General features: G+C 43.3%; 1 protein-coding gene and 1 non-coding gene across 4 annotated transcripts; both read right to left on the bottom strand.

Annotated features, from left to right (window-relative positions):
* Nucleotides 1-15615: 15615 nt before the first annotated feature.
* slc4a8 (solute carrier family 4 member 8) lies at nt 15616-70215 on the bottom strand. Of its 3 annotated transcripts, none has more exons than XM_046342262.1 (24): nt 69748-70215; nt 42625-42706; nt 41422-41577; nt 39891-40026; nt 39638-39798; nt 38525-38722; nt 37753-37841; nt 34937-35094; nt 34204-34291; nt 33833-33979; nt 33116-33216; nt 32648-32822; nt 27964-28097; nt 27612-27857; nt 27314-27419; nt 25445-25606; nt 25121-25234; nt 24846-25007; nt 24274-24594; nt 23979-24152; nt 23605-23739; nt 21600-21700; nt 19952-20057; nt 15616-19289 (listed from the first exon to the last, which is right to left on the bottom strand). In XM_046342262.1, the coding sequence occupies exons 1-24, from the start codon at nt 69790-69792 to the stop codon at nt 19284-19286; spliced, it is 3303 nt and encodes a 1100-aa protein (XP_046198218.1). In that variant the 5' UTR covers nt 69793-70215; the 3' UTR covers nt 15616-19283. The 3 variants fall into 3 exon arrangements, with proteins under 3 accessions (XP_046198218.1, XP_046198217.1, XP_046198219.1); XM_046342261.1 differs by having other exon boundaries at nt 21600-21703; nt 69748-70213; XM_046342263.1 differs by lacking the exon at nt 19952-20057 and having other exon boundaries at nt 21600-21703.
* On the bottom strand, nt 25867-26010 carry LOC124032461. The gene has a single exon (XR_006838279.1). It is a non-coding gene; the product is annotated as a U4 spliceosomal RNA (small nuclear RNA).
* Nucleotides 70216-72089: the final 1874 nt, after the last annotated feature.

The raw sequence follows: 72089 nt of genomic DNA, 5'->3' as shown, positions 1-72089 counted from the left end.
GGCTGTAACGTAACAAAATGTGGAAAAAGGGAAGGGGACTTAATACTTTCCAAATGCGCTGTAGGCAGGGGTAACACTGACTAGGCAATCAGGATAGCTAATAAACAGAGTAGCAGCAGCATTTGTGAATTGTATAAAACTATGTGTGTGTGACGTCAACATGAGTGTGTGTGGGTGTTGGAGAGTCAGTGTAAGTATGTGTGAGTGTGTGGCTAGAGTCCAGTGAGTGTGCATAGTCAGTGCAAATAGTCCATGTAGCCATTTGGATAGAAGCTTTTCAAGAGCATTTTGGACCCAGACTTGGTGCTCCGGTATCACTTGCCGTGCGGTAGCAGAGTGAACAGTCTGTGGCTGGGGTCTTTGACAATTTTCCGGTCCTTCGTCTGACACCGCCTGATATAGAGGTCCTGGATGGCATTCCACACACACACACACACACACACACACACACACACACACACACACACACACACACACACACACACACACACACACACACACACACACACACACACACACACACACACACACACACACACACACACACACACACACACACACACAGGTTGACGTTTATTGTCATTAGTCTTTTCCTTTTGTAAGTATTCATGGTCTTAAGGGTTAGCAGTGTGGTTAAGGTTAAGCTTAGGTTTAAAACAGATTTTATTACTTTGTGGCTGTGCTAGTGACCACTGCCTCCAGAACAAGATTCATGACGGAAAATGCTAACCTGCCACTCGCACTGTTTTGAGGTCAGAATGTGAGTAGTAGTGGCAGTAGTGGTAGTGGTATTGGTAGTAGTGGTAGTAGTAGTTGTAGTACTGGTAGTAGTAGTAGTAGTAGTAGTAGTAGTGGTAGTGGTAGTGGTGGTGGTAGTGGTAGTAGTAGTAATGTTGGTAGTGGTAGTAATTGTAGTAGTAGTAGTGGTAGTAGTAGTAGTAGTAGTAGTAGTAGTAGTATTGGTAGTAGTAGTGGTAGTATTGGTCATAGTAGTGGTAGTGGTAGTAGTAGTAGTAATGGTGGTGGTCGTAGTAGTGGTGGTAGTGGTAGTAGCAGTAGTAATGGTGGTAGTGGTAGTAGTAGTAGTAGTAGTAGTGGTAGTAGCAGTAGTAATGGTGGTGGTAGTAGTAGTAGTAGTAGTAGTGGTGGTAGTAGTGGTAGTATTAGTAGTAGTGGTAGTAGTAGTTGTAGTACTGGTAGTAGTAGTAGTAGTAGTAGTAGTAGTAGTAGTGGTAGTGGTAGTAGTAATGGTGGTGGTCGTGGTAGTAGTAGTAATGTTGGTAGTGGTAGTAATTGTAGTAGTAGTAGTGGTAGTAGTAGTAGTAGTAGTAGTAGTAGTAGTAGTAGTATTGGTAGTAGTAGTGGTAGTATTGGTCATAGTAGTGGTAGTGGTAGTAGTAGTAGTAATGGTGGTGGTCGTAGTAGTGGTGGTAGTGGTAGTAGCAGTAGTAATGGTGGTAGTGGTAGTAGTAGTAGTAGTAGTGGTAGTAGCAGTAGTAATGGTGGTGGTAGTAGTAGTAGTAGTAGTGGTGGTAGTAGTGGTAGTATTAGTAGTAGTGGTAGTAGCAGTAGTAATGGTGGTGGTGGTAGTAGTGGTAGTACTGGTAGTAGTAGTAGTAGTAGTAGTAGTGGTAGTGGTAGATGGTCGTGGTAGTAGTAATAATGGTGGTGGTGATAGAAGTGGTGGTAGTAGTTGTTGTAGTAGTAGTAGTAATGCTGGTAGTGGTAATGGTAGTAATAGTAGTGCTAGTAGTAGTAGGGGTAGTAGCAGTGGTGGTGGTAGTAGTAATGCTGGTGGTGGTAGTAGTAGTGGTAATATAATAATATATATATGCCATTTTTAGCAGACGCTTTTATCCAAAGCGACTTACAGTCATGTGTGCATACATTCTACGTATGGGTGGTCCCGGGGATCGAACCCACTACCCTGGCGTTACAAGCGCCATGCTCTACCAACTGAGCTACAGAAGGACTAGAATGGTAGTAGTAGAGGTGGTAGTAGTAGTGGTAGTAGTGGTAGTAGTAGTAGTAGTAGTAGTGGTGGTAGTAATGGTAGTAGTGGTAGTAATGGTAGTAGTAGTGGTGGTAGTAGTAGTAGTGGTAGTAATGGTAGTAGTGGTAGTAATGGTAGTAGTAGTAATGGTAGTAGTAGTAGTAGTGGTAGTAGTAATGCTGGTAGTGTAATGGTAGTAATAGTAGTGGTAGTAGTAGTGGTAGTAGCAGTAGTAATGGTAGTAGTAGTAGTAGTGGTAGTAATGGTAGTAGTAGTGGTGGTAGTAGTAGTGGTAGTAGTGGTAGTAGTAGTAATGGTGGTGGTGACGTCCCAGAGGAGTAATGGCTAGTGCTCAGCTCTTTCTTCTTTACCTGCTCTGCTGACTGACACTGAAAAACAGAATCACTGTTGTTGTTCTGCAGACCAGGAACAATGACTTGAAACAATCACAAATGTGTTGGGGAAGCTGTTTTTCCTTTCAGCAAGGGACAAATACGTAACAGACACGGTTTGCTAATAAGATACAATGTAAACTCCTCACCAATAATGCTTTTCATAACATAAAAGCCCTCCAGATAGTGTCTTTCATGTCATGACATTCAGCGAGATATCCCCACACAACTGTGTGTATCATAAACCAGGTCATTAGGACAAAGGCCACTACGAGGTACTGACAGATGAAGAAAAGACTTCCGTCAGCAGGTTTTCAAACCAGGTCCACGAGATAGAGAACATTCTCCTTACACCTCAATATGGTGCCTGTGGCTGTCTCTCATGCTCACAAACACACTCAAATAGCACATAAGGACACAAACACACATGACATGGACACACGTGTGCTGCTTGTGATTCAGGGCAGTAACCCCATCCTGGTTTCTGTCACCCTGTGGGTGGGATATGTCACATTACCATACCTCCGAGAGGCTCAGCTGTTTGTCACTCTAATTCTGGCCGTGGCAGCTGAGCACTGGCTGGGAGACTATCCCAGTCCCAATAAACTCAGCCCCCATCACGGAGAGGGGGGTATTTGTGGTAATCTGAAGCAGTGAGTCAAGGATATGTCCCACTATGGCTTGAGCCACAGGCTCTCTACACGAGGTGATTGGAGTCAGCAAGATTTTGTGCACACACATACACAAACACACTTGTGTCCTTTCTCTCCTCAACTACAGATAATCAATTATCTGGCCATAGTGTATGGTGGTAACCCAAGGTTAAATGGCAGAGCTGTCTGAATGATTGTCAATAACACAACCCTCCAGTAGAGAACATGACAGTCCAGCAGCCTGCCTCCCAACTGGGCACACCATGTCATTTAAAAGTGGAAATCTGGGAAATATTTGGTTGAAACGTTGATAAATGATATTTCAAAATTCATTCACCTGCTAAAAAAGACAGATAGAATTTGGTTGCATTTCGAATGTGTTATAATTTTGCTATCAACCTTGTTAAGCACAACCAAATTCCAGTGGAAAAATAATGTCCGATTTTTTATTTAGTTGTCATCTGAATGTGTACACGTGTGCGTCTGTGTGTGTCAAAATGAGGGAAAGAAATATAAAGAGCCAGAGTGAAGTGTGTTTGTGTGCTAACCACATGAAAAGTCATCAATCCTTTCCACTAAATTGGATGCTGAATTTCACTGACAGAGAAAGAGAGCAACCAAAACAGAGACAGGAAAGCTTTGGACACAGAACAGGAAAAGTGTTTGCTGAGCTGGGCATTGTCTCTCAGAAATGCTGTCAGCGCTCTTATACTTTCTGTCAAACATAAACACACACTCACTAGGGCACATGAGCACACACATGCACGCACACACGCACACATGCATGCACACGCACGCACGCACACGCACACCACACACAAACATATATACACATACACACATATACACACTTGTGTCCTTCTCTCCTCAACCACAGACCATCAATTAGCTGGCCATAGTGTATGATGGTAATCCAAGGTTAAACGGCAGAGATTGTCACATTACGCAACCCTCCAGTAGAGAACATGACAGTCCATCAGCCTGCCTCTCCACTGCTAATACAGTATATTCATGGTTCAATACAGAATAGTCACGGCTCCATTCACCTCCCTGTTTGTTGTGCTAAATTCCATTTCAATTCACGGGATCAAATCACATTCCAATGCAATTTTGATTCATGCCATCTATTAGCATTAAGGGATTTAGGAATTGGCTGAATCAAAATGGAACTGAGACAAATCCTGCTTCCTCTTCCTGTTGATCCTTTGAGGTTCTAAGAGAAAGAGCAGTGTTGATGGGGTTTCCTGAGAGAGCCAGATAGATGACAGACCAGATCATAAAAACAAGGTTTGGAGAATGAACAAGAGAAGAATGGAGGTATGTGTTAGATCAGGATAGGATGTTGTTTCCAAATAATTTTTTCACACACACACACAAACACACCCTGGGGCTGGGTGTTTGAGTGGCTCGTTGTTCCCTGGTTAGGTGAACACAATATTCAGAGCCTGGTAATGGAGGTTAGATTAATTGCTGACAAAGCTGTATTCAGCAGTTTCCTATCTCTGCCTCTGATGGATTTATGACAGAGATTGATGGAGGGGAGGGCCTGAGAGCTGCATCTGTTAGAGTGAAGCCGGGTGGGGTGGGGGGATAGATCATTTGTTTTGGTTTTGCCTTATCAACAATGGCGGCAATTTCTGAAGGAAAATGAAGAGAATAGTCAGAGGGGTATCCTACAAAGCAGGTTTGAGAAGATAGCGAGGTAACTCTAAGTTTAACTTGGGATAACCGGTCATACGAAAGTGGCTCACCTTTTACCCAGGTAAATGTCTATGGCAACAAATTATTCAGAACTAACTGGCTCCAGAGCAGGCTAACTCACAGCTAACTCCACTAATGTAAACTCACCCCATTCCGTACAAATGTGCGCAACCACAACATTCAAACGAGGCTATAAATAAAACTAATGGGACTGTAGCGACTGTGTTGACTTCAAAATCGGGGGTGTGAACTAGGTTTCTATTCAAGCGTTGATCGACATGGTAATGGCTCTATAGTATTGGAGAAAAGTTGAAAAATCTGACCCTCCGTTACATCTTGACGTGTCATGTCATAACGTACAGAACGCATAAAGCAACTATTTCTGTCTTACAATCTCTCTCCACCAGGTGTAGCACTTCTATCATCCTTTAAAAACAAGAAATGGACAGTGACGGGGGTAAAGGGGGGATACCTAGTCATTTTTTGCGTCATCATTGCATGCGATATTCATTCTCAAAGCCGCTGTTTACCTCTAAGATCACTTTAGCACCGCCCTAAAAACCTGATTCAAATTTGACACAAACCTTCAAATAGGTATGTAACGACACATTATATCAACTCTTTATAGTGTTTTATTTACATTTTAGAGGCGATAAGGTGATAAATTGGACAGATCGAGTGAAAAAAGGCAATTTTCCCACACAACATCTCTCCTTCTCACTATCACGCATTAGTTTCGTTTCCCCACCCGCCATTTAAAAAAATACCCGACAGGGCTCATTGCATGCTTGAATTATACAGAAACGGGCAGTGTTTAGGTTATGTAATTGATTATGTTGGAAAGGGGAGAAATTGTGCTTTACAATGGCATTGACATTACAGTTGATCTGGACGTATTACGGTTTTGGGGCGCAAAAATAAGGGTAATTGCACGGACCAAGGCGATGTACGAGTTTAAGTGAATTTACGTTCACCCTGAATGAAATGACTGAACAGCGAGATGAAGACCAATGAAATCAGATTCCCTTCCTCTTGCAAAGATTGTCATCATCCCCTTCATTTTGACTGATTACATTTTTTTTAATTACCCCACGATGAAATCAGTGATGGCACTGTCGATCTGTCTCCGTATGTGAGTCACGTGCGATATCTCAGACAGCACTGGGTACATTTTTACAAAACTTGGGTGAATTATGCGTCTTGACATAGAGATCTGGCATTTACAAAATTACACTGAGGAGGCAGGAGCTTGGGCATTGATAAGCACACCAAAACACACCGAAGAAGGCATTAACTATAAGTAATACAATAAAGACCGCACTTCTAAAAGCCTATTTCACACCATAGCCTGCTGAATTTGAAATAACTTTTATTTCATTTTGATTTCGGACTCAAATTAATATGTGGTACTGACTCGCCCATGGATTGATGTTTCACCATTGTCTCAATGAAGAGTTCGGTGTTTGGACAGCCATGTGCGCAGTCACCCAGTAAAATGCTACTTGAGTAAAAGTCTGAAAGTATTTGGTTTTAAATATACTTAAGTACCAAAGGTAAAGGTAATTGCTAAAATATACTTAAGTATAAAAAGTCAAAGTATGAATAATCTCAAATTCCTTATAGTAGGCAAACCAGACGGCACGATTTTCTCATTGTTTTAAAATGGAAGGTCAGGGGCACTCCAACATAATTTACAAATTAAATATTTGTGTTTAATGAGTCCACCAGATCAGAGGCAGTAGGAATGACCAGGGATGATCTCTTGATAAGTATGTGAATTGGACCATTTTCCTTTCCCGCTAAGCATTCAAAATGTAACGAGTACTTTTGTGTGTTAGAGAAAATGTAAGGAGTAAAAAGTACATTATTTTCTTTAGGAATGTAGTGAAGTAATATTTTTTATATCAAAATATAAATCGTAAAGTACAGATACCCCAAAAAATTACTTAAGTAATACTTTAAAGTGTTTTAGACCACTGCATGTGCGATATGCACACGCAGTTAAGCCTGCTAGAGTAGGCGTATGAGCAATATCCACAGTCAAAGTACGGATGAAGCCTGAGCTGGAATGTGAAGCTAACTGATGCTGGTTAGTTTTAGAAAATCCTAAATAGATCTAGCTTGCTTCGTAGGATACCCCTCTGGTCACTTCATGGTGTTTTCCCCCTAACAAACCTTGTACTGTAGAGTTCAATCTTGCCACATTGACACAGAAAATGCATGGTGCCTTTTTTAATAAAGTTAAACATTTACATTTACATTTAAGTCATTTAGCAGACGCTCTTATCCAGAGCGACTTACAAATTGGTGCATTCACCTTATGACATCCAGTGGAACAGTCACTTTACAATAGTGCATCTAAATCTTAAAGGGGGGGGTGAGAGGGATTACTTAACCTATCCTAGGTATTCCTTAAAGAGGTGGGGTTTCAGGTGTCTCCGGAAGGTGGTGATTGACTCCGCTGTCCTGGCGTCGTGAGGGAGTTTGTTCCACCATTGGGGGGCCAGAGCAGCGAACAGTTTTGACTGGGCTGAGCGGGAGCTGTACTTCCTCAGTGGTAGGGAGGCGAGCAGGCCAGAGGAGGATGAACGCAGTGCCCTTGTTTGGGTGTAGGGCCTGATCAGAGCCTGGAGGTACTGAGGTGCCGTTCCCCTCACAGCTCCGTAGGCAAGCACCATGGTCTTATAGCGGATGCGAGCTTCAACTGGAAGCCAGTGGAGAGAACGGAGGAGCGGGGTGACGTGAGAGAACTTGGGAAGGTTGAACACCAGACGGGCTGCGGCGTTCTGGATGAGTTGAAGGGGTTTAATGGCACAGGCAGGGAGCCCAGCCAACAGCGAGTTGCAGTAATCCAGACGGGAGATGACAAGTGCCTGGATTAGGACCTGCGCCGCTTCCTGTGTGAGGCAGGGTCGTACTCTGCGGATGTTGTAGAGCATGAACCTACAGGAACGGGCCACCGCCTTGATGTTGGTTGAGAACGACAGGGTGTTGTCCAGGATCACGCCAAGGTTCTTAGCGCTCTGGGAGGAGGACACAATGGAGTTGTCAACCGTGATGGCGAGATCATGGAACGGGCAGTCCTTCCCGGGAGGAAGAGCAGCTCCGTCTTGCCGAGGTTCAGCTTGAGGTGGTGATCTGTCATCCACACTGATATGTCTGCCAGACATGCAGAGATGCAATTCGCCACCTGGTCATCAGAAGGGGGAAAGGAGAAGATTAATTGTGTGTCGTCTGCATAGCAATGATAGGAGAGACCATGTGAGGTTATGACAGAGCCAAGTGACTTGGTGTATAGCGAGAATAGGAGAGGGCCTAGAACAGAGCCCTGGGGGACACCAGTGGTGAGAGCGCGTGGTGAGGAGACAGATTCTCGCCACGCCACCTGGTAGGAGCGACCTGTCAGGTAGGACGCAATCCAAGCGTGGGCCGCGCCGGAGATGCCCAACTCGGAGAGGGTGGAGAGGAGGATCTGATGGTTCACAGTATCGAAGGCAGCCGATAGATCTAGAAGGATGAGAGCAGAGGAGAGAGAGTTAGCTTTAGCAGTGCAGAGTGCCTCCGTGATACAGAGGAGAGCAGTCTCAGTTGAATGACTAGTCTTGAAACCTGACTGATTTGGATCAAGAAGGTCATTCAGAGAGAGATAGCGGGAGAGCTGGCCAAGGTTCAAGAGTTTTGGAGAGAAAAGAAAGAAGGGATACTGGTCTGTAATTGTTGACATCGGAGGGATCGAGTGTAGGTTTTTTCAGAAGGGGTGCAACTCTCGCTCTCTTGAAGATGGAAGGGACGTAGCCAGCGGTCAGGGATGAGTTGATGAGCGAGGTGAGGTAAGGGAGAAGGTCTCCGGAAATGGTCTGGAGAAGAGAGGAGGGGATAGGGTCAAGCGGGCAGGTTGTTGGGCGGCCGGCCGTCACAAGACGCGAGATTTCATCTGGAAAGAGAGGGGAGAAAGAGGTCAGAGCACAGGGTAGGGCAGTGTGAGCAGAACCAGCGGTGTCGTTTGACTTAGCAAACGAGGATCGGATGTCGTCGACCTTCTTTTCAAAATGGTTGACGAAGTCATCTGCAGAGAGGGAGGAGGGGGGGATTCAGGAGGGAGGAGAAGGTGGCAAAGAGCTTCCTAGGGTTAGAGGCAGATGCTTGGAATTTAGAGTGGTAGAAAGTGGCTTTAGCAGCAGAGACAGAGGAGGAAAATGTAGAGAGGAGGGAGTGAAAGGATGCCAGGTCCGCAGGGAGGCGAGTTTTCCTCCATTTCCGCTCGGCTGCCCGGAGCCCTGTTCTGTGAGCTCGTAATGAGTCATCGAGCCACGGAGCGGGAGGGGAGGACCGAGCCGGCCTGGAGGATAGGGGACATAGAGAGTCAAAGGATGCAGAGAGGGAGGAGAGGAGGGTTGAGGAGGCAGAATCAGGAGATAGGTTGGAGAAGGTTTGAGCAGAGGGAAGAGATGATAGGATGGAAGAGGAGAGAGTAGCGGGGGAGAGAGCGAAGGTTGGGACGGCGCGATACCATCCGAGTAGGGGCAGTGTGGGAGGTGTTGGATGAGAGCGAGAGGGAAAAGGATACAAGGTAGTGGTCGGAGACTTGGAGGGGAGTTGCAATGAGGTTAGTGGAAGAACAGCATCTAGTAAAGATGAGGTCGAGCGTATTGCCTGCCTTGTGAGTAGGGGGGGAAGGTGAGAGGGTGAGGTCAAAAGAGGAGAGGAGTGGAAAGAAGGAGGCAGAGAGGAATGAGTCAAAGGTAGACGTGGGGAGGTTAAAGTCGCCCAGAACTGTGAGAGGTGAGCCGTCCTCAGGAAAGGAGCTTATCAAGGCATCAAGCTCATTGATGAACTCTCCGAGGGAACCTGGAGGGCGATAAATGATAAGGATGTTAAGCTTGAAAGGGCTGGTAACTGTGACAGCATGGAATTCAAAGGAGGCGATAGACAGATGGGTAAGGGGAGAAAGAGAGAATGACCACTTGGGAGAGATGAGGATCCCGGTGCCACAAATAAGACCAAGAGACAAGGCCATATCATACACATACACAATATAACATAATATTATTAATATTACACTTTCTATGTAATAATCAGTGTGCTCCACTAGTACGATTGTTGGCATTCTCATTTTGACCTCTCATCGACGAGTTAACCCACTGCCACGGTAAAACCTAGACACCGTTGAACTGGCCCGAGCACAGACAATCACACCACGCTTGGTAAACCCTAGACACTGTTGATCTGGCCCGAGCACAGACAATCACACCACACTTGGTAAACCCTAGACACTGTTGAACTGGCCTGAGCACAGACAATCATACCACGCTTGGTAAACCCTAGACACTGTTGAACTGGCCTGAGCACAGACAATCACACCACACTTGGTAAACCCTAGACACTGTTGAACTGGCCTGAGCACAGACAATCATACCACGCTTGGTAAACCCTAGACACTGTTGAACTGGCCCGAGCACAGACAATCACACCACACTTGGTAAACCCTAGACACTGTTGAACTGGCCTGAGCACAGACAATCATACCACGCTTGGTAAACCCTAGACACTGTTGAACTGGCCCGAGCACAGACAATCATACCACGCTTGGTAAACCCTAGACACTGTTGAACTGGCCCGAGCACAGACAATCACACCACCCTTGGTAAACCCTAGACACTGTTGAACTGGCCTGAGCACAGACAATCATACCACGCTTGGTAAACCCTAGACACTGTTGAACTGGCCCGAAAACAGACAATCATACCACGCTTGGTAAACCCTAGACACCGTTGAACTGGCCCGAACACAGACAATCACACCACGCTTGGTAAACCCTAGACACTGTTGAACTGGCCCGAACACAGACAATCATACCACGCTTGGTAGACCCTAGACACTGTTGAACTGGCCCGAACACAGACAATCATACCACGCTTGGTAAACCCTAGACACTGTTGAACTGGCCCGAACACAGACAATCATACCACGCTTGGTAAACCCTAGACACTGTTGAACTGGCCCGAGCACAGACAATCATACCACGCTTGGTAAACCCTAGACACTGTTGAACTGGCCTGAGCACAGACAATCATACCACGCTTGGTAAACCCTAGACACTGTTGAACTGGCCCGAGCACAGACAATCATACCACGCTTGGTAAACCCTAGACACTGTTGAACTGGCCCGAGCACAGACAATCACACCACCCTTGGTAAACCCTAGACACTGTTGAACTGGCCTGAGCACAGACAATCATACCACGCTTGGTAAACCCTAGACACTGTTGAACTGGCCTGAGCACAGACAATCACACCACACTTGGTAAACCCTAGACACTGTTGAACTGGCCTGAGCACAGACAATCATACCACGCTTGGTAAACCCTAGACACTGTTGAACTGGCCCGAGCACAGACAATCACACCACGCTTGGTAAACCCTAGACACTGTTGAACTGGCCTGAGCACAGACAATCATACCACGCTTGGTAAACCCTAGACACTGTTGAACTGGCCCGAGCACAGACAATCATACCACGCTTGGTAAACCCTAGACACTGTTGAACTGGCCCGAGCACAGACAATCACACCACCCTTGGTAAACCCTAGACACTGTTGAACTGGCCTGAGCACAGACAATCATACCACGCTTGGTAAACCCTAGACACTGTTGAACTGGCCCGAAAACAGACAATCATACCACGCTTGGTAAACCCTAGACACTGTTGAACTGGCCCGAACACAGACAATCACACCACGCTTGGTAAACCCTAGACACTGTTGAACTGGCCCGAACACAGACAATCATACCACGCTTGGTAGACCCTAGACACTGTTGAACTGGCCCGAACACAGACAATCATACCACGCTTGGTAAACCCTAGACACTGTTGAACTGGCCCGAACTCATACCACGGCCTGGCCCGAGCACAGACAATCATACCACACTTGGTAAACCCTAGACACTGTTGAACTGGCCCGAGCACAGACAATCATACCACGCTTGGTAAACCCTAGACACTGTTGAACTGGCCTGAGCACAGACAATCATACCACGCTTGGTAAACCCTAGACACTGTTGAACTGGCCCGAGCACAGACAATCATACCACGCTTGGTAAACCCTAGACACTGTTGAACTGGCCCGAGCACAGACAATCACACCACCCTTGGTAAACCCTAGACACTGTTGAACTGGCCTGAGCACAGACAATCATACCACGCTTGGTAAACCCTAGACACTGTTGAACTGGCCCGAAAACAGACAATCATACCACGCTTGGTAAACCCTAGACACTGTTGAACTGGCCCGAGCACAGACAATCACACCACCCTTGGTAAACCCTAGACACTGTTGAACTGGCCTGAGCACAGACAATCATACCACGCTTGGTAAACCCTAGACACTGTTGAACTGGCCCGAAAACAGACAATCATACCACGCTTGGTAAACCCTAGACACCGTTGAACTGGCCCGAACACAGACAATCACACCACGCTTGGTAAACCCTAGACACTGTTGAACTGGCCCGAACACAGACAATCATACCACGCTTGGTAGACCCTAGACACTGTTGAACTGGCCCGAACACAGACAATCATACCACGCTTGGTAAACCCTAGACACTGTTGAACTGGCCCGAACACAGACAATCATACCACGCTTGGTAAACCCTAGACACTGTTGAACTGGCCCGAGCACAGACAATCATACCACACTTGGTAAACCCTAGACACTGTTGAACTGGCCCGAGCACAGACAATCATACCACGCTTGGTAAACCCTAGACACTGTTGAACTGGCCTGAGCACAGACAATCATACCACGCTTGGTAAACCCTAGACACTGTTGAACTGGCCCGAGCACAGACAATCATACCACGCTTGGTAAACCCTAGACACTGTTGAACTGGCCCGAGCACAGACAATCACACCACCCTTGGTAAACCCTAGACACTGTTGAACTGGCCTGAGCACAGACAATCATACCACGCTTGGTAAACCCTAGACACTGTTGAACTGGCCCGAAAACAGACAATCATACCACGCTTGGTAAACCCTAGACACCGTTGAACTGGCCCGAACACAGACAATCACACCACGCTTGGTAAACCCTAGACACTGTTGAACTGGCCCGAACACTGACAATCATACCACGCTTGGTAGACCCTAGACACTGTTGAACTGGCCCGAACACAGACAATCATACCACGCTTGGTAAACCCTAGACACTGTTGAACTGGCCCGAACACAGACAATCATACCACGCTTGGTAAACCCTAGACACTGTTGAACTGGCCCGAGCACAGACAATCACACCACGCTCAAAGTCACTTAGGTCACTCGTTTTGCCCATTCTAACGTTCAATCCAACTGAATGCTTCGGTGCCAGTCTGCCATGGCCACGTGACTCACTGTCTGTAAGGGGGGTAACCATTTTTGTGAACTGGCCGCTGAGTATTCGTACAGCTTCATCATTGATCCCCTCCTCTCTGTTCTAGTGTCCATAGCCACACCCTGCCCTGATGCTGACGTCACAGGAGAGGGGCTTTGTGATTGGGTAGGACTTAGCACTACCAGCTGTTTGTAATCAGGACCTACTCCACTTCTCTGACAGATGGATTACCTCCAGATGTCTAAACTCCACACTCAGGGACCTCACTTCAGGAGAGAGGGAGATAGAGATTCCCTTAGTCAATGCAGGACTTATGTCAGGCCTCCTAAACATATTTGGCCCAGTTAAATACTTAGAAAAATGCACCCTTCCTGCTTACTAAACTCACTGATCATGTATTGTATTTGATTGGGTAGAAAATCCATATTTTGTCAAAAAGTATTCATTAAAAAAAGTAATTTAATGACAGCGCCTTTGACTTTCTATGAGGCATCGCCATCTAGTGGCATAATAAAATGGGATTATTACTTTAGAGACAGTTTTGAATTACACATTTCATAAAAAAACACTTACCCTCCTAAAAAAACAACCCTACCCTCCTAAAATACCATTTAAATGCAATGACACAAACAACAAGTATACTTTTAAAGATGTATGGTTTATTTCCCATGTTTCCATAATCAAAAATGACATTACACATGTAAAACATTTAGAATAATTTTGCTATGGACTAAGCATTCAACATTTTTCAGACAAGGCATCTTTCTCCCTGAAAATCTCTCGCTCTAAGCCCTCTGTATCTCTCACCCTCCCTTTCATTTCTCTCTCACCCCACCCCCTCCTCTCATCCCTCTCTTTCTCTTTGACCTTTCTCTGTTAAATTCATTGTGGACACAAGGCCAATCTTGTATTCATCAGAAAAGCACTGTCTGACACTATGACTCATGGAGGGAAGGAGAAGAGGAGGGGAAGAGGAGAGTATGAAAGGATGGGAGGAAGAGAGGATCGGACACACTCAATAACATTGGGTAAACACAGCTAATACCAGAAGTGTATGATCTCGGAGAAAAGGTCTGAGACTGGGGGTGAGGACACAGTAACACTGACTGCACTGCACTGAACAACGTCAAAGTCTCAACACACACACACACTCGACAGAACAGCCGGGGCAGCACCTTCAGAGAGTATTCACACAGCCTGAATTTAACAAGTATTACATTGAGATGTTGTGTAACTGGCCTACACACAGTAACCCTTAATATCAAACTGTAATTACATTTTTACAAAATTTTACAAATGAATGGAAAATTAAAAGTTGAAATGCCTTGAGTCATTAAGTAGTCAACCCCTTTGTTATGGCAAGCCTAAATAAGTTCAGGAGTAAAAATGGGCTTAACAAGTCACATAATACGTTTCATGGACTGACTCAATGTGCAATAATAGTGTTTAACATGATTTTTGAATGACTGCCTCATCTCTGTACTCAACACAAACAATTATCTGTAAGGTCCCTCAGTCAAGCAGTGAATTTCAAACACAAATTCACAAAAAACACCAAAAACAGGAAGTTTTCCAATGCCTTGCAAAGAAGGGCAACTATTGGTAGATGCGTAAAAAAATCAATAAAAGCAGACTTTGAATATCCCTTTGAGCATGGTGAAGTTATTAATTACACTTTGGATGGTGTATCAATACACGCAGTCACTACAAAGATACAACACATCACTGAGTACCACTCTTCATATTTTCAAGCATGGTGGTGGTGGCATCACGTTATGGGCATAGTTGTCTTCGACAAGGACTAGGGAGTTTTTTAGGATAAAAATAAATGGAATAGAACTAAGCACAGACAACATCCTAGAGGTTCAGTCTGCTTTCCAAGACACTGGGAGACAAAATCAGGGTAGCCTTGGACTAGTAACCGGAAGGTTGCAAGTTCAAACCCCCGAGCTGACAAGGTACAAATCTGTTGTTCTGCCCCTGAACAGGCAGTTAACCCACTGTTCCTAGGCCGTCATTGAAAATAAGAATTTGTTCTTAACTGACCTGCCTAGTTAAATAAAGGTTAAATAATAAAAAATAAAAAAACTTTCAGCAGGACAATAACCTAAAACACAAGGCCAAATCTACAATGGAGTTGCTTACCAAGATGACATTGAATGTTCCTGAGTGGCCTAGTTACAGTTTTGACTTAAACTGGCTTAAAAATCTATGGCAAGATTTGAAAATGGCTGTCTAGCAATGATCAACAACCAACTTGACAGAGCTTACATAAATCCAAAAATAATAATGTGCAAATATTGTACAATACAGGTGTGCAAAGCTAAGACTAATGCAAAAAGACTTAAAGCTGTAATCACTGCCAAAGTTGATTCTAACATGTATTCTAACATGTATTGACTCAGGGTTGTGAATACTTATGTAAATTAGATAGTTCTGTACATTATTTTCAATACATTTGCTAAATTTCAAAAAAAGAAATATGGCTTCACTTTGTCATTATGAGGTTTTGTGTGTAGATGGTTGACAAAAAAAAATATTTAATCAATTTTGAACTCAGGCTGTAACACAGCAAAATGTAGAATAAGTCAAGGTGTATGAATACTTTCTGAAGGCACTGTATACATTGAAGAACACATTGTTTGAATCAATTTTTTTTATTTCTCAATCACATAAAACGAATCATGTCATTTTTAAGATTGCTTTGCTGAATTATTCAAGTCTTTTCTGAGAGCACATCCACTAACAGTGTGTGGATGTACAGTAGTTCTGCTTGCTTACAGGTCCAATGCAGCCATTTGTATCTCAATATCAAATCATTTCTAGGTAACAATTGACCCTTTGCTAAGCCCGGACCCCCTTGGTTACTGTTGCAACCTATGACAACATTTTCCCAGGACGCTCCATTGCCCAGTCAAATTACTGGAGAAACCACTCACAACAATCTTAAACTGTGTTTTTAATACACAATAAATTATTGCGGTGGACTGTCATTACAATTGCTTCATGGGAATCTGGTACAATTACGATAAGTTTGTGGAAGATTGGATGGCTCTGAATGCACTGTCATGCAGTCAAAGCTACTACTATAACTACTTTTGGAGCTAACTAGTTATCTCAAGTCGAATCCTGATGTCAACAGCAGATTATAGTTGTATTCATAATATAGATAACTTAGCTAGCTAACATACATTTTGAGAATCAAGTTATAATAAGTGGCTAGCTAGTGTTAGCAATGTTTGGCGGTCAATGAGACTGAGTGCTAGCTAACCAGCTGAGCTAGCAAACAATGTAAGAAAAGTATAATTAGGATTTTAAAAATACTCCAACTGGCTCTGCGTTGCATGAATCACAGTAGCAAGTAACCCTGGTGCATTGTTATTTAGCCATTGAAACAATTTAGTTACATTTTGATGAAACTCTCAGTTTTGCCATAGCTCTCATTGGCTTTCATGTGTTTGAAACGTGAGCTATCCATTTGAGCACTGTGATTGATTTCCCAACATTCTGGGGTGGGGCTTAGTTACGGGTCAATTAAGGAACTTGCTGTGATTGTTTACAATTAAAATTGTGAAAATAGCAAAAAGCAATTTCTCAAGCAAGAATTTTGCTTGGACTGTCTGGGAGCGGTCTGGGTGGGGAAGGGAAAACTGAAAACGAGCTGTTATTGTCAGAGATTTAAAACAATCTTTCTTATTGGTCTATTAACGTCACCAGGCAGGCTAAAACTCCGCCCATCAAAACAGGCTGGAATTTCTGGCGGTCTTCTCAAACAGTTCATACACTAAAAGGTTTATTATCATAGTATCATTATCAAACCTAGTAATGTGGAAATATATATAAACACAGGAAAGCCTTTTAAATCACATTTTGAGTTTTGTTTCTTTCTCTAAATGTATGTTCTGCTTTCACTGTATGTTTTGTGGTTTGTGTATTTCAAGTTTGGCTTTTTTAAGTGTTTGACTGTTGCTGTTTTATATTGTTTGAATTCTCATATTTTGTTGTGTTTGTGTCACACTGTACTTTTACTTATTCTCAAAGCCATTTCATACTGTTGTCTGGGACAAAGAAACAAAATTATTGGATGATTTAAATGGAAGTTGAGAGGTATAACACAGAGGCAAAACATCACCACATTGTATCAAAAACAATACAATATTTCCTAGTTACTCCTCAGTACAATGTTTCTTACATTCCATCCATTAGTATTTCCATCAGGTTTGGAAAAAAGAGGAATGTAGTATATTGAACCCATTGGGTGATCCATGTCAAGATGACTATTGACAAACAATCATGGCTTTATCTGAAGCAAGATGCTGTATCTCTCATGATCTTTGTACGGGTATTATTACTGCATGTAGACTGTACTTAAAGCCACCTTGGCAATAGCCATGGGGATGTATAGAAATGATAATGATCATGACAATCATCATCAAAATTACAATTATCATCATTTTGGACACATTCCTGAAGTTTCTCAGTCGTAGGCAGTTGGATTTAGTGGTGGGAGACATCTTGTAAACATGGGAGGATATATTCTCGTGGAGTCATTCTTCTTACATTAGTATTTAGATGCTTTCTGTGCTGCATTCCTTAGGCTTCCTGTTAGCACATTGTCCCATTTATTACACTATATACAGAAAGTGGCCGTTTTAACATTCATATTCTAAAATAAATTACTGTCATACATAATCTCTTACTCAGTTTCTTGAAAATAAAACATATATTATATATACTATATCTATACAATGTGCAACTACAAATTCATTTTATGTTATTGAGGAATACTGTGCCAGTATGTTTTCTCGCCTCCCAACTGGCACTAGTCTGGGAGCAAAGAGCACACATCACAGTAAGGGATGTGGTCCCAATTTACTGGATTAGGGTGCTGTTCAAATACATCCTTCCTTCATTCCTTAATATAATTACAGATCTGAGATCAGTAATCAACAGAAGAGAGTAGAGTAAGGAGGAATGATGCACCTTTGAGAAGAAATGGACAGGTTTATCAATTCAATGAAATGTCCTCAAAACTTGGAGGTCATTGAAACATCCACAATCAGGTCCAGTAAGTGTGTTTAGTGTAGGTAGATTCAGTGGTAGATAGATCTTCTGCACAGGGCCATTCATTTGGGATAATTTATTGCTCATATTGGTTTTGCCGATGAATTATGGATGCCCATATATTAAACTCTCTCAGAAATGCACACACACAGTCAAAAGGTGTGTATTCTGGCCATTTGGGTGAGTCATTTCTAGGTGTGGTCCTGTACTACTCTAGGCTCCACTGCTACTCTCCTCTGGCTTCTAACATTTTACAGTGTTACCCATACTTAGGCGCTGTGTGTTGTTCCTGACCATGTGACCTGATCAGGAACAACCCAGATTACATGATCTGGAAAAGCTTAAGGTCCTACCCATACTGCCTGACAAGAGTTCCCAATTCCAAAGAGGTCGACTGAGGTAAAACACATGGACAGAAACAGAAGATCACATACATTCTGTACAGGAGCTTCCAATCTGAACAGTTATATTTAACACAGATATATCCACAAAGGTAACAGATTATTATAGCGCCTAATCAAATTATTGATTTCACTGGTTGAACTGAAGTACGGTCTCTTCTAGCAATATTATCATATCGTACGTTGCACAAAAACAGACACCGATTTTATGTCCAAAGTTAAATATCTCTACATTATTGATCCAATAATATACTTTAGAATTTTAAAATAATTTTGACAAGAACACCACGTTATAGAAAACACACTTATGGTACAGTAAAGAAAAAGACCAACTCTTTAAAGTAAAGATAACATACTAGTAGAGTCTGTGATTTAAAAAATAACCTGGTTTGGGTTTGAAGGAGCATTCTCATAGACACAGCATGGCTGTTCTGAAGGTTTGTTGTTGTTGTTACTGTTGTTGTGGTTCTGGTTGTTTTGAGGGAATGTGTGTGTGTTGGGGGTGTATGAGAGCAGCCGTTAGGAATCTTGGGGTCCCGGTATTGTAGAGGAGGTGTTTCGGTTAAAGATGTGTGTGAGCCAAAACACAAGGGGCATTAGAAATGCTCTATGACCTATGGGTCTGGCTTATTGAAGTGTAGCTCACAGCCTCTGTAGTCATCTGGTTCCACTCTCACTGATCTATAAATTCCAGACCTTCAATTTCAATCCTTTAGAGAGATGCACACACACACACACACACACACACACACACACACACACACACACACACACACACACACACACACACACACACACACACACACACACACACACACACACACACACACACACACACACACACACACACACACACACACACACACACACACACACACACACACACACACACAGAGGGAAGTAAGGAATGAGAAAGATAGAGAGCAGAGAGACATGGTTAATAATATACCATGGCAAATCCAGTTTGAGGGAGATCCAATTTCTCACTTCTATCATAATATTAAGAACTCAAACAACTGATTCTATAAAATGCAAGTAGGAGAGGAGAGATTTGAGAAAACAGAGAGATAGTAACCTCAGTGGGCAAAATGGAGACATGCAATGCACCAGACAGGGGCGGCAGGTAGCCTAATGGTTAGAGCGTTGGGCCAGTAACTGAAAGGTTGCTGGATTGAATCCCAGAGCTGACAGGGCAAAAAATCTGTCATTCTGCGCCTGAAAAAGGCAGTTAAACCACTGTTTCCCAGTAGGCTGTCATTGTAAATAAAATACAATTATTAACTGACTTGCCTAGTTAAATAAAGGTTTAAAAAAAAACTGACTGTGAGAGAAAGGTAGAAAAATAAAGAGGCAGAGAGGGATGGGGCCTTGCCTTCTTAGCAGCCCCCATGCGACTGTCCTTTTGGTTGGCGTTGAGGGATTTCCATACGGTGGTTTTAGACATCTCATCAGATATGTTAATATCAGAAGGGTCACACCTGGGGAGGAAGGTGTTAAAGCAATGGGTCAGAGGTCAGAGGGGGTGGGAAGAAGGGGAGGGTGGAGTCTGAGGGGGTTAGTAATCAACAAGCGGTGCAATGAAGAAACCTCTACTGTACCATCAAAAGACACCACATACAGACAGTGAGCAAAGACATGAATCAAGACTTACCTGTCCACTAGATGTCATAGCCTAGGCAGCCAATAGTGGGTGTTAGATCTACACTATCAACTAGGATTGATGTGCATTCCCGGTAATACACTTCTCTGTGCACTGGCTAGTACATAAAGCATCCTCCATCCAGGATGCAAAGGCATGATTTCCCTCCTTAACAACCACGTTTAGCCAAGGGTGTGCAACATCCGAAATTACGAAAATGTTGACGGGACAGTTAAAGATAGTTAAGGAGGGAAATGATGCTTTTGCACACGCACAAGTGTATTCCCTTTTCGCCCACGACTACGTGGCTGTGCAGGATTCCAACACCATCATTAAGTTTGCAGACAACACATTTACATTTACATTTAAGTCATTTAGCAGACGCTCTTATCCAGAGCGACTTACAAATTGGTGCATTCACCTTATGACATCCAGTGGGACAGTCACTTAACAATAGTGCATCTAAAACTTAGGGGGGGTGGGGTGAGAGGGATTACTTAACCTATCCTAGGTATTCCTTAAAGAGGTGGGGTTTCAAGTGTCTCCGGAAGGTGGTGATTGACGGTGGTCAACCAGATCACCTGCAACAATGAGACAGCCCACAGGGAGGAGGTCAGAGACCTGGCTGTGTGGTGCCAGGACATCAACCTCTCAGAGGGCTGAGCACATCCGCATCCACATCAACAGGGCTGTTGTGGAGCAGATCGAGAGCTTCAAGTTCCTGTGTCCACATCATGGTCCACACACATCAACAGAGTCATGAAAAGTGCACGACAACGCCTCTTCCCCCTAAGGAGACTGAAAAGATTCAGCATGGGCCCTCAAATCTTCAATACGTTATACATCTGCACCATCTACAGCTGCACCAAGTTCTACAGCTGCCATCCAAAACCTCTGTACCAGGCGGTGTCAGAGGAAGGCCCAAAAAACTGTCAGATCCCAGCCCTTCCATGTCATTGACTGTTCTCTCTGCTACCGCACGGCAAAGGTCTGGCACCAACAGGACCCTGAACGGCTTCTACCCCAAAGCCATAAGACTGCTAAATGACCAAATACACTACTATTTCTCTTTTTTTCTCTCAGCATTGTTGGGAAGTAAGCATTTCACTGTTAGTCTGCACTTGTTGTTTACGAAGCATGTGACAAATAAAATTAGATTTGATTTATTACCAGGAATGCACATCAATCCTAGACGATAGTGCAGATCTAGCGCCCAGTAGCGACTGCCTAAGCTATCTCGACCATCACGTATGTGTGTTCGTAGGTAAGTGTGTGTGTCTTCATAAGGGTGTACGTGTTCATATGCAAGTGTGTGTGTATGTGCGTGTGAGCGTCTGTAAGTGTGTGTATGTGTCTCTTCAGAAGTGTGTGTCTGTGTTACCTGGGGTCGTGTGTTTTGGGGAACTGCAGGAGCTTGCTGCTCTCCATGGGGATATGGACTGAGGTCTTATCCTCTACTGCTGTACCCAGAATCTCCTCATCCTGCTGCACACACACACACATGCGCACACACACACACACACAGAAGAATATAGTGATGATATGTGCATGTCAGGTACAGATGTAAGATCTTAATTAGAGACAGTTTGCTACAGCAGGAAATTGATCCTGCAGCAACAGGAAATGTGAATTATTATGTGAATTATCATTTATGAACATTAATTAGAGGTTGATCCATTTTTTCGTAAGGGAACATTTTCTAAGTGGAAATACATACGTCAGAAGCCATTTTAAACAGTAAATACACTACAAGTAAAACATTTCCTGCATTGCAGTTTACCTGTAACAGGGTGATCAAATTAAGATCCTACATCTGTAGCAGAAAGAGTGTTAGGGTTGGCGGACAATACATGTTTTTAACCCGATCTACGGGCTGCCGAGAAACCGTAGCAAACCTGGTGTAAAACGTACCGCCACAGCCCGTAAAGTGTAAACACATACCTGATTTGTGGTTGATGGCTGTCACAGACAGGCTCCTGTGCGCTTGGCATCATGATAATTTCAAATGTTGAATATATTCAGCCTCAAATCGGCCAAGTGTGAACAATGCTCAGAGCAGATGCAAGGCATGTCCCACTGTTAGCCAATCAGCTACTCACAAGTTCATCACACACACAAAGACATACACACACATACACACACACAAGCTAGCTGGTCTGCTGGGATAAGTTACAAGTCACATTTAAATGTGTTCTTACCCCAAGCTCTTTCTGCAAAATCAACACTCCATATTGTCCTCTTTTCCGTAACCAGTTGCATGCCAAAATTTGCTTCATTCTTGCTTTTGTTTGTTTGCTTTTGCTTTTTGGCACATAACAATCAGGGATGTAGTGCTATTTTATTTATTTATTACGTCATCATTTCTCAATGAAATTTGGTTCCGAAATGTAGCCTGTTGTAGAATATCATTTTTGAATATACATAGCCTACAATGCATCATCCAAAATGTAACAATTAACTTGCCTACACAGTGTCTCAAAGAAATGTTTCTAGTTTTAAAATCCTAAAACACCTCATTAAGCCTACCTTATTATACATTTTAGGCCATCATCACTGTCAATCGTGAATGATAATTCTTCACCTTTTACAGGTGAAATGTCCATGCTGCATGCCAACCATTTGATCCCAATCAGTTTCAGGGGAATATGTGTTTCGATCTTCTTCTTGAATGATGTAGGCTTAGCAACCTAACTACTGTTTAATCACATTTTAGAGCAGAGGGTGTTTAAGAAGCTATACTTCCACTTGTATTTTGTTTCAATCAGAGCATATTAAGCCTAGTGGTGTGCATTGTTGAGTTCTGGCCGCATGAGAAAATAAATGCGACTATTCAGCACAATCATAATAAGATGTCACAAGTAGCCTAATTACTTGGCAGTAGAGCGTAACGTTTTACTATGGTTTGTTATGTAAAATACTAATGAATCATTAAGAGATCTTGTGAGATTCAACTTTAGTCTAAACTTTATTAAACAAGCACCATTCTGAGAAGTGGAGAAGCATCGTTCCACTGCATACCGGCTGCACTACACCCCTGACAGCAATCCAGATAAAAGCACACAGCATCTTCCTCCATGCCTAGCAAATATATGCAAATTCTGTCCCGATTGTCTAATCGGAGGTTCTGCGAGGTGTATGTACTATTTCACAATAATTTAGCTTGACTAAATCGTTAAATGGGAGAGATTCTCCGATGGATAGAGCCAGTACACCCGACAACAATTGTGTCGTGTATTTCAGCCTTTTGTCAAATAATACACCATACCCCATACAACACTGCCTCTAGTGGTGACAAAGCAACGTTGACCTCCATGTTCCAAAAGCAGTTGTGTTGAATGCTATGGGATCAAAGCATACTGTAATCATACTGTAAATAGATGGAGTACCTCAATGTCAACATTCTTGGAGGCGTCATGCAGTTGTTTCTTCTTGCTCTCAGGCATTATGTCATCCAGGTAACTCAGCTCCCTCTTAGTGAAGCAAAGGTCCAACAACTTACGGATGAACACTAGAGCCAGAACCTACACAACACACACACACACACACACACACACACACACACACACACATATATTGCCAGATATGATATTTCACATGTATGACATTCAATACAATGATACGACAAAATACTTTCAGCCATTTACACAGAGATTCCCAAAGCGAATACCATTCTTGTTCAATGGGACCTACTGGGATAAATAGGTTTAGAAGAAGCAATACCACAGTACTGATATACTCTGTGCCATAGTGTAATTGTTACCATCATGGGGAAGACAATGGCAGCCTTGGAGGTTTTAATGATCCAGAGCAGGGCCAGGCAGGTGAGCTGGGTGATGGTGAACAGGTGCACCTTCCTCAGGGGAACGTGTCTCAGGTAGATGAAGTCTGGCTGGTGCTTGGCTGGCATACCAAATAACTTTAGACGGTCAAAAAACTGAGAGAGGAAAGAATATAACATTGGAATTGTATGACAGTGACTTATAATGGCAACAAATGTGTGTGTGTGTGTGTGTATGTGTTGCTGCTGTAGAAGTGCATGCTTTGTAAGATATTACCTGTATCCCCCTCAAAGACGAGGCTCCCATGTAGAGAAATACTCCATACAGGACAGGCATGGGAATGAACTGCAGAGCCCCAGTCATGAAGACAGAGAGGCCCATCAGTAGGAAGATGACCAGGCCTGTGAGCCTCTGCTCTCTGATGCCCAGGAAGCGGGGCTGTTCCCCGGGGGCCGAGCTCTCTGACTCCAGTTTCAGGCTGTTGACGTGGGAGATGGAGAGCACGGTGGCTGCCACGAACCAGGGCAGGCCCATAATGGAGCACACAGCCAGCATCACCCCCACCATCAGCAGGTCCAGGTGATAGCCACAGCCCTTCTGTAAGGGGAAGGGGAAATACATGAATAACACATGAAAAATCATACAGATCGACCAACAAAACCTTAACTCAAATTCTGACTTGTGCCCTCAGAACAAAGCTGCATTAAGAACAAGTTCCTTCTGACTCACTATTGGGCAATGGCCACAGTGTAGTCTTGCATTGCCATACCTCCAACAGTGTGACGGCATCCCAGTCCTTAGTAAAATAATATTTGGGACCAATAAATACAGACTTGTCTTCCTCTCACCAGTAGTTTGTGCTCCTTGCGGTTGATGATGACAGCGGTGATCTGTTGGTCCATGAAGATGAGGATGGTGCAGAGCAGAGCAGGGATGGAGGCAGCCAGGACTGTCCACCACGGGTTTCGACCTATCGGGTTGATCAACCAACCACGGTCATCTCGGGTGGGCTAGTTAGTAGAACAGACAGAGACAAAAAATAAAATATCTGAGATAGCAGGGTACGGAATGGATCGTTTATAAACCACCTATCACATATAAAACAGTGATCTTTTCATCCTACCTTAAAGTTGCTGGGCACCTGCAGCTTCTGCGAGGGGATTCCAATCAGGAAGTCAAGCATGACCATAAATACAATGGTGATAAAGACCGCAAAGTCACTGATCATGGACCGCACCTGAACAAAGCAGGAAGGGATCTTCGATGATGCAACAACACAAAATTGTCTACTAAAACTCAGGCAGAAAAACATAGGTCTAGACGAACCAGCATATAGAACAATTAACCCTGTAGCCTCTTCCCTTCCAAACACAAATGCCACAACCATAGCATTGGAATCTATTTCAGATTGAGCTTCATTCATTTACACAGTTTTGTAATGTCTTACCCTGGTGGGGAAATATCGGCTGGTCTTACACTCTTTGAGGAACGCTGACATGAAGACAGTGGCGAAGAAGAGGATGGCCGACCAGAAGAGTACGTCAGGGGTGTAGGGGCCATGGTGTCCACAAGCTGTACCCACAAAGTGGCCTTGCAGATCTATGCACTCCTGAAGATCAACAAACACACAAAACAACATAGAAGAATAGCTCAGACAGCACTGCAACTGTTTTGGGTTCACGTCCCAGACCCACCATTGCTGATTCTAGTCTCCCCTGGACAACATCTGACATAGCTTACACTACTGACACATTGTCTCTGATTCTACTGAATCTAAATATGATCTGCACCTGGTGGCTGAAACATCAGAATAGCTAGACAGCAACATGAGTGGGATATAGCCGCGATTTGACCGGGCACTATCTTCTTAGACATGTATAGTAGTCTCTTACTAAACCCAGGGCTGACTATATTTTAAGTCATCCCGGTGGGGCATTGGGTTAAGTTTTCAACCAGCAATCATCACACCTCAGATGGACCTCATAGGCTACGATATTTCCTCTGCGAAAGGATACATAAAGACAGCCGCTCAAAATGTGTGCAGTATCTCATATAGCATCTCCCCCAAACGGTATTTGTTGTTTGTTGCATTGGTATGTCTAGCAGACAGCCCCCTACCTAACACTTTGGTGTATGCTTGTTTACAAGTATTTCTTCGTAAGGTGGGGTAGTGATACAATGATCAAATAGAGGGCCTCCCGAGTGGCGCAGCGGTCTAAGGCACTGCGTCCCAGTGCTTGAGGAGTCACTACAGACCCGGGTTCGGTCCCAAGCTGTGTCGCAGATGGCCGTGACTGGGAGACCCATGAGGCGGTGCACAATTGGCACAGCGTCATCCGGGTTAGGGGAGGGTTTGGCCCTCCTAATGCACACAGACTTTGGTCGCCAGCTGTACAGTGTTCCTCTGACACATTGGTGCGGCTGGCTTCCAGGTTAAGAGAGCAGTATGTCAAGAAGCAGTGCAGCTTGGCAGGGTCGTGTTTCGGAGGACACATGGCTCTTGACCTTTGCCTCTCCCGAGTCTGTACGGGCGTTACAGCGATGGGACAAAATAACCAAATAAAGGAAATACTTGGGTAAACAAAGGATACAAAGTATATGTTACGGTGTGCAGTGCATTTTCCTGGCATGGTTTAGGGCCACTTGTAGAATCTATGCCAAGGAGCATTGTAGCTGTTCTGGCAGATCATGGTGCCCAACACCCTTTGAAGACCTTTATGTTGGGGTTTCCTTCATTTTGGCAGAGACCTGTATTTATGTCATAAAACGTAATCCACAGTTATTTTTTCATTAACTGTTAACCCTTTGTGGCTAAATTATGCTGTCTGGTCTATTTTGAACAGAATATATATTTTTTTATATATACATTTTGTTTTGCCTCTAGTGCCCCCTACAGGCTTGGGCCCAGCCCCTGAATCATATAATTGACCAGTCACATTTATTTATTATGTAGTTAATTTGAATTGTTTTTATTAATCAGTTACCCAATCAACCCCCAGTTATCCTCGTGGGCCCCCTACCTCCTCTCCTCCCCCCATCTGATGATTAACGGAGAGGCAGCAGGCAGCAGCTGGCTGACTACAGTCATTGAGTCTTCCTGTGGTCGCAGTGAAACATTATAAAATATATACTACATATATAATATATAGATTATATATTTCCTTAATTATTTTAATCATACTTTTATTTATTTATTTTTGCTGCCTTTTGGGCCCCACATGAGCCTGGGACCAGGGGCTTCAGCTCTGGTAAGCCCCTGCATTAATCCGTCCCTGTGATTGTGTGTGTTTGTGTGGGAGTGTGTCGGCTGAGTTACCTTGACAGTAAGGTTGGCCCAAGGCACAGTAGAAGCAGTGATGTTTTTCTGACTCCATAGCTCCAGGGTTGTATTACTGGGGTTATCAGGCTCTGCACACCGACAGCTACAGAGAGAGATATACTCAATTGAATTCACTTCAGCCACAGAAAACATACTCTTAAGTATACTCTCACACACATAGTAGAAATAATTCAAAGGGACTAAATTACACAAAATGAGAAAATGGAAATAAAGTAAGAAACAGATAAAGACAGAAACAGAAAAAGGTAGAAACAGGAAGGTGTATGGTCCTCACTATGCCAGTGTGAGCTTGTCCAGGTCGCTGTGGGTGTTGATGGGGTAGTGTTCCCCCAGGTGGATGAGCTTCTCCAGAGCCTCGTAAATGAAGATGATGCAGATAAGGGAAGCAAAGGCTTCTTCTGTGAAGCGGGTGATGTAGCAGACCAGGGAGCTGGCATCTGTGGCCACCAGGACGAGACACAGGAAGGCCGTCCACAGGCCGATACAGGTCCTCAGAGACAGGTAGGACAGGTCATAGTCCCTGAGAGAGGGAGGGGGGTTGGGAGACAGTCAGAGAAAATATTAACAGTCAGGCCCTAATTATAGAACATAATAACACATGAATATAATGAAGAGAATGTACTGACTTGCAGAACTTGAAGAGGATCTTCTCAAAGACGAGGACAGGGCCTGTGCTACCCAGGATGGTGAGAGGCTGACCAGCAAACAGAGAGTAGGCCACTCCTGTCATGGATGCTCCCAGCAGAGACTCAATGGCACTCTGAGATACACACCCACACACACACACACACACACACACACGTAAGCAAGACAAAAGGGTGTGAGTGAGAATGTTGGTGTGTGAGAGTGTATGTGTGTGCGTGCATGCATATATATTTGATTTTGATTTAATCTGACTGTACATGAGTGTGTGTGATAGTGATGCACGGTTTAGAGTCATTCAATACTGTGTGGTTGAAGGGAAGCTGAGTGAATATATATCCTTCTTGTACAATTTATATATGAAACATTGAGGTTTTTCCTTCATTATTTTAGGCTATCTGGTACTTGTGCATAAGCCTAAGCTTTTGGTCCTAACTGTACGATAGTCAAATAGCCTACATGCCAATCGCCAAAAGCTTTTGGTAACAGGTAGAAAAAAGTTAATGTCGATCCACAGAGGCAAAACAGACAATGTCAGAGTCGAATTCAATAAGAGAAAAGCTGCAAAATAGAAATAAATTGAAATAAAGAGAAGGGAGGGCCATAAAATAAATGTTTAGAAATGATTTGGTGAAGTGGTAAAAGAGGATGATAGCAGTGCTGACTGGTTATGTTATGTTTGATGATTGTGAGGCGCTATACAAATTCCACAGTCACAAGACTTGAAATAGGCCTATGACATGTCAAGGGAACTGTAGTCTACTGTTTAGATGGATTAAATGGAAACTAAAACCTGGACCCTGACTGTAGGTCTATAACTATAACCTCTCACATATCCTAATAATAACTCCTGCAGAATTAAGCATTTCTTGCAGTGAAATTATACAACAAATGTAGGGCATATTTTGAATCTGGGAACAGGAGTGGAGAAATTGTATTTCTTTCTTTCAGCATCTTGAGAGAATACGAATGCGCAGTTAGATACCATCTGTAGAGCTGCTATCTTTATCAGCATCATAAAAGCTGATAGTATTTCAACCACATAAAATATGCATCCAAGCCGAACTGAAATCTTATCAGGAGAAACATGTTGGGTCGTTTTCACAGCTTTTTATTTTTGCACAGAAAATGTCCCGTTTTTTTGTTTTGTTGAGTTATTGTATTTTCTCTCTGGTCCCTGAACATCTTTGCTCTGCGAAAGAAACAGAGATGACTTGGAAAGAACTTTAATTCTTTCCATTTATGACATTATTCTGGTGAGCAAGGGTTTATATAGGAAAGCAGACAGAACCAGGTTCTATTCCGTTTCTTTTTATCCAAAATAAAACTCTAGTCCTTGCCGATGACAAGCATTCTCATAACATGATGAAGCCACCACCATGATTGAAAATATGAACAGTGGCACTCAGTGATGTGTTGTGTTGAATTTGCATCAAACATAACACTTTGTATTCAGGACATGAAGTTAATTTCTTTGGTACATGTTGGGACTGGGAGACTAGTAAGCATTGAGGGAAAGATGAATGGAGCAAAGGACAGAGAGATCCTTGATGAAAACCTGCTCCAGAGTGCCCAGGACCTCAGAATGGGGTGAAGGCAATGACCCTAAACACACAGCCAAGGTAACGCAGGAGTGGCTTCGGGACAAGTCTCTGAATGTCCTTGAGTGGCCCAGCCAGAGACCGGACTTGAACTCGATCTAACATCTCTGGAGAGACCTGAAAATAGCTGTGCAGCTCCCATCCAACCTGACAGAGCTTGAGAGGGTCTGCAGAGAAGAATGGGAGATGTGACGACCCTCCCACTCTGTCTGCCGTATTCTGTCTTTGTTCTTGTTTCCTTATTAGGATGCCGGTGGGCGGAGTTGAGAGGGTCGTCAGCTACATGGGAAACACCTGGGCCAGGTGTCTCCCAGGATAAATAGCCTCTTCCACATTCATGGAAGAGACTCTCTCCATGCAGACACCTTTTGTAGATTGTGTTGTGGTTCTTGGTGGCCTTTTGTTTGTTTGCTTTGGCACCTTTCATCACCCTGCATTATCACATTCATGCATACAAAACACTCACTTACACTACTGATTACTGATTACACACACCATTGTATATTATACTTAGTTGCTTTAGTTAATAAATATATATTTTGCTACTCCTTATCTCCACGTTGTCTCCCTTTGTTACGGGCTTTGAGCCGGTTCGTGACAGAGAAACTCCCAAATACAGGTGTGCCAAGCTTGTAGCGTCATACCCAAGAAGACGAGGCATTAATCGCTGCCAAAGGTGCTTCATCAAAGTACTGACTAAAAGGGTCTGAATATTTATGTAAATGTTATATTTCAATTTATTTACTTTAATAAATTTGCAAACATTTCTAAAAACCTGTTTTTGCTTTGTCATTATGGGATATTGTGTGTAGATTGATGTGGAAAAGATCAAGGGGTCTGAATACTTTACTAATGCACTGTATGTGATTTAAGGTCATTTTTACTCCTGAACTAATTTAGTCTTGCCATTACAAAGGGGTTGACTAATTACTGATTCAAGACATTTCAGCTTTTAATTTTTTATTAATTTGTAAACATTTCTTAAAACATAAAACATTTTTCATTCAGGCTATAACAAAACGTCCCTCCGATTCTGACTGTAGCCTACAGTGCATTTTCTATATTAGCAGCTTAGGGCCGGGTGTGGGCCTCAGATTTTCACTTTATCACATATAGTTGCACATTTGCAGATAGGTTATTAGCAATGGCGGGCAGGCGAACAAACAGCTGACCCGTGCACCACTAGTGCAGGGGTCTGTGAGTGTGTGTGAACATATTTGTGACCCGTTTCAGGAACCTAGGCGTATGTAGCATGTCACTACTTCACAGGATAGTCATTTGAACATAATTTTTTTGTTGTTTGTCAAAATGTTTTTTGTTGTTGCAGAAATGCCTTCGTGAACATATGGACTTTGATATGTCTTAATAACAAACTTTTATACCATCTGTAAATACGAATACAATTATTAAATTACAAGCCTAGTTGGTTTAGCCATGGAAAAGACAGGAACCTTCCTGATAGCCATGATTTGCTGAGATAATGGCTGGGCTGGACATACCGAGAGATGGGTTTGGATTGGTCTGCCATGTAGCTTGCTTCTGTTTATAGCATGAGCTCCTCAGTATATGTTATAAAGATATAACGTTAGCCATGGACAACTGCAAAAGTGCTGCTACTGCTCTCAATAACTTTGCTGCCCTAAATATAGCAGGCGCTATCAAACTACTTTTTTCAAATGGTCCGTATGAAATGGAGTGACTTGACATAACAGGCCAGACAAGCTGTAGCCACAAACAAAATGGAAATAACACAGGAGGAGAACTTACTTTTTTATTTTGCCTTTATTTAACTAGGCAAGTCAGTTAGAACAAATTCTTATTTTCAATGACGGCCTAGGAACAGTGGGTTAACTGCCTTGTTCAGGGGCAGAACGACAGATTTGTACCTTGTCAGCTCAGGGATTTGATCTTGCAACCTGCAGTCTGTCATGAAGAGTTCCTCCATGTATACGGGTTTGATTCTAGCTACATTTTCAGATATTATAAGTTTCTAATTTTGCCAGAAAGTCACTTTTTTTATTGCAAGTTAAAACATTCTGTTAGATAGCTAGTGTTAGCTTGCTGGCACGCTAGCTAACGTTACGTGTATGATCTGTGTAGTAATATTATTTGTATCTCAGAAATCATTTGCATTGCTAGTTAGAGCCTATGGCCTAGTTATAAAATTGAACCTAGTTGGTTAGCTTTAGCAACCTGCAGATTCATACTACAGCATTTCATTTCATTGGGATTATGGTTCATTGTTTAGCTAGCTAGCTACATGTCTAAACAAAAGACTCCACTTGGCCAGATGATTACATGACCCATCATGTTAGCCAGGTGTGTCTGGGGGTGATTACGGATTACATTTCTTTCACATGAGCCATCAGTTTAGACAAGTGTGTCTGGGTAAGCATCATATAATAATTAAAAAATATTTATAAAATATTTTTATCTAGACACTCTATTTTTGATATTGCTACTATGCAAATATGCAAGTAACCATGTCACTGTAATGTTCACACTTACTGTGTCCTGTGCATGTGACAAATAACCTTAGATTTATAGTGTGTGTTTACCAGAGGCGGTAATGTGAAAAACAACATGACCTACACCAAAATCAGATTAGGATATAAGCAAAGGACCAGATAAACGTGTATTTTTACCTGGCGTTTTCCTTTCTGTAGGCTACTACTTTCACCACTTTTAGTCTTGACATCTTTGGTTGTTTACTACACTACCTTACTCACTCTGTTTAGCACATGGCCTCACATGTGAATCCTTAAAGAGATGGGTGGGTTTAAGGCTTACGAGGGTGTGAATGATGCTGAATAGGTGTAGATAAAGAAGAGCTCTACAGTAGGTGTACCAAAATATTCAAGGGCCATTTTCTCAAAAGTGGGGTTACAAGTTTATCAACTTTCAAAGCAGAATTACTTTCCCATTGTTCCTCAACTGCAGTGTATGATATACCATTTTGTAGCTGAGAGTCTCTACTTTTATCCAATGTAAAAAACACCATTTCAAATTTTGCAACACAAGACCAAATCGTGGTGGTTGGTCACCATTTGGATGTGTGTGTTCTTACAATGCGTCCCTCCGTAGCCTCCCCCAGCAGGCCTCCGAAGGTGATGACTGGGGACATGCAGGCGCAGTAGAGGAAGAGGAAGGAGGCAACACACTGAAGACTCAACCCATCTTTGTAGTCACTCAGATAGAACGGAGCCTTCCGCTTAATGTCCAGGATCAGACCCCCAAACAATCTACACAGGAGAGGGGGAGGAGGAGTGGGAGGAGAGCAGTACCAATATCAATACATCACCTTATGAGTTCAACGCTCAATTAGGCAAAATAAAAAGTTAAATACAAAAGTAACTCAGTCAAAGTCACAAGAACAAAATATTGCTTGTTTGTCTCCATTTAGACAATAAATTCACTTTTATTTAGAAATAGCAATACTGTGGGCAAGATCCTTGTTCTTATGCATTGATTGAGTTCCCCAGCAGCAGAAACCTAAGCCTAACTCCTAACCTGTTTGTTGTTCAGTGCAACATACCTCCCTGTTCTCTGGAGCTCAGGACCATGATGTTCTGCGTGAAACTCCTCTTCCACAGGGCAGGTCGTACCATTGGGCATCCCTGGAATTTTCCGCTTCTCCTGCACACACAACCATTCAAACAATTATCAATGAGCAACATCAGCCAATCAGGAACAAACAGCACAATTCGAACCCCAATCACAAAAAGCCTTGCCACAAACCATTACAAATTTAGCCTACTGGTGCTCATGTTTGCTCCACATTGTTTAATGGATCACTTAAACCATACATAAAATATAGCCACAGCCACATTACCACAGCCACATTACCATAGCCACATTACCACAGCCACATTACCACAGCCACATTACCACAGCCACATTACCACAGCCACATTAACACAGCCACATTAACACAGTCACATTACCGCAGTCACATTACCACAGCCACAATAACACAGTCACATTACCATAGTCACATTACCACAGCCACATTACCACAGCCACATTAACACAGTCACATTACCATAGTCACATTACCACAGCCACATTACCACAGCCACATTAACACAGCCACATTAACACAGTCACATTACCACAGCCACGTTACCACAGCCAAATTACCACAGCCACAATAACACAGTCACATTACCACAGTCACATTACCACAGTCACATTACCACAGTCACATTACCACAGTCACATTAACACAGTCACATTACCATAGTCACATTACCTGAGAGGGGACACTCTTGGGGGGCTCGATGCGGATGGAAGGGTCCCACTCCCCGGGGGGCAGAACGGTTACCTGATCCAGAAACTCATCTATACCAGCCAGCAGGTCACTGCGGTCCTTAGCTTTATATGCCACATCATGGAAAATCTGACAGAGAGAGAGGAAGGGAGAACGAGAGAGAGAGTGATCTGATAAAGATAGGAGGTAATGAATTGTCTGTGCCAACTGAGATCTGACACAGAACAAGGACAAAGATCTGGCACACAAACTAGAACGTTCTGTAACTCTATCTAGGGCTGCCAAGAGTTGCCATTTACCCCCAGAATGTTTAGTGTTAAAGAGGAAGAATGTAGACTTGTGTTGAACTTTACCTCGTCAGTCATGATGGTTGCCATGGAGCGGCCAATCTCGTGGTACTGCTGAGCCTTTCCGTCTGGGCCCAGGAGGATGAACATGAACCTGCAACAGTGACTGGGTTAACAGTACTGGATACTACTGGATACTGCTATGCTATCATACGCAACGCTACTATCCTATGAAAGCATCAGGTGGCTGTCCTACCTGACCAGAATATCGTCTGTCATTTTCTGTTAATTTACTGAAGATTCTACACACTTCAGCCACCAACTGCTTTTAGCCAATAATCATTCTGGAGTGTGTCCCCTCTTACTAACATTATCATATGAATGTATTAGAATCATAGAATAGGACCAACACTACCTGGTGGGTATTGGGACCTCAGTGAAGCCAGTGAGCAGGACACACACACACACACACACACACACACACACACACACACACACACACACACACACACACACACACACACACACACACACACACACACACACACACACACACACACACACACACACACACACAGTAGACTACCTGGTGGGTATGGGGACCTCAGTGAAGCCTGTGAGCAGGACACGCACACACACACACACACACACACACACACACACACACACACACACACACACACACACACACACACACACACACACACACACACACACACACACACACACACACACACACACACACACACACACACACACACACACACACACACACACACACACACACACAGTAGACTACCTGGTGGGTATGGGGACCTCAGTGAGGCCAGTGAGCAGTACGGCAGGGGAGAGGCGTACGAAGGCCACCACAGGTCTCTCCAGGAAGTCCAGCTCTCCCACCAGGACGTTAGAGGCCTCGGCTCCTGTAGGAATCTTCTTCATGAAGTGCATGTCCACCTGGGAGAGGAGAGGAAGGAGGTTTTTGAATGCTTCAACTAAATCCCTGACCTATAGACAAAAAGCCATTAATATAGTACTAAATACTGCCACAGTAGGCTACATACAGTGGGGCAAAAAAGTATTTAGTCATCCACCAATTGTGCAAGTTCTCCCACTTAAAAAGATGAGAGAGGCCTGTAATTTTCATCATAGGTACACTTCAACTATGACAGACAAAAACAATCCAGAAAATCACATTGTAGGATTTTTAATGAATTTATTTGCAAATTATGGTGGAAAATAAGTATTTGGTCACCTACAAACAAGCAAGATTTCTGGCTCTCACAGACCTGTAATTTCTTCTTTAAGAGGCTCCTCTGTCCTCCACTCGTTACCTGTATTTGAACTTGTTATCAGTATAAAAGACACCTGTCCACAACCTCAGTCACATTCCAAACTCCACTATGGCCAAGACCAAAGAGTTGTCAAAAGACACCAGAAACAAAATTGTAGACCTGCACCAGGCTGGGAAGACTGAATCTGCAGTAGGTAAGCAGCTTGGTTTGAAGAAATCAACTGTGGGAGCCATTATTAGGAAATGGAAGACATACAAGACCACTGATAATCTCTCTCGATCTGGGGCTCCACGCAAGATCTCACCCCGTGGGGTCAAGATGATCACAAGAAAGGTGAGCAAAAATCCCAGAACCACACGTGGGGACCTAGTGAATGACCTGCAGAGAGCTGGGACCAAAGTAACACCCCCATGCATGATGTTTCCACCCCCATGCTTCACAGTAGGTATGGTGTTCTTTGGATGCAACTCAGCATTCTTTGTCCTCCAAACACGACGAGTTGAGTTTTTACCAAAAAGTTATATTTTGGTTTCATCTGACCATATGACATTCTCCCAATCTTCTTCTGATGATCTGATGATGCGTATCAGAGCAGGTGAAGGGAAGGTGACAATGAGATCTGTATGGAGGCTGTTTTTCTGCAAAGGGACCAGGACAACTGATCCGTGTAAAGGAAAGAATGAATGGGGCCATGTATCATGAGATTTTGAGTGAAAACATCCTTCCATCAGCAAGGGCATTGAAGATGAAACGTGGCTGGGTCTTTCAGCATGACAATGATCCCAAACACACTGCCCGGGCAACGAAGGAGTGGCTTCGTAAGAAGCATTTCAAGGTCCTGGAGTGGCCTAGCCAGTCTCCAGATCTCAACCCCATAGAAAATCTTTGGAGGGAGTTGAAAGTCTGTGTTGCCCAGCAACAGCCCCAAAACATCACTGCTCTAGAGGAGATGGAGGAATGGATGGAGGATGGAGGAATGGGACAAATGGGACAAAATACCAGCAAGAGTGTGTGAAAACCTTGTGAAGACTTACAGAAAATGTTTGACCTCTGTCATTGCCAACAAAGGGTATATAACAAAGTATTGAGATACACTTTTGTAATTGACAAAATATTTATTTTCCACCATAATTTGAAAATAAATTCATAAGAAATCCTAGAATGTGATTTTCTGGATTTGTTTTTCTCATTTTGTCTGTCATAGTTGAAATGTACCTATGAGGAAAATTACAGGCCTCTCTCATAATTTTAAGTGGGAGAACATGCACAATTGGTGGCTGACTAAATACTTTTTTGCCCCACTGTAGCTGCAGTATCACACTTGTCTATGTATCTATACTATGCTTGTGTATCTTTTTACAGTATTACTATATGAGTTCAGGCCTTGGGTTTTTGGGTTTCTAGTCCTTAGTCTAACCTGACTTCTCCTCTTCATCTGTACTGATCTGAGAACACATAGTGGATACAGAATCAGGAATATGCTTTCACCAGTCTGATGATGCGTATCAGAGCAGGTGAAGGGAAGGAGACAAGGAGATTAAACCACTATATAGTATTGAGATGCATCCTTAAATCTGAATAATGTTATATATGATAAAGGCTGCCTGGGACAGGATGTGGCTCAGTAATAGTAAGACAATGTGTAGTACCCCTGCTGCTCTCTGGTGGGCGCTGTGTGGCCCAGATGTTCCCTGACTGGCACCAGTGACTGATTCCAGCAGGATGGTGCATAGCAGCCACACAGTATCACCCAGTCAGCAAGTCAGGGGATGTCTGTGTGCTGAGGTCTGTGTAACACTGTACATTGTTTATATTATACTGGTGTGCAAGTCACTGTAATGGCTAGGTCCATATGTATGGTGTTGAGTTTAATTTGGATGCTGTTGAACATATTGCATTTGTCTATATTTGGCCACTTTTCCTTAGACAGAAGTATTTGCTGTTCAAGGAGAAAGCCGAATTGGCTCCCATAAGGATTAGATCAATGAGAGACTAAGAGTCTCTCTCTCTCTCTCTCTCTCTCTCTCTCTCTCTCTCTCTCTCTCTCTCTCTCTCTCTCTCTCTCTCTCTCTCTCTCTCTCTCTCTCTCTCTCTCTCTCTCTCTCTCTCTCTCTCTCTCTCTCTCTCTCTCTCTCTCTCTCTCTGATCCAGACAGCAGTGAGTCACTTCACCGTGGTACCACACACACACACACACACACACACACACACACACACACACACACACACACACACACACACACACACACACACACACACACACACACACACACACACACACACACACACACACACACACACACACACACACACACACGTACCTTGCTAAGGTCCACTTGGCTGTTGTCGTGGTTGGCTCCATTTTTTACCTCTATGTTGGTGGGGGGAGGCTGGGGGGAGACAGTTGGACCTGAGGGATCAGAGCGGTGTGGAGGAGTGTGTGTGAGGTGCTGTTGGTACACTTTCCTCTGTACTTCTGGTCAACTGCCAAGAGAGTGAAACTAATCGTTGTTCAGCTAATATATCAGACATTTTGTCTTTGGGAACAATTTGATTGATTCCTGGCAGACGACTAACGGAATTCAATTATACTTTTTGACACATCATAGAAGGCTGTCTGATTAGTTACTACATTCCACTCTCTTTCTCTCTCTCTCCCCACTCTCTTTCTATCTGTCATCCACCTGTTGACTCCCTCCCTCACTTCCTCTCTCACTTTTCCCTCCTCCTCACCTTTTCCCTCCTTTCCCCCCCTTTCCATCAGCATGTTAGTATTTATTGGAGTGACTCATGTACTGGAAGTAGCTCTGCAGAGTGGCCACTGACTGGCACAGACACAATTAATACAATCAGACTTTTTACATAACCCTAACCGTAACCACACTGCTAGCCTAATTACATTAGGACAAAAAAGCACATTTGTATTTTCATGAATTTTACGATATAGCCAATTTTGACTTAGCAGCTGGCCCATTTAACGGAAATCAGCTCTGCCTCCAGGGCAAGATTCATGAGAATAAATGTCAACCTGCTTTCTATCCTCCCCTTCCCTTCTCTCTGCCCTTCCTCCCACACTTCTCTCCTGGTACCCACCGCTCTTGTCTATGTGGGGTTCAGAGTGCTTGCGTCCGGCATCGGCGAAAGAGCGCACCATGTCAGGGATGAGCTGGTGATGGCCTGACCTCTTCTTCTCGTTCTGGTGGTGGTGTCTCTTCAGCAGGGCCTCCCTTACCTTCAGCCTCACACTGTCGTCCAGCTCATGGGACGCCTCTTGCTGGTCCAACACCATATCTGCACCAGGACACACCACAAAAACAACCATAGACTCTGTAACTAACAGTGGTGGTCAGTGCCATTTAAGATGAGGGAGGACTATTTTTTTTCATGAGCAGGAAAATGAAACCGAAAACCATGATTATTTTGTCATAATCGAACTGAAACTGAACCGACCTCAAAAAGCACTAATCGCTCAGCACTGAAGTGTGCTTCTGTACTGATTGGTGTGATTGCAGAGAATAATCAGCAGAGGTGTGGAGCTCACCACCACCATGGCTGCATATTCATAGTTGTGTTTTATCATAACATGCATGATAAGATAAGACCGTCTCTGTATGCTGTTAGACACAATGCTCTTACTTCATCTAGACAGACAGGTGCAGCTGACAGGTGCCACCTGTTCAGCCTGTCACCCTCAGTCCATCTGGTGAAATGTCAGGCCAGTGTGAGATAGACACAGTTCACTGCTCTAGCCCTCCAGCATCACAGTGCATGCAAGTTCTCATCATCATCTCTCATTTGACTGTAATGACTTTATATATTATAGGGGCGGGGGACTAGTCTAGCAATATGGTGACAATTTCCTTGTCAATGTAAAGCTAATACTGTACATATGTCATATTTTCTTTGGGGAATTTGTAATTGGTCTGTTAGTAGCAGCTGTTGAGGTGATGTTTTATGTGTGCTTTTTTTATACCTATTCTTGAACTGGACTTTTGATTCCTGTTCAATATATTGATTGATTGACGATATTTGTCTGTGTAGTGTTTTATTATACCTTGTTTGTATTTTGAAACGTTATTCTGGAAGATTTGAGATCAGAGGGTGAGGGAAGGTAGATATGGGAATTGAACCCCTGTCTCTGGTGGGGAGTCAATTCATGTATCTGGACCACAGGCTCTTCCCTGTCTGTGTGTTGGTCTGACTAACCTGCGATCTCCTCGATGGTGTTGGCCTGCATGTCCAGCAGCACACTGCCGTTGATGAGGCAGCTACGCAGCTCAAACAGGCTGTGGAGGGACAGCGTGGCCACATAGGGCTTACTCCACCTCTCTCCTCCATCCTCCACGTCCTCCTCAAACTTCAACCACCTACAGGGATGAGAGAGATGTTTAGCGGTTAAAGCAATGTAGGAACTCTCACAAGCCTCACGTATACACACACCCCTATGTCCCTCCCTGACCTGGCGGTTTCTTTCCACTCCGCGTCCTTGCCCTCTTTGACACAGATCTCATCCAGCTCAGTGAAGAGCTCGTGGGCCACATGTTCAGAATCCTCCTCTGTCCCCAGAATGAACTGGACACGCTGGGATGGAGTGTCTACATGGAGTGAGAGAGATGAAGAGGAGAGAGAGAAGGATGGATAGAGAGAGAGAGATGATGAGGGGAGAGATATTAAGAGGGAAGAGAGAGGGATACAGGGCAGGGAAGGTGAAGAGAGATGAACAGAGGAGCGATGAAGAGGAGAGAAAAGGAAGGATAGAGATTTGGGTAGAAGAGAGATGGAAAAGGGAGAATGATGAAACGATAGAGAAAGAGGAAATAATGGTGGGAGCAGAGGTAGTAGGATAGGATGTGTGGGTTGGGAAGAGAAGAGAAGCAGAGTAAATAATGATAGGAGATGGACTGTTTAGATATTTACAATGGTTTCCTGTCTGTGTTGATGGAGGGATTATTGACTTAAATCTTGTTGACCTCAAAGATATTACAGTATTTCAGACCATATTGCAGATGGAACCCCCCTGTCCCCTGACACTGACACAATAGTGTGTGTGTGTGCTTGTGTGTTTTATGCGTGCCAGTTCCTGCTCTGGGCTGCCTAATCAGCATGCTTATCCATATTAGCCTGGGGTGCTGAGGCAGGTTGCATTAGCAGTGTGTCCACAGCCCTGTGAAGGTGACATGGATTAACACCACTGGCCTAGCTGCCTGGCCTGGCCTGAGCTTCAGTATTGACTTGATTTGTTTACCATCCTCTCTCTAACTGAGAGGAAATATAAACACGTAGGTCAGCCTACACATGTGAATGGCTTCCCATAGAACAACCTCAGGGATAGAACTGCAGAGAAATGTCCCCCACATGGACCAGCAGCCAGCAACCTTGGACATGATGTACAGTTAGTGTCCATGTTCATTCATGGACACAGAAACATTTATATAGGATTTCATTGAAATTCCACATGACCCTGTTTGGATTGAACATAGTCAAATTGCTGCACGTGTACAGTGTGTGTGTGTGTGGTCTTCTATCCTTATGGGGAACTAAAATCCCCCAAAGTCTCTTTAAGGATAATAAAACAAGGAAGATTCTCCCTCCTGGTGACATTTCCCACGTCCCCACGAGGACAAATGTTATTTTAAGATTAGGGGTTAGGTTTAGGGTTAGGGTTACAATTAGGGTTAGGGGTTAGGTTTAGGGTTAGGGTTACAATTAGGGTTAGGGGTTAGGTTTAGGGTTAGGGTTAGAATTAGGGTTAGGGGTTAGGTTTAGGGTTAGGGTTACAATTAGGGTTAGGGGTTAGGTTTAGGGTTAGGGTTACAATTAGGGTTAGGGGTTAGGCTTAGGGTTGATGTTACAATTAGGGTTAGGGGTTAAGTTTAGGATTTGGGTTAGGGTTATGGGTTATGATTAAGCTTAGGGAAAATTAGATTTTGAATGCAAATCAATTTTAGGTCTCCTCGAGGATAGAAAACAAGTTTGTGTGTGTATGTCACCATGAGAGACTGAGGCCCCCTCTCCCTCCTCGTCCTGCCGCGTAGCGTTCCCTGCCCTCCTGTCCTTCTTGCGGTGGCGTGAGCCATGGGGGCGGTGGTGGCGGTGGCTCTGTCTACCCATGGGCATACTCACCCCCAAAAACAGAGTCCTGTGGCCTGGAGAGAGAGTGAGGTGGATCAGAGAGAGGGAGAGAGACACATTTAATAGCCCTCACATCAGCACTATAAAAACTCTGAGAAAGAGAGAGAGTGAACAAATGTTTTGTGATTTAGCTTGGTGCAGTGATGCATATTCAACATGGGTCCTAAATCGTTTTCTATAAATACTTTAGGTAAGCTTGATTTAGCTTATCCAGCACAATGGGACAGGTAAAACAGCTAAGGGCAGGATGAAGTAAATAAGAGTTCAAGTTCTAAAGGCTCACAGCAGTCAGGAATCAAGCAGCTGTTGAATTTGTTGAATCTGCCCAATCTCATCTGTTAGGCAGTCATGAATAATGCATGACACAACAGCCTTTGGCTAGCCACAGGTTGGCGGCTGTGTGCGTGTGTTTGTGTCTGTGTTTGTGCATGTGTGTGTGTGTGCGTGTCAGCTACCTTGATAAACATTCAGTGCAAATGTACTTGATGTGAGTCGACAACTACCCGTTAACACTATAAGAAGGTTGTTAGAATAATGTGTTATAGGAGAGTTAGAAGAGTCAAATCATCAGGGTGTGTTCAGTTCTCTATCCAGCTTTCTCCTCATTACAGAGGAAAGTGAGACAACACACACACACACACACGCACGCACGCACACACACACACACACACACACACACACACACACACACACACACACACACACACACAAACCAATGACAGAGTAGACCCCCCTCAACCTGCCCAGGCCTACTTGGCGGATCCATTATTAATGTAGATCTCTATACATTTGAACCAGGACATGGCCAGGGATGGACAAACACATACACACTTACACACACTAGAAAGAAAGACACACTTGGCCTTCTCTCATGAACAAACCTGCATGGTACACAATATTGTGCTAACACATGCAAATATGCTCATACAAATACACAAATATATATACACACTTGCACATGAACAGTGGTTACCCGACTCCTGTGCTGAAAAATATATGAGCTCAATTGTTAAGCACACGTACACACAGATAAAGGTTAATGAGGTGGTCAGGTGTCTCACCCTCTAGCTCCTCCTTCTCATAGTGGATGTTGAGGACTGAGCTGGTTCCTCCTTGGTCCACTACCACTTCCTCATCTGCCCTCTGGAAGATACAAACACAGAAAATAAACTCTTAGAAAAAAGGTATTATCTAGAACCTAAAATGGGGAAACCTTTGAATAAGCTGTTTTGGATCCAAGTAAAACCATTTTAGGTTCCATGAAGAAACCTTTCCACAGAGGGTTCTACATGGAACCCAAAAGGGTTCTACTTGAAACCAAAAAGGGTTCTACCTGGAACCAAAAAGGTTATCCTATGGGGACCGCTAAATAACCCCTTTGCAACCCTTTTTTCAAGAGTGTAACATTAGAACCTCACACACACATACACACGTTTACACACATACACACGTTTACACACATACACATGCACTCATTCACACATACACATGGACAGACACGCACACACACTCACATGTACAAACAGAAGCTGTGAGGAACTAGATCAACATCATAATAATAATAATAGTAACTTTTATAGTGCTATTCATTACATAATGAATCTCAAAGCGCTTTAAAGCAACACAAAAAATACAAGCAATTTAGAAAACAACAACATCATGCATGAGATCATGCAAGGTCATGTGGAGGGGCGGGAAAGTGCATGGCCTGAGTGGTCATCGGAGGGAGGTGGTCAAATGGGGAGAGCAAGCAAAGATGGTCTCTGGAGCAAGTTTGGAGGAAGGCAGGCAGCAAGGTGTCTCAGAGACCTTGTCATCTGTGTCGAAAGGTCAATTGGAGCACCAAACCCCATTCTCAGTTCCAAAGAGCCACTAACTGGCCCTAACGGATGATTTACTATCAAAAACCAGCATCAAAGCACAGACACTTGATAACTCAGAGAGAACTCAAACTCCAGTCAGGACAGCCTCAGAGGCTATTTCACATTAGGAGCCTCAGAGGATGACACTAATGCATAAAAAGTGGATTATAGGTCAGATGGTTGTTTCTTTCACAAACACTCGCGCACACACCGAGACATGCTACCTTGTCCCAGACCTGCTGTTTTCCACTCTCTAGAGATACTCTGAATGATCGGCTATGAAAAACCAACTGACATTTACTCCTGAGGTGCTGACCTGTGGCACCTTCTACAACCACTCTCATCATTATTATCTGACCCTGCTGGTCATCTAAGAACATTTGAACATCTTGTCCATGTTCTGTTATAATCTCCACCCGGCACAGCCAGAAGAGGACTGGCCACCCCTCAGAGCCTGGTTTCTCTCTAGGTTTCTTCCTAGGTTTCTGCCTTTCCAGGGAGTTTTTCCTAGCCACCATGCTTCTACACCTGCATTGCTTGCTGTTTGAGGTTTTAGGCTGGGTTTCTGTACAGCACTTTGAGACATCAGCTGATGTAAGAAGGGCTTTATGAATACATTTGATTGAAATTTGACATATACACATACACACAGGCACATACATGTGCACACACACACACACACACACACACACACACACACACACACACACACACACACACACACACACACACACACACACACACACACACACACACACACACACACACACACACACACACACACACACACACACACACACACACACACACACACACACACACACACATTAGGCCTGGGCTTGAAGAAGACAAGAGATGTGAAGGTCAGGCAGGCCAGTGAAACCTCCAATCTGTGCCATCCAGGGAGAGTTGAATCAATAAATAAACAAAGTGACACATCTATCAGACTGACTGATGCTGCTAGTTGGCTGCGTTGATATTGTACTGTATCTTCAGAGAGATCAAGGTTTCTAGATGAACTTGTTTCACCACATTTATGATAAACATTGTTGGTGTTCTCACATTATTTTTGCTTACACTGCAGTGTGTGTGTGTGTGTGTGTGTGTGTGTGAGGGAGGAGCGGGGGAGTGATGTAGTATTGGTTGATGTGGGTGGTGTGCTCGTGGGAAAGTGATCTGTTTGGACCTAATGCTCAGAGCTCAGCATGTTTACCAGGAGTACTCCATCTGTAATCTGCAGCATCTTCAACAGAGCTGTTTAACTGAGCACACATGCAGAAGTAATGTGTTGCTGCCATGCTATGTTGTTGATAATTCCACCTTTACCATTGTTGTGGTGTCTCTCTTGTTGTGATCTGTGTTCTGTATTTTTAATCCCAGCCCCCGTCCCCGCATGAGGCCTTTTACCTTTTGGTAGGCCGTCATTGTAAATAAGAATTTGTTCTTAACTGACTTGCCTAGTTAAATAAATCTTAAATCAAATAAAAAATTTAATAAAAAGCAGGCCTCATGTACTTGGTGTTAAGTCTACAGTGTGGGTGGGGGTAATTTCTGATTAATTCCCACTCTGACCATTACTCTTCCATAGTAATGCAACCTTTACCTACCTTTGACCAAGCAGTAGTGATTAACAGTAGGGATTAAATAAAGCTCTCATGCATATGGATGGATGCTTCCACCCACTTGATATGGATATCAGTGTGTGAATGCGTGTTCCTGTGTGCGTGTACACTTTAGTGTTTTACGATATACCGGTACCATGGTAATATCACAGTACCAAAACGTTATGATACTTATGATACCAAGATTTATGAATACCATCGTACTGTTTCATATGATACTACTGAATTTTTCATCCTACCGATCAAAAGAACCACGAAACAGTAATGAGAGTTTCATGTATTATTGTTCTGCTTACTGCCACAATGACATGTGAATCTTTGTGTAAGGTTTGATCAATGAGGGGCTATGAGTTCTCTGGAAAATAATGCATGCGTGATGCGGAAGTTGTGTGCCACGATGCACAGCGGAGACACATTTTCCCTGTGGCATCTCGATACTACCTGGTATCGTATCGTGATACTTGGCCTGGTATAGTATCGTTAATAAAATGTTGGCATCGTGACAACCCTAGTACATTTCAGTCAGTGCCTGGAGGGGGTAAAACAATAAGCATTGGGTGCGGTAAGAGTGTGTGTGTTAGTTAGACAACTACATAAGGATATGATCGGGAAACTGTGGCATCTATCTATTCACTAAGGGGCCGATTCCGACCCGAGTTAAGTGCACTTAAATGGAACGCAATTCCCTTTTTATGCACTTTACTCTCTATCCGTATTCTGAATTTGAGCTTAAGCATGAGACTAGCAAGCTATTCACCTGCTATTCGTTCAGCGTGGAGATCTAAGAAATGAAGGTGTATCTACAGACACGTTATATTCTGACATTGACTCAATTCCCTAATAATTCCACCATTACGCAAGAGAAAATCATGAATAAGGTTGAGCGAACCTGCCGATTCCAAGTGGAAAAAGCACCTACTTTCTTTTTTCCGATAAAATAACAGCATTCTTCATGCACTGTAATTTATAAATTCATAAGAGCTACTGAATGTAAATGAGTAATCTGATAGGAGAAGGGGATTGTAAATACACAAAGCAATTGTTTTAGATATTTCCCCTTTCCACAGTGAAGTAGGCAATAAATAGCTGTGCCATTATTCAGAATTGAAATTGTATGCCCTCACAATTTGAATGGATTAACTTTGGAGACCCAAGCTATAGGCGTCGAGGGCTGAATGCGCTTTAGAATGTTTTAATTATATACCCAGGATTTTCTCTGTTTTATTTTACAATTTGTATCATGTTAACCCACTATAGTCGATTGACGCACGCAATTCTAAGTAACATAATTTTTAAAAATCAGCCAGTTTAATCTAGAGATATCTGTTTTTTGCATTGGATGCGTCTCAAACCACCCATTAAGGGGGTCCTACAATTCTAAATCAAATAGCTAAAAGATCCATAGTATGACCATCTTAAAACAATTCCATATGTCCATTTAGAACCCCCCCCCTCCCTCATCAGTAATACCCACATGCATTTACATGTTAGTTTTGCTTCAATTTGTATCTTACATTTTGCATCATTCCATCCCGTTTACCTTTCTTTCCTCTGTAGGGTTTGTGGAGGTGTTCCTGAGGATCACTAGCATTAGTGGATCATATTAGGCTACCGTATTACAAGTTGTGCAATCATTTGGGACATGTAGTCTATTTGAGTCATTATGGAACTCAGACCACACGTAGCAGGTTAAACCTGGAGCCTGGCACAGGGTTCACAGTGACTGGACCGTTGTCATACAGTTCCATGATTAGTAAGGATTAGAGTAGATTTATAGCACTATAGTTCAAAACTTATTGTACACCTTTTTCCACTTTCCAATATTTCATGGATTGGATACATACAGTGGGGCAAAAAAGTATTTAGTCAGCCACCAATTGTGCAAGTTCTCCCACTTAAAAAGATGAGAGAGGCCTGTAATTTTCATCAGAGGTACACCTCAACAATGACAGACAAAATTAGAAAAAAAATCCAGAAAATCACATTGTAGGATTTTTAATGAATTTATTTGCAAATTATGGTGGAAAATAAGTATTTGGTCACCTACAAACATGCAAGATTTCTGGCTCTCACAGACCTGTAACTTCTTCTTTAAGAGGCTCCTCTGTCCTCCACTCATTACCTGTATTAATGGCACCTGTTTAAACTTGTTATCAGTATAAAAGACACCTGTCCACAACCTCAAACAGTCACACTCCAAACTCCACTATGGCCAAGTCCAAAGAGCTGTCAAAGGACATCAGAAACAAAATTGTAGATCTGCACCAGGCTGGGAAGACTGAATCTGCAATAGGTAAGCAGCTTGGTTTGAAGAAATCAACTGTGGGAGCAATTATTAGGAAATGGAAGACATACAAGACCACTGATAATCTCTCTTGATCTGGGGCTCCACGCAAGATCTCCCCACGTGGGGTCAAAATGATCACAAGAACGGTGAGCAAAAATCCCAGAACCTGATGATCCGCAGAGAGCCGGGACCAGAGTAACAAAGCCTACCATCAGTAACACACTACGCCGCCAGGGACTCAAATCCTGCAGTGCCAGACGTGTCCCCCTGCTTAAGCCAGTACATGTCCAGGCCCGTCTGAAGTTTTGCTAGAGAGCATTTGGATGATCCAGAAGAAGATTGGGAGAATGTCATATGGTCAGATCAAACCAAAATATAACTTTTTGGTATAAACTCAACTCGTCGTGTTTGGAGGACAAAGAATGCTGAGTTGCATCCAAAGAACACCATACCTACTGTGAAGCATGGGGGTGGAAACATCATGCTTTGGGGCTGTTTTTTCTGCAAAGGGACCAGGACGACTGATCCGTGTAAAGGAAAGAATGAATGGAGCCATGTATCATGAGATTTTGAGTGAAAACCTCCTTCCATCAGCAAGGGCATTGAAGATGAAATGTGGCTGGGTCTTTCAGCATGACAATGATCCCAAACACACCACCCGGGCAACGAAGGAGTGGCATCGTAAGAAGCATTTCAAGGTACTGGAGTGGCCTAGCCATCTCAACCCCATAGAAAATCTTTGGAGGGAGTTGAAAGTCCGTGTTGCCCAGCAACAGCCCCAAAACATCACTGCTCTAGAGGAGATCTGCATGGAGGAATGGGCCAAAATACCAGCAACAGTGTGTGAAAACCTTGTGAAGACTTACAGAACCTCTATAGAACCTCTGTCATTGCTAACAAAGGGTATATAACAAAGGATTGAGATAGACTTTTGTAATTGACCAAATACTTATTTTCCACCATAATTTGCAAATAAATTCATAAAAAATCCTACAATGTGATTTTCTGGATTTTTTTTCTCATTTTGTCTGTCATAGTTGAAGTGTAACTATGACGAAAATTACAGGCCTCTCTCATCTTTTTAAGTGGGAGAACTTGCACAATTGGTGGCTGACTAAAATACTTTTTTGCCCCACTGTACATTTCCTAACCCAAAAATGTGCCTAAGCTTCCTGAGTGGAGCAGCGGTCTAAGATACTGCATCGCAGTGCTTGAGGCGTCACTACAGGCCCGGATTCGATCCCAGGCTGTGTCACACCCGGCTCTGACCGGGAGACCCATGATACGGAGCACAATTGGCCAGCCAGGATTTCCTTGTCCCATCGCTCTCTAGCGACTCCTTGTGGCAGCGGGGCACCTGCAAGCTGACTTTGGTTGCCAGGTGGACGGTGTTTCCTCTGAAACACTGGTGCAGCTGGCTTCCAGGTTAAGCAAGCAGTATGCCAAAATGCAGTGCAGCTTGGCAGGGTTGTGTTTTGGAGGACACATGGCTCTTGACCTTCGCCTCTCCCGAATCCGTAGGGGAGTTGCAGTTATGGGACAAGACTGTAGCTAACAATTGTGGAGAAAAGGGGGTAAAAGTACCAACAAAAAAATATACAGTGCCTTCAGAAAGTATTCAGACCCCTTGACTTTTTCCACATTTTGTTACGTTACAGCCTGATTCAAAAATGGATTAAATAAATAAAACTCCTCAGCAATCTATACACAATACCCCATAATGACGAAGTGAAAACAGGTTTTTAGACATTTTTGCAAATGTATTAAAAACTGAAATACCTTATTTACATAAGTATTCAGACCCTTTGCTATGAGACTCGAAATTGAGCTCAGGTGCATCCTGTTTCCATTGATCATCCTTGAGATGTTTCTACAACTGGATTGGAGTCCACCTGTGGTAAATTCAATTGATTGGACATGATTTGGAAAGGGACACACCTGTATATGTAAAGGTTCAACAGTTAACAGTGTATGTCAAAGCAAAAACCAAGCCATGAGGTCGAAGGAATTGTCTGTAGAGCTCCAAGACAGGATTGTGTCGAGAAACAGATCTGGGGAAGGGTACCAAAACATTTCTGCAGCATTGAAGGTCCTGAGGAACACAGTGGCCTCCATCATTCTTCAATGGAAGAAGTTTGGAAGCACCAAGACTCTTCCTAGAGCTGGCCGCCCAGCCAAACTGAGCAATCGGGGGAGAAGCTCTAGAATTCCTCTGTGGAGATGGGAGAACCTTTCAAAGGGACAACCATCTCTGCAGCACTACACCAATCAGGTCTTGGTATGGTAGAGTGGCCAGACGGAAGCCACTCCTCAGTAAAAGGCACATGACAACCTGCTTGGAGGGCACCCAAAGACTCTCAGACCATGAGAAACAAGATTCTCTGGTCTGATGAAACCAAGATTGAACTCTTGGGCCTGAATGTCAAGTGTCACGTCTGGAGGAAACCTGGCACCATACCGACGGGGAAGCATGGTGGTGGCAGCATCATGCTGTGGGGAAGGTTTTCAGCAACAGGGACTGGGAGACTAGTCAGGATCGAGGCAAAGGTGAACGGAGAAAAGTACAGAGCGATCCTTGATGAAAACCTGCGCCAGAGGACTCAGGACATCAGACTGGGGTGAAAGTTCACCTTCTAACAGGACAACAGCCCTAAGCACACAGTCAAGACAACGCAGGAGTGACTTCGGGACAAGTCTCTGAATGTCCTTGAGTGGCCCAGACAGAGCCCAGACTTGAACCCAATCAAACATCTCTGGAGAGACCTGAAAATAGCTTTGCAGCTACGCTCCCCATCCAACCTGACAGAGCTTGAGAGGATCTGCAGAGAAGAATGGGAGAAACTCCCCAAATACAGGTGTGCCAAGCTTGTAACGTCATACCCAAGAAGACTCAAAGCTGTAATCGCTGCCAAAGGTGCTTCAAAAAGTAGTAAAGGGTCTGAAAACTTATGTAAATGTGATATTTCAGTTGTTTATTTTTTTTAATAAATTAGCAAACATTTCTAAAAACAAGTTTTTGCTTTGTCATTATGGGCTATTGTGTGTAGATTGATGAGGGGAAAACACTATTTTAACACATTTTAGAGGCTGCAAATTAACAAAATGTGGAAAAAGTCAAGGATTCTGAATACTTTCCGAATGCACTGTATATACAAATATATATATATATAAATAATCTACCAGTTGGTGCTGAAATGTACTGAAAACCCTATTGAATGAAACATCTCTTGGCCATCAAGTGGGAGGGTTTTCAGCGGTTGAATTAAATGTATTTAGTGCCTGCAAGGGGACCGCGCCTGCAAAGCCCGTTATGCACTTGCATAACGTAAGTCTGAATACCAACTACTGAGAAGTGCGTAGGAAAGGCATGCGTAGAAAAAGCATATATTTTAAGTCGAAATCTGTCCCTAAGGCCTGTGCATCTCATTGACTCTATAGGTCATCATCAATAAAACGTCACAATAATGTGCAGAGCTTTTGATTTGCCCGCTGGGGGGAAAGAAGACTCCCAGCTCCACTAAAACCATTGAAAACTACGTGCAGCTTTGAAAGGACTGTTATATAAATGTTAAGTATTTGGTTGTAATAGCATCACCTCTTGAAGAGTGTAGTCAGAATGACACATTTCCGATTATTCCATGCAAAACAATTGCACACATTTATCTCTATCATCAGAGTTATAGAGCAAGTAACTGCATGCTTTTCACAATCAGTAAACATCAATTGATCATGTCATTTCAGATACATGAGGGTAGCCTCGTGATATTGCACAATATCGGCCACCATTAATTGGATATTTGAGTGATATAAAATAAAAGTTACCTATACCTGACAAGTATTAGTGGTTTAGGTTCATTTCCCTTCCTTTGTGGGCTCTGCCTGTCAAGCAGCAGAAGGGGGCATTTGCAGATGCACTGTTAGCTGATAATGTTTACTTTGCAAGCCACTAGTAGAAACGTTGTACAGTTGGCTACACATATAGCGGTAAGTCGACCTAAGGTACTGTTTTCTTCAACCTATGTAGGCCTACCTAGCGAAGTTACCTAACATCCCATTTCCCACATTGTTGCTAAGAGTGTTTAATCACGATTGCTGCTGGCCGACATGATAGGCTACATTGATGGACTACGCCAAATTAGCTAGCTAAACAGATCAAGTCAATATGGCTAGCTACATAACAAGCAAACTTTCAGGGGATAAATGGCATTATATCCAAATATTGTTTGACTTTCTTGCCATCTATAGCGGTGATGACAGTAGTCCAACTGACAACTTTAACAGCACGAGGACTTGCCGATGTTAAGCTCTTTCCAAAAGCCTAATCTCTGATGAAGCAAGCTAATGGCATGTTGTTTGCCTAGAAAAAGGGCTCCAAAAGGGTTATTCGGCTGTCCCCATAAGAGCACCTTTTTTAGTTCCAGGTCGAACCCATTTGAGTTCCATGTAGAACCCGATGGGGAAAGAGTTCTACATGGAACCCAACAATGTCCTACCTGGAAGCAAAAAGGTTCTAACTGGAACCAAAAAGTGTTCTTCAAATGCTTATATATAGCACATTTCTTCTAAGAGTGTAGCTACATGCCAAATGGATGGGCGACCCTCACATATCTGACATTACAGGTGGGGTCTCCTTGCACCCCAGCAGGCAAATCGAACGCTGTGCACTGTATTGTGACGTTTTATTGACAACGTCCTATACTGTACTGGATCTGAGGGTTCAAATCTGGTTTCAGATCAAGGGAATGTTGCTCTTATATTTCAATGTCATTGTTACAATGTTGCAGGAACCTTTCAGAAGTGTAATTAGATGGCTCAGAGGACATACAAATCAATGTATGATACAGTTATGTGTGTGTGTGTGGTATGTGTACCTTTTCCATGTCATTACTGGCAAATCCCAGTCAATATTGTTGACCTTAGCCGGAGACAGACCGTCAAACCGGCACACACATGCACGCACACACACGCAAACCCATCAAAGAGCATGACACACAAAAATCCTCCACTCAACCAGAGGAGCTAGGTCAGGATGTTCTACTAACACATTTCCACACAGAGCTCCATTCAGCAGTACAATCACAAACAGAATCTGTTCTAACAAACAAGCCATTAACCTTGTGACATATTCTGTCACCATGTCTCAAAGTTGAACTGTTCAATCAACTGAAAAGAAAAATCAAGAATTCAAAAACAAGGCTGTGGTTCCACTGGTCCTGTACAGCTAATGGTCCTGCATCTACGGCCAGGGCTGAACTGGAATTGTAATATTGTGTGTATGTGCAGGCATGCGTGTGTGTGGGACAGACCAGCAACACTGCAGACCCTAAATCATAAGCATAAACTAATCATGGTTTGGCTGTTCTGACACATCCTTGATGGATCATCACAAACCTGGACCAGGGCCATCACCTGGCACAGTGTGTGTGTGTGTGTGTGTGTGTGTGTGTGTGTGTGTGTGTGTGTGTGTGTGTGTGCGTGTGTGCGTGCGTGCGTGCGTGCGTGCCTGTGTGTGTGTGTGTGTGTGTGTGTGTGTGTGTGTGTGTGTGTGTGTGTGTGTGTGTGTGTGTCTGTGTGTGTGTCTGTGTCTGTGTGTGTGTGTGTGTGTGTGTGTGTGTGTGTGTGTGTGTGTGTGTGTGTGTGTGTGTGTGTGTGTGCGTGTGTGTCTGTGTGTGTGTGTGTGTGTGTGTGTGTGTGTGTGTGTGTGTGTGTGTGTGTGTGTGTGTGTGTGTGTGTGTGTGTGTGTGTGTGTGTGTGTGCGTGCGTGCGTGCGTGCGTGCGTGCGTGCGTGCGTGCGTGCGTGCGTGCGTGCCTGTGCCTGCGTGCGTGCGTGCGTGCGTGCGTGCGTGCGTGCGTGCGTGCGTGCGTGCGTGCGTCTGTGTGTGTGTGTGTGTGTGTGTGTGTGTGTGTGTGTGTGTGTGTGTGTGTGTGTGTGTGTGTGTGTGTGTGTGTGTGTGTGTGTGTGTGTGTGTGTGTGTGTGTGTGTGTGTGTGTGTGTGTGTGTGTGTGTGTGTGTGTGTGTGTGTGTGTGTGTGTGTGCGCATGACCGGGACACTGGAGCCAAAGGACCGGTGCAAACATGAAAATGTTCTGCTGTTTTATCACTTTGAAAGCGGAATTCAAACTGCTAAATAAAAGGTCTAGCTCAAATCAGAGTATATATCACTGTTCAAGCACTTAACAGAGGTCAAAACTGTAACTGAAATATCTCTTGCCACCATTTGACTGTTCAGTCTATCAAAAACATTTCATCAAAAGGTCCATAGTCTTTGAGATAGTCACTGGGCTGGAGACCCACCGAATGCAATAGAGCTCTGAGGCTGTATTTATACAGGCAGCCCAATTCTGATCTTTAGACCAATTAATTGCTTTAGCCAAAAGACTAATTAGTGGTAAAAATAATAATAACATTGTTGGGCTGCCTGTGTAAACACAGCCTGACTGCAGCAAGATGTGCTGCTGAAACAGGGCATGGCCCTAATTGGAGTGGCTGCTGCTGGTACCTTCTCGGGATTAACATGGATAACTGGGATCTGCCCTGGGAACACTGTTCACATTTCCTGAAAAAATGTAATGACAAGACCCGGGAAATTACAACATTTTCCCCCAATGTCGCACTAATGCAGTTCCACAGCAGCAGATGATCAACTAATACAATAGCACATAATCAAACAGGTTGTCGCATCGAAGCCTTTATCCTAGTGTATTTACGTCACACAAAGTCGCATAAATCCAAAACACACACATAATTGACACTGCTGGACAGCACAACCGACACGAATGTAGTTAATAAACCCTACAGGAAACCCCAAGAATATAGCCTAGAAAAGAACGCGTGCCTCTTTGCATTGTCATTGTGACTCTTCAGATAATCAAAAATTTGGTGGGCCTATGCACAATTCACTACATAGTCACCTCTGTCACAGACATGAAGTATGTTAACAATTCAGAGACATGAGGGAAAACATTATCTTCTCCTGTCCTAGAGTCTAGGTTATTTTCCTGTCCGGGCCCAATCTCACTGAAACCCAATATGTTGACTCCTGTCTCACATGAAAATTCCAAACTGTATTCTGTAATCCATAGGTTGCATTATGAAAGCACGTCTCTCGCCTAAGTATGTCAAAATACAGCTAGAACATTTTCCCTGCTTCTCTGTCTCGTACTGCTGCCCATATGAGAGATTCAGTAGAGAATGTGTGATCAACAAACGGTATGAGAGAAGATATGGATATTTTGGTCTGGGTTAAGATACCTTGATATTGCAACTACTTATACTCTACATCTCCCTGTTATTTATGAGTTGATCTGCTATCTGCATAATCGTCAACTTGATTTTGCCAAATATAGGAGATATTCTGTCATTTGTTGAAAGAGGTTATCTAGCAAGCTTAGCAACTTTTGTCATTTAACTTTTGATTGACTGCCATTACAAAGTTTGTATGATTTGACAACGCTATACTCAGGTTGCACGCTGTGCATCCTGAACGCTCTGTGTCGAGATAGCCTAGTGCTGAATGAGTTGAGGAACATGAACTGCCTGTTTCACAATTCACAACAATGTCTCTAGCGATCAAAGATAGTTACTCTTATCACTATTAAATATCAGATTCACTTTCTCTGAAATCTTTACATAGTGGTGCAACCAAGCCTACAAGGTGGTGCAAAGCCCCTCTTATTGGCCTGGCATAGGGATGATATCTTGGTTTTAAACGCTTTAAATGGGCACTTCTATTTTTGCAGTACTTCCGGGGACTCTCTGGATAAATTGGAATTATTCCCGGTATTGAAACTTGGTAGATTTTCAGGAAAATATGAATCCTATTAGTGCCTTCCTCTGCTGCAGCCAGGATCCCTTTATGTGAACTGCATGCATCAATACTTTCCTGGAATGAGATGATTCAACCTTCCTTTCAGCACATCACTGCCTATCTCCAGTCTTCCTCTGTGTGTGTGTGTGTGTGTGTGTGTGTGTGTGTGTGTGTGTGTGTGTGTGTGTGTGTGTGTGTGTGTGTGTGTGTGTGTGTGTGTGTGTGTGTGTGTGTGTGTGTGTGTGTGTGTGTGTGTGTGTGTGTGTGTGTGTGTGTGTGTGTGTGTGTGTGTGTGTGTGTGTGTGTGTGTGTGTGTGTGTGTGCCATTATCTGCAATGCGTATCAAATTGACATGGCATCAGAGTAAATACATAGAACATTGATTTACTTTATATGGTTCTCCTGTGCTCTGTCCGATTGAACACGGGGCCAATGTATCGACCCATTTAGAAAAGGCACATTAGGACCATTCATGTTCCGCCAGCTAGCCTTAGAGTTGTGAGCTGTGATAAATGAGAGATGAGGGTGAGGGTTGAGGAGGGAGACAGTCCCTGTAAGCTCCACCTCTTTTGCAGACCTGTTCAATCAGTTTCCTCACCCTGGCCTCACCCCTTGATGGTGGCATAATTCATCACAACAGAAACCCCACCATAAAAAGGATAGAGGACAGCTGGGCCCACTCCACCTCACCTCAAGGAGAGGGCTGTTTCACTTGTCCTCCAGAGGTCTGGCAGATTCACCTTCACTGGAGGTCCCTCATTTTCAGTTCAACATTTATCACACAAACAGGTCTTAATAGTTGACCACTGGCATTTTTAGCTGTAGTTTGACGAGTTAAAAAAAGTTGCAGTATTGAAAGTAAAGTATAATTTTTCTTTATCCTACATATTTCATCAAAAGTGTATTTTCAAGCTAGACACAGGTATGACACAGACTATGTTTTTCACGGGAAAAACAAGACTCCGAGACCATTCTTACCTTGTGAAGTCAAATCTTACAAAAGCCCCCAGATCTGTAAGGTATAGTACCTTTCCCTCAGCTTAGAGTCAACACAATGCACATACACAGGGCATGCAGACACACCTGTTATGCCAGTACCTCCTACACCTCCCTGGTGAGAGTTAATTGAAATGGTTGACTTGGTGCTGCTTAGCCATCCTTCGTTTTTCCACTCCACCTCACCCTCTCTCTGTCAATGTTGAGCCACAGGGAGTTATTTCCATGACTAGGCAGTTCCATCTCCCTAGACACCTCTTCCTCTCACTGTTAGACAAATACACTGAGTACCACATGGGACTATTAGAAAATACAGAAAGACTGGGTGAGTGAGGGAATTGTTGCAATGCTGAATGAATGTGTGACTCAGTTGGTAAGAGAGGTGTGCTAGCAACGCCAGGACTGTGGGTTCAATGTATGAACTCCCTGTACTGTAAACTGCATTAGATAAAAGCTGAATGGCATACATAGAATTCCTTCATTAATGATGGATTGACCTTGAGTTGGAAAAAACATGAAGATTACCAAGTGCACAGAAAAATAGAATTGGTAGAAATAATGTATTTAGGGCTTAATAAACCTGGTGATTAAGAGGAAAGAGTTTCAGTGTTCTCTTTCACAATGGCTCTATAGTCAGAATTAATTTACCACTGGTATATAAAAATGGTGTTGATTAACCCGTCTCTGTCTCAACACTGTTTCTCCTTCCATCTACTGTATAAACACATTCACACACCCTTCCTCTAATTCTCTCTCCTTTACCCTTCTAACACACACACCCACTCCCCTATTCTGTTCGATGCGGTGCTGTGTTATCAGGCAGTGCAGCTGTGGCTGGTGAATTAGGGCTGTCTGTGGGACTCAGTTCAGGCTGCAGGCTCTATAATCAGCTCTATTAGGAGGACTGGAACTGCAGCTAGGATACAGCTCTCTCTCTCTCCCTCTCTGTTTCATTCTGTTGAGTGCAAATTAAGAATGGTGGGGGGGGTGACCTGTTTCCTGCTTTTAGCTTGTAACCCTTGACTCAATCCAATACAGGAAGTGATTGGTGAGTACACAAAAAGCTGTGACATGGATATACAAGAGAATGCATGGATATACAATGACTTTAATTGTTTTATAGGGCCATAGGTTTTCCCTGACCATGTGACCTGAAAGGAACAACTGTGATCACATGATGAGGAAGAACTCCTGGCCTCATAGGATCACTAGCTAGTGAACTGAGTTAGCCTTTCCCTCCTGCAGTATTTAAACCAATCACCACTCACCTCTCTAGTTTACAGTTAGGTACTATTTTAATTAAAAAATACACACAGCCCACTTAAGGTGCTACTCACTTTGCTATCACCTAGGTACTGACTCTCTCTCTCTGCGTGTGTGTGTGTGTGTGTGTGTGTGTGTGTGTGTGTGTGTGTGTGTGTGTGTGTGTGTGTGTGTGTGTGTGTGTGTGTGTGTGTGTGTGTGTGTGTGTGTGTGTGTGTGTGTGTGTGTGTGTGTGTGTGTGTGTGTGTGTGTGTGTGTGTGTGTGTGTGTGTGTGTGTGTGTGTGTGTGTGTGTGTGTGGCAAATGATCTGTGTCTTGCGGCCTCCTTCCCCTAGCAACCACTCTCTCTCCCTCCCTCTCTCCTTCTTTCTCTCTCAATTCAATTTCAATTAAAGGGCTTTATTGGCATGGGAAACATATGTTAATGTTGCCAAAGCAAGTGAAGTAGATAATATACAAAAGTGAAATAAACAATCAAAAGAACAGTAAACATTACACTCACAGCAGTTCCAAAAGAATAAAGACATTTCAAATGTCATATTATGTCTATATACAGTGTTTTAACGATGTGCAAAGTGTTAAAAGTACAAAAGGGAAAATAAGTAAACATAAATATGGGTTGTAATTACAATAGTGTTTGTTCTTCACTGGTTGCCCTTTTTTGTGGCAACAGATCACACATTTTACTGCTGTGAAGGTATACTGTTCTTTTGATATGATTGAGTGTAGTCTGGCCCAGGAGTGGGAAGGTGAACGGAAAGGCTCTGGAGCAACGAACTGCCCTTGCTGTCTCTGCCTGGCCGGTTCCCTTCTTTCCACTGGGATTCTCTGCCTCTAACCCTATTATAGGGGCTGAGTCACTGGCTTACTGGGGCTCTTTCATACCGTCCCTGGGAGGGGTGTGTCACTTGAGTGGGTTGAGTCACTGATGTGATCTTCCTGTCTGGGTTGCCCCCCCCCCATTGGGTTGTGCCGTGGCGGAGATCTTTGTGGGCTATACTCGGCCTTGTCTCAGGATGGTAAGTTGGTGGTTGAAGATATCCCTCTAGTGGTGTGGGGGCTGTGCTTTGGCAAAGTGGGTGGGGTTATATCCTTCCTGTTTGGCCCTGTCCGGGGGTGTCATCGGATGGGGCCACAGTGTCTACTGACCCCTCCTGTCTCAGCCTCCAGTATTTATGCTGCAGTAGTTTATGTGTCGGGGGGCTAGGGTCAGTTTGTTATATCTGGAGTACTTCTCCTGTCCTATTCGGTGTCCTGTGTGAATTTAAGTGTGCTCTCTCTAATTCTCTCTTTCTTTCTTTCTCTCTCTCGGGGACCTGAGCCCTAGGGACATGCCTCAGGACTACCTGACATGATGACTCCTTGCTGTCCCCAGTCCACCTGGCCATGCTGCTGCTCCAGTTTCAACTGTTCTGCCTTATTATTATTGGACCATGCTGGTCATTGATGAACATTTAAACATCTTGGCCATGTTCTGTTATAATCTCCACCCGGCACAGCCAGAAGAGGACTGGCCACCCCACATAGCCTGGTTCCTCTCTAGGTTTCTTCCTAGGTTTTTGCCTTGTAGGGAGTTTTTCCTAGCCACCGTGCTTCTACACCTGCATAGCTTGCTGTTTGGGGTTTTAGGCTGGGTTTCTGTACAGCACTTTGAGATACCAGCTGATGTATGAAGGGCTATATAAATACATTTGATTTGATATTTCACCCAGTAGATATCTAAGTTGATCAAAATTGGTTTTGCTTTCGAATTCTTTGTGGATCTGTGTCATCTGAAGGAAATATGTGTATGTGCGTGCAGTGTGCACATAGCATGTCTTCTCTTAAGACCCAGGTTTCTCAATAGCAAGGCTATGCTCACTGAGTCTGTACATAGTGCATATGTACAGACATAGTCAAAGCTTTGCCAAATAGCTTTCTAGTTTGCTCAGTTTTTTTGTTAATTCTTTCCAATATGTCAAGTAATTATCTTTTTGTTTTCTCGTGATTTGGTTGGGTCTAATTGTGTTGCTGTCCTGGAGCTCTGTGGGGTCTGTTTGTGTTTGTGAACAGAGCCCCAGGACCAGCTTGCTTAGGGGACTAATTCTCCAGGTTAATCTCTCTGTAGGTGATTGCTTTGGTATGGAAGGTCTGGGAATCATTTCCTTTTAGGTGGCTGTAGAATTGAACGGCTGTTTTCTGGATTTTGATAATTAGCATGTATCGGCCAAAATCTGGTCTGCATGCATTATTTGGTGCATGTAAATAATGCATGTCACTCGCCCACCACACCCCAGTCACGCCCACAACACACCAGTCACACCCACCACACCCCAGTCATACCCACAATGCTCAAGGGGGCTTGACTTCACACAGTCATTTTCCACACAGCTTACCACCATCAACCCCCCGATCTCAGCCACCTGCTACCACACACACACACACAAGCGAAATAGCTTTTTACTTGAGTTTGTGTCCATCACAGGCTCATCAGTGCTACAGTAACTACATGTACATTTACATGTAAGTCAATTAGCAGACCGCTCACAGTAGTGAGTGCATACATTTTCTTACTTTTTTTACTGACAGAGTGTGAGGGGAGGACACCACCACCACAGCAAATCACTATAGCACTGGAGTAGCCTGGGGACAACTCAGCTTGAGTTTCTAAACACACACACAAACACACCCCAGAGACAGAGACAGAGAGCGAGAGATAGCCTACCTGACAGAACAATAAAAACAGACATTCATTTTTGTCTTCCAATTAGCAGAATGTCAGAATGTAGCAGATGGTGTTGTGTGTATTCAACAATATTTGTCACAGCTGCCAGCCACACAGGGAGTGAAAACAGTGTTTCTCCAGGTCTAGGAATCATCATGGTCTGCATCTCACGCTGAGAAGACCTCTGTTTAACCTTTCTGTTACCTAGTAACAGTACATCAAAACACAACCACATACTTGTACAGACACACACAGCTGTATCACCCAAAGCATCTGTCTAATTTAGCTCTGATCTCAAGGCTGGGAGGAATTCCTCCTCCAGGAGGATGAATAAATGTGAAATATGTCTTGTGAATAAAATCCTACTTGTACAGTGAGCTACTATGTGTCTCTGTGTCTCTTTTTCGTTCTTGATGATTTGGAAGTTTGATATGGCAATAGAAAATGCTTTCATTGGATGTAAAAGCTTACAATCTGGTGGAATATCTCAAAGAGTTGAGTTGGCTATCATCATTAGTTGGATTTCATCCACAAAAGCATACATTTGGTGGAAGCAGAGTAATCCAGGCCAGTAGTAGGATGCTGTTCAGTGTTTGTATAAATGTTGTAGCATTTTAAACATTTTACTAGGGCTATTGTCTACTTGTAGCATGCTTTTTTTTACCTTCCTGTTCCTAAATAAATATCCTTTATTTTGGAAGACTCTGTCAGTCCATTTTAAGTGCACACAGCCAGGCCAGCATTGTCACAAGTAAGATAAATACATACAGATGTAGAATCTTAATTTGATTACACTGTTGCAGGAGAATTTTCCTGCAATGCAGGACATTTAAAACTTGTAGTGTATTTGAGGTTTAAAAAGGCTTCTGAAGTTTGTAATTTCCAATTTGATACATTTACAAGCCCTACAAAAATGTCCATTAATTATAATCCAAATAATAATTCACATTTAATAATACTAATTTTCCTGCTATAGCAAACTAGCTCAAATTATGATCCTACATCTGTACAAGACACATTTAATCTCCCATTGTCCTGGCTGTACAGAGTGATCAATGAACAAACAGAACCATACAACAATCAGTCAGCTCCATGGAGAGATTTACTGTTACTGTAACTGTCCTGGGAGCCCCGCCTAAAGGGAAGTGGTGGGCAGAATGTGTTTTGTGACTAGAGGGAGTACAGCTATGACTGGAAGTGACTTTCCATACCAGGGTAGGAGTGTGTTATAGGTGACCCTAACTATTTTCCTAACCTAAGTCTCCTAACCTGCCACATTAATTATCCTAACCTGCTGCGTAAATTATTCTAACCAGCTTTGGAATAGTAACTTCCGGTCATAGCTGTACTCCCTCTAGTCAGAACCCGGAATGTGTCCCTTAGCTCTGTGTTATGAGGCTGTCTTTAAAGGGATGGTGCTCAATGGTGGACCTAATTGAGGCCTGAGAAGCAGGGGAATAACTACCACAGTACATCACACTCACTTTCTTCACCACACACTCATCTCCTAATTTCTATCACACTGCCAACAAGTTATCAATGGGAGAAGGTATTTCAATACAGTTCTATTGTATTGTGGAAAGAAAGTGTACCAAAAAGCTTAATGAGAGATGGGAGTGTATTTTGAAAGCCTGTTTGTATGTCCCGAAAATAAATTCTCAGATCAATGCAGACACAGAGTTCACCTTTATATTTTTCGGGATAGTCACTCATTGGAGTGTCCTGGGGTAAGGAATGTGTTTCGTTTTTTTCTATTGTATTGTACTTGTATAATAAACAGCATAACTTGTCATTTCCGTGAACAAGTGTAAATAAAAGGTGGCTTAACTAGTATCTTGATGTTGTTTCTAACTGTAGTACTGGAAAATAATTAAATCAGCCAAGTCTGAATGAACATTGAAGATCTGAGACCCACTCCCATTTGTATACCGCCTCACAGATCCATAGACAATGTAATCTCAATTGCACTCCACATTGCCCTAGATAAGAGGAATACCTATGTGAGAATGATGTTAATTGACTACAGCTCAGCGTTCAACACCATAGTCCCCTCCAAGCTAGTCAATAAACTTAGGACCCTGGGACTGAACACCTTGCTCTGAAACTGCATCCTGGACTTTCTGACGGGCTGACCCCAGGTGGTGAGGGTAGGCAACATCACCATCGCCACCCTGACCCTCAACACGGGTGCCCCACAGGGGAGTGTGCTTAGTCCTCTCCTGTACTCCCTGTTTACCCACGACTGTGTGGTGATGATGGTTTTGGAGTCGTGCATCAAGTTTGCTAACGACACAAGGGTGGTAGGCCTGACGTTTAGACAGGCTACAGGGAAGAGCTCAATGACCTGGCAGTGTGGTGCCGGGACAACAACCTCTCCCTCTACGTCAGTAAGACCAAGGAGATGACCGTGGACTACAGAAAATGGGGGTGGGGGGGAAGCATGCCCCCATCCACATTGACAGGGCTGCAGTAGAGTGGGTCAAGAGCTTTAAGTTCCTCAGTGTCCATATCACTAAGAACTTAAAATCCTCCACTCACATGTGCACAGTCGTGAAGAAGGCGCTACAGTGCATCAAACCCGTCAGGAAGTTGAAAAGGTTTGGCATGGGCCCTCAAGTCCTCAAAAAGTTAAACTGCTGCACCATTGAGAGCATCTTGACTGGCTGCATCACTTCCTGGTATGGCAACAGCACCAGCCTCGATCACATGGTGCTACAGACGGTGGTGCGGACAGCCCACTACATCACTGGGGCTGAGCTCCCAGCCACCCAAGCCATAGGCTGTTCTCTCTGCTTACGCATGGCAAGCGGTGCCAGTGCATCAAGTGAGTCACCAACTGACTTCAGAACAGCTTCTATCCCGAGCCATAACACAGATAAATAGCTAACAGGATGACCACAAGGACTTTCTGAGTTGACCCTTGTATTTATTTTTTTGAACTGTCTCTATTCTATGCACACTCACAGAACTGTACACACTCACGCACACTGACACTCCAACACACACATAACATCCACACACACATACAATAATCATTTACACTGCCACTACTCTTGTTTATCATATATCCTGATGCTTAGTCACCTTATCTCTGCTCTATACATATCTACGTCTATCACTCCAGTATCCCTCCCTGCACATTGTAAAAATGGTATTGGAACTGACCCTGTATATAGCTTCTGACTTGCTTGTGTTCTTATTATTTCTTATTTTTATTTCTCATGTGTTTTTGTTATATCGTAAGTTATTTTTAGTGCTACACTGATATTGATTACTGCATTGTTGGGTTTGAAGCTTGCAAGAAAGGCATTTCAATGTACTTGTGCATGTGACATTAACACTTAAACATGAAGTGCTCTATCTCAGAGCAATAATTTAAAAGTTGGGTGGAAAAAATACTAAATACCCTAACGTTGATTACTTTTTTCAAATCCAATCAGTTTTCATGTTGATTCAACATCCTTTTTTGGTTGAAATGACATGGAAACAATGTTGATTCAACCAGTTTGTGCCTAAGGCAATAACCATTAACACTAACCAGGGACCAACGACTCAGCTGACCAAGGCAATAACCATTAACACTAACCGGGGACCAACGACTCAGCTGACCAAGGCAATAACCATTAACACTAACCAGGGACCAACGACTCAGCTGACCAAGGCAATAACCATTAACACTAACCGGGGACCAATGACTCAGCTGACCAAGGCAATAACCATTAACACTAACCAGGGACCAACGACTCAGCTGACCAAGGCAATAACCATTAACACTAACCGGGGACCAACGACTCAGCTGACCAAGGCAATAACCATTAACACTAACCAGGGACGAACGACTCAGCTGACCAAGGCAATAACCATTAACACTAACCAGGGACCAACGACTCAGCTGACCAAGGCAATAACCATTAACACTAACCAGGGACCAACGACTCAGCTGACCAAGGCAATAACCATTAACACTAACCAGGGACCAACGACTCAGCTGACTAAGGAAATAACCATTAACACTAACCAGGGACGAACGACTCAGCTGACCAAGGCAATAACCATTAACACTAACCAGGGACCAACGACTCAGCTGACTAAGGAAATAACCATTAACACTGACCAGGGACCAATGACTCAGCTGATCCACAGACATGCAAACAGTAGACACGGGCCATGTTTGAATACCCATACTTGCCTCCTAAATAGTAGGCCGTTTGAGTATGGAGAAAAAAATGTAGTTTAATAGTAAGCGACATTTAGAAAAAAATCAAGAATACTTTAAATGCCGGATGTCATACTAATTTCAGCTTTGACAACAGCTGATCAATTAGATACGGGGATGAGCTACCGAAATCAACGAATAGCGGGAAACAACGCAATCACGCATGACGCACTCTCAGTATGGGATTATTATTTTCTTTATAGTATGGGAATGTTCAAAAATGGAGTATAGTTTAAATGCCAGGATGTTATACTCACTTCAGCTCTTCATCTAGTAGAATTCAATACACACTTTTCCACAAATGCATTGGGAAGAGGTGGGCTGCGAGTAATAGGCCCTAGCTCTCTTCAAACCTAACAACAAAACTAGGCTAGTTAATTGTAAAGATGCCAAAGAGTGAACTTTCTGTGGTGGTGTTCAAATGTAGGCTAAGTAGTTATTGTTCTCCTCAATATGATCACGAGTATTGCATCATAGGCTACTGATGTCATGTTAATCAGGCCTTTTGATTTGAACACATGGATTGTTTTAGTGTTGTAGGCTAGGCTACCTAATTGAATTATTTAATTCATGGATCAAGCCTTAGCAGTCATTCTGATCTCGTTTCCAATGATCAGTGCTGTAGTTTATTGTGTTGCTGTTCTTCAGTTCTGAATTTGCGATACACCCGCAAGTCCATGTTTTTCTGTGCAATAGCCTTTTGATTTGATTTATATGTTACAGAGCTTTGGTTTCACTAATAATGGAAATGGAACCAATGATCTGACCTACGCTATAGGTCGAAAGTGATAGTCTGCCTATAACCAGCCTGAGTAGGCCTATAACTCCATTCCTATTCTATTCTGAGTTTAGAGAAATTAAACAAATTGGAAATGAACTATTATCAGGCTGGTTGAAGTGATACATGTTGAATTCGGAAAAATCCATCCGCACTCGGCCCCGCCCCGCCTACTTAGCCAGTCACGAGCTGCTACTGTGTTGCGGTCGTGGCATACTGCATACTTTTAACTAAACGAGCCTCTGTTTCATGCAGCGTGCCAGAGCAGTTCTTTTGTCAGGAGAAAATGTCAAATTCATATATGTTAATTACATGCAAATAAAGGTTGCTTCGTTACCACACCAACAACGGAAGCACAATCATGGCCTCGCGGGTGGTCACGTTAGAACAGACCCAGGGTCTGTTTCTGTGGCGGCAGTAAGGCTCATGTTTAATGTAGTTTTTAATGCTCTTTAAAACCAGCAAATTACGGTAAAAACACGACTTCTCCACACAAAGGCTGAAACATTCATAACCGATGGGCACTACACGAACATGCAAATTGTTTTGCCATCCTGGGAGAAACTGGAAGGTCTACGTTGCACAGTAATCCTAATATCACTTACAGATCTCATGGTTTATTTTAGGGATGAGGAGACTTTTTATGATTCCTTAGTCCACCACTCTCTCTCTCTCTTCCTCCCTCACTTTCCTAGAGTCCCCCTCTCCCTTTTCTACTTTCTCCACACTCTCTCCTTCCTCCTTTCAACTCAATTTCCACGCTTCCTTCTCCCTCTCTTTACTTAAGCCCCCCTCTCCCTCTTCTCCTTTTTTCCACACTCTCTCCTCCTTTCTCACTCCCCCTCCCTCTCATTCTCCTCTCCTCTTCTCCATTCTCCCTCCAGCAGCACACTGACCTGACAGCAGTGCTACAGATCCTGACTCTGACAACTGGGCCTGTCACTTCCAGACGAGGCCCAGTGTGTGAGGGGGGCGGGGCCAGCAGGCCACAGAGGCTGCTGTTCCTCCTCCACATGGCTCATAGTGTAACTGTAACCACTCAGCCCCAGGCCTGGCCCCAGACACCTGCACTGCTACTACACTACAGTCTAACACACTGCTGTACACTACAACTGACCTGACTCAGGCAGAATAGAGAAGGAGTTAGTTCCATAGGACACTAGGGATGGGAGAGGCTGATATCTAAGCCATGAAAGAGAAGATGAGAGAGGGATTGGACAGATGGGGATAGAGAAAGGGGGATGACTGAGGTGAAGGGGTGGGGAGGTAAAGATGAGAGAATGTGGTCTTAGTCAGGTTAAAAAGAGAGAGAGCAGAGAAAGGGGAGAGGAGAGGATGCGATTCATTCACGAGCATTGTTCAATGCCACTCATTTATTTGTGTCTCTCTCTATTTCTCTTTCTCTCTTTACCTTCCTCTTCCCTCCATCAGAACACTGTGGCCTTGGTGGGTTGTGTAGGTGAGAGAATGCAACAATGCAAATAGAGCTCATACAGGGAGGGAAGGGTGTTGTATAATTAATTACATGTGCATCATTCAGCTTCTACTGTGACTTCCTTTGATTGAGGAGGCACTATATTACTAGCTGTGTGGGAGTGTGTGCGTGCATGCGAGTTACCAGTGAGAAGAGGTATCACTCATATCATTTATCACGCATGTGTTTCACCACAACTTGTTTTTTTTTACAGCCTCTGTCACTAAAAGGACAATGCTGCCAGTGCTAACAAACAGATCATAACATAAACATTACAGTGGCTAGTTTTTCCCTCTCAAAGCAATCACTTACAGGTACATATTGGTCTGTCCAAACACAGAGATAAGATCAGAGCCTAATTAAAACTGTGAGATAAGCTGCACAGAACAACATTAAAGGGAGTTTGTCATCACGACGGAGAGTCAAGAGATTACATCACCATGGAAATGTCCTAACTGAACCATAACTGAGTTATTATCTACAACAAGGTAGTTTGTGAATGTACCCTTGTGGCTTGTCACTGCCAGGTGTCCCTTATTGGACATGAAAGGCATTGCCTAGAGTATAAAAGTTTGGCCTTCCTGTTCAGTCAGGGGATCCCTTACTCTGGTAAAGATGGGCATGCCTTGGGAGGACGGGAGTGATGACAATGACGTAACCAAATTGAAGATGCGTAATTGTAAGAATGTGTCTACCGCGAGTGTGCCGGTCTCCATTGGTCCACAGTCCTTCTCTCATGGCACGCCTTAGGTTTGGGATTATTTTGTTTGCCAGAATCTAGGTTCCATGTTGTATGCTACACTAGTGAAAATGACTGCTCTAAACTGGAACTCTAAACTCTAACACTGTGCTGTCAGCAGATATTGTGTGAAGCACAAAGACGTTAAAGATGTTCTTGCAGTCCAAACGTCTATTGAGAATTTCTTGTGGCAAACAAATATTATGTCTTTGTATATTCTAATAGTTATTCTCTTGTTCTGTCCTTGATTTTAAGAAACATTTGAGCTGTAGCTCTGAGGATTTCACCTCACAACACAACATGGTGTACTGTACTATGGCTACATTAATAAGGCTTATCCATGTTACATACTTTTATTGATACTCAAGACTTGGGTTGAAATGTGCCAATACCATTATAGAAATTCACTAAGATTTTAGAAAAACGTGGCAGTGAAATCGCTGTCCTTTAACAACATTGTCATATATTTAGGGCTGGTCTGTTTTTGGCATTATCAGTCCTAGATTCCCTACTGTAAGACACAGTACATGTGGTGACTCATCAGAACAAACAAAACTATTGAGGCATTATAGGCTCCTTCACGCATGGCGATATCATAGCCTGATATTGCCTAGTTCTGTACTAACTGGATTCGAGCTAATAGAGTAATGAAATAAAGCATTAACCTTATCACAAGATGATATACAGACAGTGGTAATGGGTTCACTGGGAGGCTAGAGATCTGTAATGTCTGGGTCCAGATGTCTCTGTATGCCTCCCTCCCTTTCCGGTGTAGTGAAGCCATCAAATGATATTACCATTGTCTTCCCTTGACACCAGTCAATATATCTGCCCATGCTCAGTCCAGTCTAGATCCTCCCCAATCACTTTAACCTCATACTTAGGCTACAATCGGGCTTAATCTAATATGAGACTTTTGGCTCTCTATCAGATCTGTGTATCAGAGCCTATGTATTTGAAGGACACTTACTGTCCAAATAAAGCCCATTTGAAAAATTTCAAGCACCACCAGACTACAGGCTAGTCCAGTTGATAATCTTTGATTAGCTGTTCTGGCACTGGAATGGAATTTCAGAATTTTCTCCTATAATAAATTTAAAAAACACTTGAGTCTCCATACATTCCCCAGCAGTCAGCCAACCAATGACGACATAGGAGACTGTCATCCAGGTACTTTGCATAAATATTCCTAACATTATCCTATCTTAAGCCCTGGTAAGGTACTATGTACACTTATTTCATTCATCACCCAGAGATGCTTCAGGGTACATTCATGAGCAGTCGCTGTATTTTGAACTACCTGTATTGTCGGTTGACCATGGGTAAAATAAATCATGTATTGAAAGCTGACGCTAATTATATTTTCTCTTTATCTTCTTAGAAACTATATCTAGCTCTATGGTCCCACCCTAATTAACACAATGGTGAAACTAAAGCTTAATTCGGAGCTCGGTTTCCTTCAACCGCCACGGATTACACATAGGATGGCGTCAAGGTCATTTGAGGGTAATTGAGAATGTATTCCGGGAATGAGTAGAATATTATTAACACTTTAGCTACACTGAACATGTTTGTTGTGTGTTGTAGGCTATCATTGAGGGTGAATGGTTGATGTTGTCTGATGCAGTTCTAAAAGGATAAGTAGACCAAATGCTTCAATTGTTTTGGACAACCCATAGCCTACGCTGCTGTAGGCTTCATAATCGATACATTGATCAAACTCAATATTCAAACAGTTTTAATAAGTGTCCGTTTTATATAGCCAACCAATGAACAAACATAGATATACACTAAGCCTCTATCCTTGTTTACACTTGCCTGCCTTGCCATGCCTACCTCGCGAGTGATTGCATGCATCTCCAACATTTTCCTTATTTCTGGCGATGCCAGACACATTTTAAAACATGTTTGAGGTTAAAGAAATATAACTCGTGAAAGATGGGTCCACACTAGGCAGTGTATTGCAATGTGATATGTCCATTGGGAATTGTGTCATTGCACGTGCCAGCAGTTTCCAAATAATAAAAACACTTCGTGCGCACTAACTCTGCTCCATCCTCACAGGATTGTAGCCTACTACAAAAATGCGTTCCTGTTTTCACTTGAAGAGTGGCAAATTAATCTAAATCTCAATCCGTTCACATTGAGATGTAATTAATAATTATGTTAATCTTCGTAACAAACTGGATGAAGCTGCCCTATAGGCAAACATGGTTATTGATCTTCCCACATTTGGTAGGATAAAAGCGCGTCCAGAAGCGTTCCATTTTTCCTCTCCAGATAAAACCGTTATAACGGCATCGGTAACGTTCAGTTAACATTGTTATTTTAGGCTGATGTATAGATCTACGCTAATTTTATTCACTTGACTGTGCCATATTTTGATATTGCATTTTTCAATAAATAAAGGAGTGCACAAAGAAAGATGACAATACCTGGTAGCTCAAAATGCTCTCAGGGTCGTTGACTTCTGCGGGCATGATAGTAGGGTCCGTGTATCGTCCTTTCAGTTGACGGGTGAGCTACTATACACGGAGTCAGAAGCTGAATCTGATAGCCAAGACGGCTACAAGAGACTCGCGGTGTTTTCAGTCAATTCTTTGACAGATATTCATTGGTGACATTCCTTCCCAATTCTGACAGACATGGTGTGGGAAAACATGTTCCCAGTTGAGAGAGAATCGTAGAAACGCTGCAAATTCCACCTGTTCTGTTATTAGCGTTTTGACGTCCTGATGCGCGCGCTCCTCAAGCTTTCCTCTCTTTGATCCCGGGCAAGGTTAGCGGTGGATGGAGCATCACTGCTTGTTCAGCCAATTATGAGAAGGCAGCAGAAAGACTGCGACGCATTGCTGTTGCCACCGAACTGATGTCAAAATAAAGTCCCGTTTCAAGTTGCACATTCAGGGGGTAACAAAGTAGCCTATGCATCCATAATACTGGAGTAGATTGTTACAAAGTATACGGATTCATTTTCAGATGTTTTAACATTATCATTTGAACTTGCAATGTATAGGCCTATGACGACAGCAATCATGGCATAGACCAGGGATGGGCAACTGGCGGCTACGGGCCTGCGACTGCGGCTCCCCCTTTGAAGGCCCTCGGAACAATTTGGTTGTGTATCAGAAATGTTTTCTCGTATGTCAGTCACTGATTAGTCAGTAGCCCATGTCAGCTAAACATTTTCAGATTTCTAAGTTAGTTTCGCGGCCAGCTATCTAAAAGTATCATGGTCGAATTACCCGCAGGGGGGGCACACTTTGCATTTTATTAGTCAGTCTCACACAGATATCATATTAAAAACTGCACACATTTCTTTCCACCCTATGGCAAATTGTAGAACCGCAGGAAATTGGATGTAAAACAGCACATTTTCAACGCTGCCCCATGACAAAATGAGTAGCAATTGCACGAAATTTGTAATACCATTGCAACATTTTCTCTACACCAGATGGAACAATTTGTTGAATTGCACAATTTATTTTAAAACTTCCTCTCCTGTCAAGATGGTGACCACTAAAATGTTTTGCTCACAATGTGGGGAGTTAGATGAGTTCAGATCATCATGATGCACATCCCTGACTATAGCCTATATGATATTGATATATACAGTGCCAGTCAAAATGTTGGAAACACCTAGACATTCCAGTGTTTTTCTTTATTTTTTAAAACTATTTTCTACATTCTACATTTCTACATTTCTACATTGTAGAATGAAGACATCAACACTATTAAATAGCACATATTTAAACAAAGGAGATGATCGTGGACTTCAGGAAACAGCAGAGGGAGCACCCCCCTATCCACATCTATGGGACAGTAGTGGAGAAGGTGGAAGGTTTTAAGTTCCTTGGCGTACACATCATGGACAAAATGAAATGGGCCGCCCACGTGTTGAAGGAGGCTGAAGAAATTTGGCTTGTCACCTAAAACACTCAATTATTTTTACAGATGCACAATCGAGAGTATCCTGTCGGGCTGTATCACCGCCTGGTACGGCAAATGCTCCGCCCACAACCGTAAGGCTCTCCTGAGGGTAGTGAGGTCTGCACAACGCATCACCGGGGGCAAACTACCTGCCCCTCAGGACACCTACACCACCTGATGTCACAGGAAGGCCAAAACGATTATCAAGGACAACAACCACCCGAGCCACTGCCTGTTCACCCCGCTATCATCCAGAAGGCGAGGTCCGTACAGGTGCATCAAAGCTGGGACTGAGAGACTGAAAAACAGCTTCTATCTCAAGGCCATCAGACTGTTAAATAGCCATTACTAACATTGAGTGGCTGCTGCCAACATACTGACTCAAATCTCTAGCCACTTAAAAATGACAAATTGGATGTAATAAATGTATCACTAGTCACTTTAAACAATGCCACTTTATATAATGTTTACATACCCTACATTAGTTATCTCATATACTGTATATATATGCCATTTAGCAGACGCCTTTATCCAAAGCGACTTACAGTCATGTGTGCATACATTCTACGTATGGGTGGTCCCAGGGATCGAACCCACTACCCTGGCGTTACAAGCGCCATGCTCTACCAACTGAGCTACAGAAGGACCACTGTACTCTATACCTTCTACTGCATCTTGCCTATGCCGTTCCGCCATCGCTCATCCATATATTTATATGTACATATTCTTATTCATTCCTTTACACTTGTGTGTATAAGGTAGCTGTTGTGAAATTGTTAGATTACTTGTTAGATATTACTGCATGGTCGGAACTAGAAGCACAAGCATTTCGCTACACTCACATTAA

This window comes from Oncorhynchus gorbuscha, linkage group LG03 (assembly GCF_021184085.1).
Source record: "Oncorhynchus gorbuscha isolate QuinsamMale2020 ecotype Even-year linkage group LG03, OgorEven_v1.0, whole genome shotgun sequence".
In the NCBI taxonomy this organism is placed as follows: domain Eukaryota; kingdom Metazoa; phylum Chordata; class Actinopteri; order Salmoniformes; family Salmonidae; genus Oncorhynchus; species Oncorhynchus gorbuscha.
This window is presented reverse-complemented; position numbering and strand designations above follow the sequence as displayed.

Bases quoted from the DNA above. Each gene is read 5' to 3' on its own strand.
- slc4a8 (XM_046342261.1), bottom strand. From the start codon at position 69,792: ATGCCCGCAGAAGTCAACGACCCTGAGAGCATTTTGAGCTACCAG. The intron at 42,707-69,747 runs GTATTGTCATCT...TGTATCTTCCAG, and splicing joins AGAGCATTTTGAGCTACCAG to AGGGCAGATGAGGAAGTGGT. The intron at 33,980-34,203 runs GTAAAGTTCAAC...TCTCTCTGTCAG, and splicing joins CAACCATCATGACTGACGAG to ATTTTCCATGATGTGGCATA.